Below are 68740 nucleotides of genomic sequence, written 5' to 3' on the forward strand. Positions count from 1 at the left end.
AAAAGAATATAATTTATAGGAATTTCATTATTATTAGTGGGAAATAGAGAAAGGGATTTTAGAAAATGAGAATCTAAGTTGGCATTAATAGCTTTTCTTTTTAAAACATTGTCTAAACCAAGCATCTTCCAATTACACCATTGGGCCATGTCCCTATTGGGTTACTATGTGTTACAGCTACTAGGGATTACACACCGTGGGTTTAATTTCAGATTAATATGTATCATGGCCAGTGCTGATTGCTTTTTCCTGCTCTGAGAGGATCTCCTACAATTTGGGGGAATACTTGCTTAAATTTCACTTTCATGAATGTTTTTGTTGCTACTGTTACTGTTTATACAAATAGAAAAAGGGCATTCTTCACTTTTTGTTGATATAAATTACATTAACATTGTATTGCTTTTAAAAATCAAAATTATATGCATTCTCATCATATTTCCTCTTCTGTTTGACCACTACATGTATAAAATCCATCTATAAATTTTTCTTCTGAGTAATGTGTACTTGTAGACTTATTTCTTAAGTTGTTCAACCTCACTATACTTATTTTTTATTATTGTAATTTTATTCTTGTAATCTTGATGCTATGAATGTCACAATTTGAAAGTAGAAGTCCTTGTAGGTTCACTCCTATAAAATAAAAGAGAAGCACAGGGAGTTATACAGTGATTCACAAATATCGTGTCCATGGCAACTTGACCAATTTTTCCTTATTGAGGAACATATTTAAGAGACATGTAGATTGGAGATATCAAGCTTGCTGATTATAGTTTTATGGATATTTGATGGATGCCTCTGGGCTTTTGTGCTAAAGCCTCTGGGGAAAAAACTTGCATGTAAAAATGCTTTAGAAGTTCTGTTGTGGGAATGGAAAGTGATGATTTTAAGTAGTTAATAATCATATAAAAATATTAAAACTTAATTCAGCATTCTCTTATTTCTATTGGATACTATTCTATATGTACCAGTCAGTCAGAAATGCTGACTATTGGATACTATTCTATACATACCAGTCAGTCAGAAATGCTGACTATTGGATACTATTCTATGTGTACCAGTCAGTCAGAAATGCTCTCATGCTAAAGAGAAAGCTATTCTGTCACTTTATGAAGGTAGAGAGGAGGGTTTGATTTTAAGTTTTTTTGGTTGTTTTTATTTAGAGTATTATGAAATTCAAAACAAATTCTTATATTTTATACCTAAATTTTATCTCTTAAATTGCCCTGATTTTCTCATTTTAATTCTTTTGAATTGTCATGCACTAAGGATGCAAATTCTTTAACTGGCATTATAAGAATTCTTGATCCTAATGGAACAAAATAGCAGCTCTTCTTAAAATATAATAACCTGATCAAATATTGTCTCTGGATCTCCTAAAAGGAAAGAATCTTGATTTATTTGAGGAGTTTATTCAGAGCCTCTTTCACATCCTTATTCCTCAGGCTATAGATCATGGGATTCAACATGGGAAACATCACAGTGTAAAATGTAGAAAATATTTTGTCCCTGTCCAAAGAATAGCTCGATTGTGGAAGAGCATAGATGTAGAAAATGGAGCCATAGTACAAGGTGACAGAGGTCAGATGGGAGGAGCAGGTGGAGAAGGCTTTGAGGTGACCCTGGGTGGAGTGGATCTTCAAGATGGTGGTGATGATGAAGAAGTAGGAAGCCAGTATGAGCACAGATGGTGTGATGACATTGGAGGTCAGGAGGAAGTACATCAGAGCCTGATAGCCATCCTTTCTGCCACAAGCCAGCTTCACCAGGGGAAGCAGATGACAAAAAATATCATCAATGACGTTGTCATTACAGAAGTTCATGATAAAAGTTCTTTTGGTAATGACGAAAGAGTTAGTAAAGCCACCAAGGTATGAGGCTGCTACCAAGAATGCACACAGCCTAATGGGCATGGCCTGAGAGTAAAGCAGTGGCTTTGAGATGGCCACATAATGGTCATAAGCCATGGCAGCCAACAGGTAACACTCACTGTACACCAGCCCAGCAGAGAAGAAGAACTGAGCTGCACAGCCAGCAAAGGAGATGCTCTTGTCTTCAGAGATGCAGGTCACTAGGATCTTTGGAGTGTAGGCAGATGAATATCAGAGATCCAGGAAAGATAGATTCCCAATGAAAAAGTACATGGGTGTGTGCAGCCTCAAGTCATTACAGATCAACACCATGAGGATCATGTTTCCCACCAGGGTCACAAAGTAGACACCAATGAACACCACAAAGAGAACCAGCTGCATCACAGGGTCTGTTGTGAAGCCCAGCAGGATGAACTCAGTCAGTGTATCATTGCTTCTCTCCATGGTTATTGGAATCTCACCTAAGAAGAAAAAAAATGAGAATTCAGTTTAAATCACTGTCTTGTATACATAGAAAATATGTGAAATAATCTATGATCCAACAGTGTAATTTTTCATTTTAGAAAGCATTTTCATTTTGTAATAAACCACTTAGACTTTACAATTATATATATTGTTAAATGATAAATTTAGGTACATTAATCTTTCAATAGTTTATTTGAACAAACACCTATTTGAATCAGGCAGCTATCAGATTAATTCTGAGTACCCCAGGAGAAAACATAGGAGAGATATTTTTATAGAAAAGACACAGATCAAAGCAAAACAATCATTTGATTGGCTATAGATTAAGTGGTTGACAAATTTGGGAGACCTTAGCTGGCTCTTTGAGATTGGTGCTTCTTAAATTTCATTTTCTGGTATTCAAGGTCCTTAACTCTGGCTTAATGTTTTATTTTGCTTGCAGTCGTTATCAAGATATAAATAAGAGCCACCTCAGTCTGATGGCTCACTTGTTTAATGACTTTAGATATGCAATTCCAAAAGTCTGGAGTTGGTTAATGTCCCCCCCTCCACCTTAGGAATGATTGTTCAAATGAAGGATGTCCTTATAATTTCTATTTTCTTGTATTTTAGCCTTCTTCATCATGCCAGACTACTTTACTGCTAAATGTGTGATCTCTAAGCTTAACGTGTTACTTGTTTGTATCTGGAACTCTGAACATCACCTATTTTTAATGTATTTTGTTTTGTAAAAAATCAAGCAGTTTTCTTTTAACATTTCCGCATATTGTGACACCCTGAATCCCTATAAATTCTTGTCATATTAATACTTATAGGCATAAGAAAATACTCAGATTATAAGAATAAAAATTTGAATATATACAATTTGGGGGAGGAAATGTATGCAGGAAAATAATATATAAAGATGGGATTATAAAAGGCAAAGGATTAACTATTTTTTCCTTATTCTATCAATAAAAATATATTTGACAATAATCTAAATAGCCAGTTTTATTTTATTTTATTAAAAAAATGTATTGAAGCAGTCAATTACAATGTGTCAATTTCCGATGTACAGCATAATGCCCCAGTCATGCATAGACATACATATATTCATTTTCATAGTTTTTATTAAAGGTGATTACAAGATACTGAATATAGTTACCTGTGCTATACAGAATAAACTTTTTTAAAATCTATTTTTATTTGTATGTAAATAGTCAATTTTAGATGTAAGCAATTCATATGTAGTATGTAAGAATTATAGGAGAATAAACTTACAAGTTATTTAAAACTTTTAATGCACTATAATGTTTTTATCAATAATTTTTATCTTAATAACAATTAGTCAAAAAATTACATATCTTAGGATACGACCACGAGACTCAGCCTTCCATCCAATGACACAGAAATGTGCTCACTTTCTTCAGGATTCCCTGCACATAGACTCCAGCTGTGTTCTTGAACTGGATAGACAGGAATATATCTAGTGTCTGTGCATCCATGCATTGAAGGAACAGTTCCAGTCACACTAAGTTCCCACCAACCAAAGTTATTTTGTAGCTAAATAAACAAAATTTTCAGTGAATATGACAGTGATGTGTATGCTTGCCATCTTGAAGTTATAAAAATACTGTTTGTCCAAGACTCAGTATTAGTGTTACTAAAACCTACTTCTGAGTAAAATGTAGGACTCTATCAGACTGTCCTTCTGAGGCCTTTGCTACCACTTCTCTTCTAAAGGTCCCTATGTGGGTTCAAAACCACACACAGCTGAATTCAATGCTGGTGCTTTGGTTCTCATCTGACTTGATCTACCAGCAGTTTTTGACGTACTTTATTCATTCTTCCTGCTAGAAACACTCTCTTCACTTGGTTTCCAGGTCATCAGACCTGCCCAGGTTTTATTCTACTTCTAAAGCTACTTGTTTTCCAGTAGCTTTGGTGTTATGGCCTCTAGCTTTGAATTTTGGAATGCCCCGGAATCAACCCTTGAATCTCTCCTCTTTTCCATCCACAGTCACTCTGGTGGACCATCTAGTCTAATGACTATAAGTGCTGTTCACATGTGAGGTCCTCCCCCTGCTTTGTGTGTGTCTGTGTGTGTGTGTGTGTGTGTGTGTGTGTGTGTGTGTGTGTGTGTGTGTGTCTTTCTGTTTCTTCCTGACCATGCCTCTTCTCTGAAATCCAGATTCATGGATCCAAATTCTTGCTTAACATCTCTTACACGATGTCCACTGGGAAGGTCAGGAAAAAATGAGTTTCCAGTAGTCCATCCTAGACTGCTTTGCTCTCAGACTTCTCCACTGTAGTAAGTGGCATCATGTCAGTTTAAGGATAATCAGTGGATATTTTTCACCCTTGTTTGTCTTTTGTTCTGTAGTTGACTAATCAGTGACTTCTTGATTCTACCTTCAAAATATACCCAGAAACTGGCCCAGTTTCCCAGCTCCGGTGGTTCAGCCCTGCACTGAACTACTGTTATCTCACATCTGCATCACTGCAGAGCTTCCTGATGGTCTTCCCATTTCCTCCCCACTTCCGTCCTTACCCTGCTTAGTCTCTCAACAAGACCGCCAGAGTGATCCTGTGAGAACACCTGTTTAGATCACGTTACTCTTCTTCTTCAAACACTCCAATGGCTTCACAGTTTATTCAGAGTAAAAGTCTAAATCCTTACAGAGATGTACAAGCTCCTTAGATTTCTGCTCCCAGCCCCTCCTGTTCTCTTCTTCACGGTTCACTCTGCTCCAGCCTAGTAGCAATGCTGCCCTCCTTTCGATTCCTAGAATAAACTGGTTTCACGCAGAGCCCTTGACAGTTACTCTTCCCTGTGGATAGAATGCCCTTCCTTTGTATCTTTATAGAGAATCCCCTCCCTTTTCTCAGGGGTCAGTTGCCACTCACATTACCCCTTTCCAGGTGTTCCCTGATCACCATGGTGCACTCCACTTCCCTGATGTTCTTATACCCCCTTCTACTTTATTACTCTCCCTAGTGCTGCTCACTCTCTAGTATTACATATTTCTCATTAATTCAATGTATTCTCTTTCCCCTTCAGTAGAATATCATCTTTCCCACCTGCTTTTGATGCAAAATGTGTATCAGTTCAGTATTTATCTCATTTAAATTTGTACGTTTATTTTGACGTTTTGTGGGCTGTTTATTCTAAGTTGAGTAACGTCAGTACAAACTGAGAATAGTTTGGTGATGGAGCAAAGTCTTTGAAAACACGGATCCAGGAGAACTAAAAGGGGTTTCCTGTGAGAAAAAGTTGAAAACTCTTGTACCGAACCTTAAACTTAATGACTTCTGTTTCCATTTGTTTTATGATTCTCGTATTTGTACTAGAACGTTATCACACATAAAAATAATATCTGAGCATTTTGAACACTGTACTCTGAGTCAAGTACTGAGCTCAATGTTTCATAGGCATTAGTTTATTTATTCCCATTATTTTATTTATCCATCATGGGTATGTTTAAGGATTAACAAAAATAATTTTACAGAGGACCAAACTGAGTTTTCATGAGTAGTTAGTCATTACACAATTAGTAAGTGGTGTTGTCTTACTCCAGGGACCTGGCACTTAACCACTAAGTCACCTCCCTTAATATCTGACATTAGAGTAACAGTTGTTTGTGGGCTCCGTGGGTCCTTCTCTTTTTGGTTACAACACCCTAACTCAAAACTGATACGATAATTCTGAGAGACACGTGCTGTCACAGGTAAGCACCTCACACATGTCGCATCAGATAAACACTTACTCACGGCTTCCAAATGGTCTTCCATCAGAGTCCTGTGTCTCTTCCATTTACAGCCAGTCCTGTCTATAAGTACAGAAGCATTCTGTTCGCCTCTCCCAGGACAGGGACATTTACCGGCAGTTGTCGTAGTCACAGCCAACAAAGGAGGACATCATGGGTCCAGATGACTTATCTTTATTCAAGTTCCCCAGTGTATTTGATCTTTAAGCACCTCAGGAGTTCATAGCTTGGAAAGTCTCTGAAAGGCAAACTAACCAAAAAGTGTGTTAACATCAGTGCCGAAGAAGAGATTGAGTTAAAAAATTGATGACGCTAATTACTACATTTGAGAAACTACTTTTTGTAAAACATCTTCCTGGGGTCTTTATTTAGTTGTCAAACACCTATGGAGAATGAATTGCCATTTCTCCTACAGACGAGGAAATAGATCAGGTCAGTTAATTAATTTGCCCAGGGAAGGGCAGTCAGGGTTTGAACCCAAGGCAATCTGATCAGAAAATTCATAGTCTTCCCCTTACATCAAATGTGCTTCAAAGACTTAATACTTGAGTCTCTATTCAGCTGAGATAATAGTGCTTCAAAAGCGGACTGCACTTACCCCGAGTGTTTATAAACACAGGCTCTGCACCAAGCATATTCAGCCTCACTTTTCATCAACTCATTACCCAACTTTTAAATGGCAAAAAGCCTTTCATATTGGCTAATGTCCTTAAAAGCAACTTGTCAGGTTTCTCCATTATTTATCTTAGTAATACTTACTGAGTACTCAGTATGCATCAGAAACCACACTGAGTGCTTTAAAGTCATTGCATTTTAACTTTCACAGTAATCTTGTGAAATAAATATCATCATTATGCCCATTTAGATGTGGGCTATATGGGACATAGAAATGATTCTACATCCATTGTTCAAAGTCACAAAATGTAAGACTCGTACAGGGAAGATTAAATCTATTTCTCTCTGTGCTAATCACCTGTCCCCAGATCTCCCTAATTATCCAGCATTACCTCTGTTCCAGATACTCTGCCAGGTACTGTGGAAAGTGATAGAACTGAAGTATGGGGCGTGGCATGAAGAAGGTGGAATTTATTGGGAGGCACCGAATCTTTGTAAACAAACACAACAAGTTATGGTGGAATTACCTGTTGTATCTGATAATGAGAGGCAGGCCAGGATGAAGAGCTTGCTAGGAAGCATTGTGTGTGTGATGAGACATTTTTCACAGGAGGGAGAAACATGCTTGTGAGTTTGAAGATGCGTGGACGGCTACCACATTGGAGGAAGACATTTCTGGCAAAAGGCACAGCCGCCAAGACACTGAAACTGGAAATGGAATGGAGGCTGGAGGAACTGTCAAAGTCCATCAGATCCATTGGGAGCATGCAGCGTATTTGTTGGCATGACGTTAGATGAGACTTCAGAGGTATTTTCATGCCACATTCACAAAATCCTCAAAGGCAATGTCTTCACTTGGACCAATGTTAAGATGCTTGAAGTGTCAGGGGCTGTGGCTAAAAGCTGGGTGGTGTTAGGGAGGCAGCTACCACTGTGGGCATCAGCATGTGCAGAGCAAGGCTGATTAATGAGTGCTTAAACTCCCTACTCCATCCCTACCAATGTCAGGATTAGGGGGATGAGGAAAGACACTCTTCTAGAGACTCAAAGTGACCACCAGCAATTATAAACCAAATCAGTGGCATGGCTGAGTCTGAGATTGGTGCCTCTGACTCCACGTTCTATGCTCTTTCTCCCACAGTAAATTCCTCCTAAGCCTTCTCCTGCCATGACTTAAATTCTCCTTTCTTTTAGATATTTTTGCTGTTAGTCACATCTTGAAGAGAAAGGGAAAAATAACTCTTGATTTCTTAAGCATCAGGCCCTAAGCCTGAATTCTGTGGATCTCCTCAGCTGAAAATGTTCAAATCCACAACACAAACACACACAAATGAAACAGTGCACATATTTTCTCCATGTTTTCCTTTAGGCTTAAACATGGATGCAAAGTCACAGGTTAAAAATTTTACCTTAAGAAAGGAATTCTCTTCCAGTCAATCTCAACTGGAAGGCTATGACCACTTGGCAGTAATGCTAAGCTATTGTCCAACATTCATTTTAAATGCATCATTTGTCTTCCTATCCCCCTGGGATAAATTTTTTTTTTAATTGGACATTTCATTATTTTGAGCCTGAGTATAGATGGCTTTTTTTTAGTTTGCTGTCCCCTAGGGCTCTTGTGTTAGTCACAAAAGCTTATTCCTGTGGTAAATAGTTCTCAATGGCAATTTTTTTGCACTTTTTGTGTCAATTATAGTTTTATTTTTCATTTCTCCCCTTAATGTAAGTTGTCATTTCTCACCACAAATAGTTGGGAAAGCCCAGTCTCCCTTTTTACTCAGTTTCAGAAACTGCCATAGAATGATTGTGCAGTATGAAAATGAAGCTTTGAGGCTCCTGTCATAACAGAATGGAAATGACTGTTGAGTTTTTGTGGGAGTAAAACAAAGATTTCTGTGCCAATAGTAAATCTGAATCACACAGTTTACCAGGCTTTGTAACAAGATCTCATCCCGACATTCTAATATTTAAATCGGTGAGTTCCAGAATATTTGATAACAGTCGATCCCAAGGGTTTTACATTCTTGGAATTCCTCATGGTTTTGTAGCTTGAGGGAATGGCAAAAAGTCAATTAAAGCAAAACTATGCATTGACAAAGTCAGGTCAATCTTACTTAATAAGACTTAGATAGGCTTTGTTTGGATATTGAGATTTCCCCAGTGATAGATATATTCAACCATAATTTTCCTTCACATTTTGTACTGAGTTTTGCTGAATCCAAATATGTATATAGAAGGCATGTATTCAGTATGTACAATTGAATATTAATAAACACATAGGTATCAATATATCTGTGAGGTGCTTAGATATATTCCATTTGTCCTTCTAAATAAGCTGCCACCCTTTGCCATACTGTTCTCTGGTCTCCAGGAAACCAACCCAAATGAACTGTATTACTTAAGATGAACAATGGAGAGAGAACTAAAATGAGAGTAAACGCTGGGTTCGGAACACTTATTTCCAGACTATGTCGCTGCACAGGTGGTGACGGCCCCATTAATCCCTAGACCACCGTCCTGGCTTTTATCTGATTTCTCTTACTGCAGACTCTCCTTCTCTTTCTAGGCCCTGGTAACTGATCTTTCCCCTTCTCCCTTCAGGCCTAGATGTAGTATGATGTTGTGTCAAAGAATGAGTCTATTCTTTGTTATTTTCCCATATTCTGTTCACATATTTATAGATATTCTCTTTATTAAATTCTCAGATTGCCTGATTTGAGTGGGCCATTTGGTCTCTGACTGGTGACAAAATTAGCATTAGCTGTAGCCCTGGAATCAAACCTTTAAGCTGGGTCTCTGGGATTAGTTTGCTCGCACATTTAAAGAATGAGCAAATATATCACTTGCCAGAGAAATGGGACACTGGGGAGCCCTGGCAAGTGGTAGTGTCGTGATAATTTAAATGATCATTAGTAATGTCATAGCATGAAGTGCAACCGGAGAGCAAAGCACTGAAAGATGATTTCGTTGTAGCACTGATGGTGACCATAATACTGGTTGTAGAAATCACAGGGTCTTCTAAATTGAAAACTGTGACTATCCTTCTGCAAACATGAAAGAGTACTTGGAAAGCCTCAGCAGTAGGTTTGAAGGAGCTTCTCATCTCCTTTAGTCCCTTAGGAAAGATATGGTTGAGGTCCAAGCCAGGGCTTAATTATAAGGATTGCAGACACGCAATACCAATCAAATTCCAAACATCACCAGATGGTTTATGGTAAGGGAAAGGAACTGATTGAGGAAAGAATTGAGGTCATAAAATAATGGGATAGGGACATTGGGCAGACAAGAATGGAGCTAAAAACAAAAATCTTTGCCTGAAGAGGCAGTTCCTAGCTTCTCCCACCTTAGAGAGTCAGTTATTCCCTGTACAAAACTCTTCCAATGACTGTACTCAGGGAGTTGCCTTCTGAGCTCATGTGATTCTCCTCAACACCCACCCTCAACCCTCCACATTGCCTTTGTAGTGAAAGTTGAGTATTGCTTAGCCCAGATGGTGAATCAAATACTTGCTCTTAGAGGAAATGCACACTAAAAAATGTTATGAGATTTCATTAATCTCTATTAGTAAGAATCTAGAAAGCATGCAATTGGCTTCTAAAAGCGGTAAACCAAGCAGTATGAAATATAAGGGTTATTGAAACCAAGGTTATCAACACAAGTGCACCCATGGAAGATTCAGGAATTCACTGTGTGTCCTCAGGAACTACAATTAAGCATTCAGTCTGACTGATTCTTTTGAACTGTTTAATACTGACTGAAGAGAAAAATATCCCGAATGCAATGATGGCAAAACATGTGGATAACGCCAGTACTGTAGGCTTAATTAATTTCTTCATTATGCCTCTATTTAGTGTTGTGGCTTACTAAGATTATTTATAAGCATATTTGTAATCTTTTTTGTGTTTTAGTAATATTATTTGGACCTTCCCTGTAGTTGAGGTGAACTTACAAGATAAAAATGAGTAAAAATCTTCACAGGCTAGCAGTGATTTCTTATTTGGAAAATCAACCAGTTTTCCTAAAGTAAATAAAACAGGAGCAATGTATCAAATGGTTAATTTTTTTAAAATAAAATTTTAAAGTCAATCTAACTTTTATATCCACCATTTTAAACAAAATTTTGCTTTTTTGTACAATGATTTCTCCCACTGAAATTGTTTTTTAATTCTCAGCCAACATTAAGAAACCTGTTTTATGTTACTATTTTGTATTAATTTAATACATGAAAATTACTCATGAATAATTTAATCTTGTAATAACTTTATTATAATTGTAGAACTTTATTCTAATAATTTATTAATTATTCTAATTAATTAATAAGTGTATTCCATCTTCATCTATTATATCAGAAATTGAGTCCACATAATTAGCTTTTATTTAGGAACTATTATCTAATAACTTTGTCTCAACTTGGCTCTTCTGTGTGACAACTGTTACTGATTACTATTAGTAGTATTAGTAGTAGCATTCATCAGTGCTGACTGTTCTTGTTTTTTGTAGAGCTTCCAGTTTTACTGGAACTGCTTGGAAAATGGGTCTTTATATTTATGATTTGCTGCTTATGCCAAAAAATTAACGTATCTGTATTTATTTGAATTTCTGTTTCTATGTACTATATATTTAGTCCAAACACACTTTTAAAATGCAGTCAACAGGGAAATACATACAAGATCTTGTGGTAGCTCACAGCGAAAAGAAAATGTGACAATGTTTATGTATAACTGAAAAATTGTGCTCTACACAGGAATTTGACACAACATTGTAAAATGATTATAACTCAATAAAAAATGTTTAAAAATGCAATCAAAATGAAATAATCTACCATATTTACCTTTCTTATATTGTCTGTGTACATTTTTCATTTTTTGAGAATCCTAGACATCCTTGGCTTTTTTTTTGGTTAATATATTACAACTGAAAATATTATTTTGGTTATTATCATGATTTTATGTATATATATATGTATATATATATACATATATATATCTCCAGGACGTCACAACGTCACCAGCACGAGACTCTTGAAGTTAGTTTCTTTTGTTCCTGACTCTATCATTTGTAGAAGCATCCATGTTTTGTAGACACAACAGAATATTTAGGCACATACTACTTGTCCTCTCACACTAAAACACGGACTGAGCTGTCTTACAAGAATCTTTTATTCTTTTAGGTGAGTGGTATTAGGGATACAGATTAAGGACCCAAGTTTGCACTTGCATCACTTCATGGAGTGCAATGGGTCGTCTCTGTTTAACACAGAAGAAGGGTAGTCTGAGATGTGCAGATGTTTTCTTAGTTTAAGGCAATCTCACCCATGTTTATGTGTTTTTCACATCATTTATGAATGACACAGAACAGGCCAATTGATCTGCCCCTTTGAGGATTCATCCTAGTGGAGCCCTCTCTGTTTCCCGGAGTCATGAGACTCACATGAGAAAGCATCTGCTAAAGGACGCCACATCTGCCACGTGCTGTTTCCCCTTTGCCCACTGAGCAGCTCCTACCACAGTACAGCCTCAGGGGGATGACACCCAGTGGGGATCCAGTCCTGGAGTCTCAAGCCTCGTGAAGAAGGCAAAGTGGAACTGAACTTTCCAAAAAGGCTTCAGCAGATGTTGTAAATTTTAGATTGTTTTCACACAACAGTTCTTAAAAGTTGGAATAATGTAGGGAAAAAATGGAAGTAACAACACGGAACTCCTTAAAAGAACACAGATTTGGGTCTTAGGTTTGTCTAAATCCACAATTGTGTCCTTTTCCAGTAGAAATATTGGGAAAATAAGGTTTCAAGGGCTCCCCTGGGGAGCTTTGGGAAAATACATATATCAGAGTTCTGTCTGCAGAGGTTCTAATTCAGGATAAGTCCTGGGTATTGATATTAAATAAATAAGGGACAGCAACCAACTCCACTGCATCCAGGATTTTAGAATATTGAGATAAAGTTACACTGTCGTTTGGAGGCATTATTTGACTCAGCTGCCTCTTTGTACATTGAAAAGGCTTAATTAATATTAACCTTTTGCTTTTTATTCCCTTCCTTTCTTCCTCCTTTTCTTCCCTTGAGCTCCATGACAGGGGCACAATGCAGTGGTCTAGATACTTTAACACCCATTTGAAAAATGAATAAACCGAGGCTTATGAAAGTGACATGATATGTTTGAGCTCACCAAACTGGTAGTGCCCCTTCTGGCCTTACTGTTTCCTTATGAAAAGTTTGTGTTTGCTAGCTATGCAGTTGAAGATGGTTCCAGAGTTTGCTGTGATCTGGGAGAAGAGACCCTAGGGTTTGAATTTGCTATGTGGACAATTGAATGTATACAAGGATCATAACCATCTCTACATTCCAGGATGAGAACACTGAGGTCACCTGGAAGGCATGGTTTAATCATGGCGAAGGTTCACACTCAGGGGAGGGAGAAAAGAGGGAGCAAGTAACACCCACATCAGCCAGGAATCCCTCAGAACAACTCATTACATTTTAATTACTGGTCTGGGACATTGTCTCTCAACAATCTAAAATTCAGCCTAGCGTCCTAAAATGAAACTCAAGTGACTTAGGGATTTTACTGGGTATGCATTCATTAACTCTCTTTTTAATCTAGAAAAGGGCTGAGTTGTATTATAGCAGTATCTCATTTGTGGTTATTTTAGGAGATTTATTTGTATCTCTATGAAATTATATGTTTTTTGCATGTGGATATCATGTTTATTCTGTCTTTCATGGGCTTTTTTTTTGCATGATTATGTGGTAAATACAGGTATGAAACAGATTATTTCTACACATCATTTATGACGTTAGGGTATTTTTTATCTCTTGTGCCTATGATTACAATTGCTTACTAAAATATTACAAAAATAACAGTAATAGTAAAATAAAACTACCAGTTATTTGACTAAAGGACATTTTGAAAATATTTCAACTCAAGTAGAAATTATGGCTTTGCCATGTGTCCTGACTTTGGGACAGGTGTATAATCTCTAGGATCTTCAATTTTCTCATATTTAAAATGGATATACATACATTGGAGTCATTGTAAAGATGTGATTTACTACCAGCAAAGTATTTACACACCTTTGTCATGTAATAGAGAAATATAATAGGTAGCATTTAATTTCTTTTGGTGACTTTTTTTTTTCCTTTCCACAGAGAAAGGTTTTTTCTTGGGACAAGAGGGTGGAAAGGTGATTTTATTGTCTCTACTAAGCATCAGAATTGATTAACTTTTATCATGTTTTGCCACATGGCATTGTTGGCCTCTCTTAGAGCAGGGCCTTCCAGGAGCCCCTGCTGTCATAGTTTCCTTTTTCTGTCCCATGTGCTGTTAAAACCAGATCCCAATCTTTTATTCAAGAGGATTTGTGAAACTAATTCACAGTAAGTGGTACATTATCATCTACGGTGCAATTTAATTTTTTTTTATTTAAGTACAGTCAGTTTATAATATTGTGTCAATTTCTGGTGTACAGAACAATGCTTCAGTCATACATGAACGTACATATATTCATTTTCATATTCTTTTTCACCATAAGTTTTTACAAGATATTGACTATAGTTCCTTGTTTTATACAATATAAAATTGTTATTTATCTTTTATATATATATTAGTTAACATCTGCAAATCTTGAACTCCTAATTTATCCTTTCCCACCCTCTTCCGGTCTGGTAAACATAAACATAAGTTTGTTTTCTATGTCTGTGAATCTGTTTCTGTTTTGTAAATAAGTTTGGCTTTTTTTTTTTTTTTTTTAGATTCCACATATAAGTGATATTATATGATATTTTTTCTTTCTCTTTCTGGCTTAATTCACTTAGAATGACAATTTCTAGATCCATCTATGTTGCTGCAAATGACATTATTTTATTTTATTTTTTTTATGGCTGAGTTTATTCCATTATATAACTATACTACAGCTTCTTTATCCAATCATCTGTTGATGGATATTCAGGTTGTTTCCATGTCTTGGCTATTATAAACAGTGCTTCTATGAACATTGCCAATTTATAAACACTGTAAGTGGTATTTTTATTCAAATGATCATCCCTTTTCTAGAATATTTTCATAACTCAGAGGTGGATTCATTAGAAAAATATTTAGGGTCTTCCTGATAGTCCTACCAATTATTATTCCTTAGTAAGGGAGGGAGCAGAATCGTCCCTATGCTCTCTTTACTCTTAGTCCTTAAACTTCTTAGTCCTTATGTTGATTTTTTTTAACAATAAGTTTCATTGATTGATGAGCTGATAACCAATGAAATCACAAACTTTGGCAATACTAAACACATGTATGGAGTGTGTGAGTTTGTGCAGGCTCTGAACACCTCTGCAGTGATAAATCAAGTACTGCTGATGTATTGTGTCTAATATTCCTCTGCTCTTAGAGCACAAGTATATTTCTAGCAAACCGTGTAATGTGACATTTATGTAATATTGTTACTATAATATTTTCACTGTGTCAGATACTGTGGTGAATTACTAAATGTACTTTCTAGTGTAATCTTCAAGACAATTCTGTGGATTAAGTATTAGTATAGTTCCCATTTCACATGGGAGAAAATGAGGTTTAGAGAAGTTTGGAAACTTACAAACTGACCCAGCAAAGAAATGGTGAAGCCAGAATCATATTCTGATTGTCCTTGTCCAGAGTGTTTACTATGTACTAGGGAATGGAAAAAATATAAATAAGACTTACAGGATCCCTAGAAACCCAAAGTCAATTGGCAAGATCGACTAATACATTTTTACTCACACACACCCCCACCTGTACAACAATGGAGTATGTTAAAGGGTGGAAGTGGTTCAGCAGAGGGGACTCTGATTAACTCTGGGTGAGTTAAATGAGGCAGAGTTTCAAAGAGGATGTCATGCATGCCTAGTATGTAAAATATTCAATAGGAGTTTTCCAGACAGACAAGAAGGCATGTGGCAACAGTGGCTTTCATCTTGTGAAGTGAAATGGAGGGTGTACAGTTTACTCAGTGATTCCTGTTTGATTGAGATGATTATATAGAATCTACTGGTAATTATAAATCATCCAGGGCTTCTGCAAGCCCATATTTAATTTGGTGGGCTTGCTTTGTACTATGGGCATTATATTTACTTACAAAAGTGTCTTTATTCCTCTTGTCTTTATGAGGGAGATGCAGTTCTGTGTGTTCTTATAGAAACAAAAACAGATTTATATCCTGAAAAACTGACAATTGAATAGAGTCAAGCTGACTTTGAGGAGTTTTAGCTGTAAAGTGACTAAAAATGTTCTTTGAGGAAACTGTGCATTTAGAGGAACCATGAGACTATCTTTTTGATTGAGTCATCAAACTACAGAGTGTTTAAATGTTGAATCAATATATTTATGTTCCTTCATGGGAACGTATTCTACATAAGCATGCATGCCTCTGGAACCAAGACTTTATTTTTGGCCTGGTTTTACTACTATTGAAATAAATATAGATATATTATATACATGTTTATTGTGGGTGCTTGCATATATATTCAGAAATTTTTTAAGTGATTTTGGACAAGTTGTTTACTGTCTTAAAGACTTAGTGTCTCCATCATTGGCCTGGGGAGGGGATGAGGAGTGCCAATAATTCCTGTTCTGCACACATAACAAAGATCCGCTAATGAAGGGGATCTTTATTTTTAGGTTATTGGACTTTATGTGTGTTACCTCATTTACCACATCCATCAGCTCTGTGTATGAGGATGTCACTCTTGCTCCCTTCCTGCAGGTAAATAAAGTTAAGCACAGACTGGCCATGTGACTTGTGCAAGAAAAGTCTCCCAGCTGGCACGTGATGGAACTAGGCATGTGATTTCGGCTCTTCAGATTCTGCGTGCTTCCCCACTAGTCCCATGATCTGATGGGACCTGATGGCGTGCCGCCTTGTTGTCAACTCAGAAATTCACTGTGGATATCCTTTGCTGTCATCATAATCACCCCTAAACATTACTGAAACAGCTTTTATTTTCAGCAGGACTTTCTAACCATTGTTTGGAGGTCCTGGAAGGGAGTTCCCTAACCACCCTTCCTTCCTACTCTTGATGTAAACAAGACTGTGACTTAACTCCTCTCTCCTCTCTCCAGGCCCATCCCTCCTTTACTCCTGGACTTCGTATTTTAGATTACTTAGTTCACCAGTTCATGATTTATTTGATTCAAAAATCCCTGTTTAAGTCAAAAGATAAGGAAGCTCTCTAAAATATATTGTATGCATATTAATAGTATTTGAAAAATGATGCTTTGCATGAAGTAGTCTTTTTCATGACCTGCACCTACTTGGTTCTTCAAATGTCTTCTTCCTAAGAGTCCCTGTTCCTTCAGGAATCAGAATGCTTCCTTCATCACAACTTTCCATGGACTGTGAGGTTTATGAGAGTATCAAAATGTCTGTTGTGTTTATCAGAAGAGCCCAGCATCTGGTACATACTAGATTACCAAAAATATAGTTTTTGAAAGGAAGAAAGAAAGAAAAAAGAAAGAAAGAAAGAAAAAGAATGGACAAATGAATGGATGAAAGATTGGCAGCTTCTTTTTGCTCTTACAGCTCTGACTGCCTCCAGGGCTCTTCCTCACCCCATGTCTTTCTAATTTCCTGCTTTCATCTGCTGAAAGCCAGTTAACCAAACACGTTAACTCTGCCCCTAAACTAAATAAGCAGGCACAGGGTGGGGTCTAAGACGTGCTCAATGACTAGACCTGGTAACTTGTCTGGATCTTTTTTAATGATCTTTTTTCTCTGAAATGGTTTTTATCAGAGAAGTGAATTCTGGCTAAGTGTAGCAATACTGTGTGTTACTAGGGCTATAATAATAGTTGTTATTTGTGGGTTGTTCCCTACGTGTAAGCATTGCCTTAAATTCTTTATACACACTATTCAATTTCACCCTCAAAAAAATTGGTTCTATCATTATCCTTATTGTAAATATAATAAAATCATCAACGACCCCTATTGCATGGAAGTTGTGAAGCTGGGAGAATCGGCACTTAGTGTGACCCATCACGGGTTTTGCTGTTGGTGTGCACAGTCTTTGTTCTTAGGGTTTCAGCATGTCTAAATACTAGAAAGCAGAAAATTGCATCAGGGTGATACAGGAGCGCAAGCCTCTTCTGGCCTTTATTTTTAAGTTCATGAACAGCACATCAAACAGTGTCTTTTTTGGCTTTTACTTGAGTTGTTCTGTGTTGGGTGTCGAACAAAAACATAATCAGATCTTTCTGAATAGGTGAGCGTGAGCAAGGCTTTGAAGACTGCATATGATTTGAAAAGATTATGAGCAGCCAAGAGGGCCTCCCCTCAGAGTAAAGGCTAGAATATCTGTTTAACTTAATCAGTGTTTGAGTTTGAATATTCTTTTAGAATATCCCCTTCAATAGCAGATGGAAAGCTTTCTGCTTGTAGTACAACTCAGATACTCAAGATATAATCTCCTTGCTATGTTATTTTTATCTTGAATTTTCAACACTGTGATGTATAGGGCATTTGATTTTTTTTTCTTTAGGTGAGTGAATGGTTCTATGAGAGGGAGGTGACCAAGAAATGAATCTGATAAAAACAAACTTCACTGTGACTGAATTTGTGTTACTGGGGCTCTCATTTCAGCCAACGATAAAGCTCATTCTTTTTATTATGTTATTGTTCTACTATTTGTTAACAGTGGTGGGGAATGTTATTATTATCATTATTATCCAGATAGAACCATTTCTCCAAACCCCCATGTACTTCTTCCTCACTAATTTATCCTTTCTGGACATCTGCTATACATCCACCAATGTCTTACAAATTCTGTCCAACATGGTGGGGAAAAGGACAATCCTCTTCTCCAGCTGTGATACTCAGATGTTCTTCTCCCTCTCCTTTGGAATGATTGAATGTGTTCTTCTTGGTGTCATGGCTTATGACAGATATGTAGCTATTTGTCATCCCCTTCATTATACTCTCATTATGGACCAGAGCACCTGCATCCAGTTGGCAGCCATTTCTTGGTCCAGTAGTTTCCTGAGTTCCATGGTCATCAACATCCTCACCTTGAGTTTGCCCTACTGTGGGCCCAATGTTCTGAATCAATTTTTTTATGAAGTTCTTTCCATCCTGAGGTTGGCTTGCACTGACACCTCAGTTACTGAGATGGTTGTCTTTATCTTCAGTGTCATCATTGTCTTCATTCCTTTTCTCTTCATTGCTGTTTCCTATACCAGAATCCTTCAATCAGTCCTCAGGATTTGATCAGCCTCTGGGAGGCACAAGGCACTATCCACCTGTGCTTCTCATCTGACAGTGGTGGCCTTATTCTATGGAACTGCCATCTTCATGTACATGAGACCCCAGTCGAAGTCCTCCAGGACTGGGGGCAAGATCACCAAGGTGTTCTATACTGTGGTCACACCCATGCTCAACCCCTTGATCTACAGTCTAAAGAACCAAGATGTAAAAGGAGCTTTAAGGAGAGCTGTTGTAAAACAGAGGACATGAGACCTCTTAGTGTGATGCTGAGGTTAACTGTTAACCTAAGATAATGGACTTTCCAATATGAAATGATAGAATAAAAAGTGGCTGGGACAGTCAACATCTGCCCTATCATTCATAAAAGACACTTGGTTCCAGCTGCAGACTCAACAAGAAACATGTCTCCCCCAAGGGCAAACCATAAATTTCAGAAAAAGCATCCTTTATTGAGTGACTACTAATTTCTCACTCCTTGAGAAATCTTGGTTCTCTAAAATCACAGACTCTTTGAAATTAATTGCTCCAAATTATATCAGTAAGAAGAAACATCTTACTCCTGCTTGAAGGATGTAAAACACTTTGGTGGGGAGAAGCATTCTCAACTTTCAACTCAGGTGCAGAACTTCAGATAGGGGTCTTTGGTTGCAACATACTGCATCAATCTTAGTTTTGTAGTTTCCGAGGAGACAGGACCCTGCATCTACTTTGTGGTTTAAACCTAATTTTGACCCCTTTATACATAGCCCTGCTTTGCAATGAATCTCTCAAAATGTTGCTTCATTTAAATTTTATCTTAACTCCACCCTCCCCCCAAATCCTAGTGTGTGGTATTTTTCTTTGCAATGGATTAATAAATCTGATTTTATGTGACTTATAGGCTTATTCCTGGTGGTCTTAGGCTGATTGTATGGACGGGGGATAGCAATGATTAGAAATGGAAGATTTGGTCAAGGATTAATAGATTAACTAATTCATTCACTACATATTGTTGAAGGGCTATAGAATAGAACTTTAAATAAAATAGAAATAATTTCTTTATATATAGATATTTGTAATATACATATACTATACACACTTCCATTGACAAATTGTGATAATGGATTAAGGGACATGATTATCAAGGGGTGGTGACAGACAATAATAGGAAAGATGACCTTCTCTGAGGAGGCTGCACACAAAGGAAGGAGAGGTAGGAGTCAGATCGAGAAGAGCTTCTGTTTGGAGCATGGTTGTGGACAAAGACTGGAAATGTGAGATGGTTTGTTCATTTGAGGGAATAAAGGAAACTATTGAGAAACAGGAGATGTGGCTGGAGAGGCAGACATGAGACGGACTATGCAGGGCAAAGCTGCTTATGGTCAGGAGCAGGGATGTACTCTCCGCAAAGTGTAAGCGTTATAAAGAAGGGTGGTATGACACCACTTATGTTTTTGAGAGGTTTTCCTGGATGCTGTGTGGGAGACAGATATACATATATGTGTCACAAATGTGTGGAAAGAAATATGTCCTCTGTTTTGAAGCTTTTCAACCAGTGGTACCTTTAGTAAAGAGTTATTCTTCAAATTAAGAGAATAGCAAAATATAACTTCAGATTAGTCTACCTAATAAACTTAAATATGGCCTTTGACTAAATTATTACATAAGACATAAGCAATTCCTAAAATTTTCTCACTTGTTTATTTCATGATTTAGATAAAATAAAAATCATATTTCCCCTTTTGCAGATATCCAACAGTTAAATGCCACCATTTCTTCTAACTGCATACAAAGGTTGTATACAATCAGCAAATACATATGTGAAGTCTCCTTAATGAGATAAGTAATGTAGACATCACTGGTTTAGAATTGACTTAAAATGTAAAAAGCAAGCAATCAATCATCTATCTTTATCTAGACATCTCTATCCTCTCTAGAATAGAGTTATTATGAATTGATGATAAAGTTTATATATTATAAACCTGTCAGAATTTCTTCAGAAGTTGCTTTCACTTTTTGGACATGGCTGATTAATTTTAAGGTCAATAATGCAATATTGAAACGTTGTAATGTCATCATTGTAGGTATAGAGGATATAAAAAACACTACAACCATACATTATGTTACCAGCTTTCCTAATGGGTGTCTTTCCCTTTAAAGTGAAAAACATTAATTCAGCATTCCAGTTAATAAGTATGAGGATTGTAAAATATTGAAAAGGAAGAAAGTCCTGGTGAAGCTAATTATTCCTCATTAGTACCATTCTTGCAGCATAATTGGAAAGCTGAACTGCTTCTTTGCTATCATCTGTTTTACCTCTTGCCTTCATTTATTCCTATAATAGTGCCTTTTTTAGGCTATTTGAACTTGCTGTGAATCAGCTCACCACAGTCACAGGCAATGTGAGTCTTCCATCAAGTGCTTCACAGCACAACACCGTCTAAATTCTGACTAATCAAAACATCATGCTGAACACAGCCATGGGCCAGACACTTACAGAGCTTCCCTAATCACTTCCCCAGTTCTAGTTGTGCCTGCCACTTTCTACCATGTTGCACACTTCCCTGTTTTACAGAACACTGGACTAGGACTCAGCAGAAGTGAGCTATCATACTCATAAGGGGTGTATGTTTTAATGTTATAGTGGATTTACATGTGAATCTAGCCCAAAGGACAGCTGCCATTAATTAAGCCCCAAAGTGCTTAAATACACTCCTTAGGATTTTCTCATATTTTAATATCTGGATTAGAGCACTTTTGAGAGTGAAATGTAGCACTGCTGATACTTATCCCAGGACAATGGGCAAAAACTCCTGAGCAAGGGGGGCCATTGGCCATGGTAACACTCTTGCTTAGTTCTCACAGAAATCCCACACTGTAGGCATTACTGGTACCATTCTGCAGATGGGAAAACCCAGAAAGTGAGTTCAGGAATGATTTCTAGAAGTGATGGTTGATTTGTGACATAAAGCAGAAGCAAGTGTTTTCTAGGTGGGTTAGTGGTGTTTGAAGCATAGACTCATGTAAGCAAAAGTATGCAAAGGGAGGAAGTTTAAGGTGTACTTGAGCTCGACGTAACTTGAACTTCTGGGAGGTGGGATGTGGGAGGAAATGACTAAGATGAAACTGAAAATGTAGAATTTCACATGTCATCTATGGGTGGCATTCATGGTGTTGATTTCATCATGGGCTCCCATTCCAGTCTCCAGAATAAGGCTCATTATTCTCACTAACTAACTTTGCTCTAACAGAGCTAAACACACAGATACCAACACACCTGCTTCCAAAGCCCCTCACTGGCTGCACATTTTTGGTGTCTGACTGTTTGAAGCAATCTGGACACCAAACATTTCATCTCACTCCTTTCTTTTCACAAACTTCTTTAAGTGTTCATTATGAGTTTGCTGTTGTGAGAGGGACACCAGGTACATCTCACACAGTGTCTGCATTTTAGGCATTTACACGTGTATGTGCATAACTATAACATCCACACACAATCAAAAGAAAGTTACAAATGAAATGATTTTGCTGTTCAGAAGAGTAAGTTTTTTTACCAGCCCAGTAGGTCAGAGAAAGAGGGTGTCTGGAGGAGTAGTATTTAGCTGGTCCTTGAAGGAAGAGCCAAGTTTGGATGTTCTGAGACATGGAGTTGGGATAATCAGGGAAGCAGGGAGTAGAAAGAGGAGAGAACTGGTAAAAATACAGAGGTAGAAAAATGTCAGGGCCATTCAAGAAATAGCTTTATAGGAGAATTTGTTGCACAAAGAGATCAGGGAGAAATAATACCACGTGGTGTTTAAGGAAGAGGACTTGGAATGCCAAGCAAAGGACTTTGGCAATTTTATAGCTTCTGTGTTAGGGAATAGGGGTAACTGTGGAATAGGACAAGGAATCTTAGACCCTAATTATTCCAGGTAGCCTCTCTATGGCAGATACTGAAGGGAGAGACTTCAGCTTACATTCCTCCCCTGGGAGAAGACCACACATAATTATGGCTAAAGGTAAGAGTTTTATTCAAGTTTTATTAAGAAAAGCATACCATCTTATGCCACTAAACCTATCTGAAGTAGCCAATGTCTACTTGGATTTACCCACCTAAAGGCTGTGTTGCTACACTGGTTTCTCCAAAGGTCTTTCTGTGGATGGATATGTGACAGGACTTCAGGGAGCAAAGAGGTATCTTCTCCAGAATTCATGAGTGATAAACTCCCTACACTCCAAGTTACAAATTCCCTTGTCCTTAAATTGGTGCCAGATCTTGAGCTACATTCCAGCTTTGCCATCAAACCTTCCCACTGGACAGCTGGCCAAAATGGCCCATGGAACAGTCCCATGGTTTCCAGCCTCTGTACCTTTCTTCACTATGTTTCTTCCTTCTGTCATTCCCTATTGGTTTGCTTTCCTGTTTAATTTCTGGATCTTTCTTCAAAAACAACTCACATGCCCCCTCCTCCATAAAATTCCCTGATCTCCCAAAAGGAGGTGCTGCCTTTAAGGTGTGACTTCCCACAGCACTTTGTCTGCAGTCCTCTTCTCGTATTTATTGTTTTGTTTTCCTGTAATACATGATATATGCATTTAATTTATCTCCCTATGCATGTCAACTCAGTAAAGACAGAACATCTATATCTGCATTGATATGTACATCTACATCTACAAATCTACCCACCAAGTCTTAAGTCTTAAACACAGATTGTTTAAAAAAAGTCACCTGAGATTTTTCTTGTGTGTGGAAGAAGCAGAATTTAATTTCAGCTTTTTCTCATTCTGATCCCTTCCATCTTAACCACATCTGCACTGATTTTTGCCTATTATAACTCCTAGTGCAGTAGTTACCAACTCGTTTCTGATTAGAGAAAACAGCAGTTCATAAGATTTTTGCAGTCTATTATAGAGTATGATTGAAATGTCTGCTTTTGCTATGTTTTTAGTACTTGCTAAAGTTTTTAATGTATAAAGGAGAATTCAGGCCTTTTCAAACATCAGACATTTATTTACCACTTATTTGAGCAAATCCAAAGGATAGATGAGGTGTAAATAATAGCCCTTATTTCATTGATGAATAGATTAAAGTACAGAGACATTATGGGACTTATCCGACATGATTACTGGCAGGACTGGGACAAAGACTAACATGATCCAACTTCCATCCATTTTTTCTCTTGTCATTTCAAGTTGATATTTGTGCTTCTAAAACCAATTACATGGGGAAAAAATGGCTTCCTCATTTTATGACAACACATTGACCCAAGATGACAGATAGTTAAGATGTAAATGAAAGAAAAATAGAAGGAGCTACTGTTTATTAAATATCTCTTATGTGACAGATTCTTTACAAGGATTACAGCATATCATTTGAAAAATGTTAAAAAGTAAGTTATTCCCATTTGTAAGATGAAATTAAGGCTTATAGAGATTAAGTAACTTGCCCAAGGTCCTACAGAAAGAGAGACCAGAATCTGAGTGAGGGCTTCTTTCTAAATAGTCCAAAGCCTGAATTTTGTCATAAGTCAGAGTGGAGAGTGCAGCCCCTGGGTCAGTTTTTGGTTTACTACTTAACTTTGACAAGTTTGTTGTTGACTTTTCTATATGTCAGTTTTATTATCTTTAAAATGAGAATAATACATACATCTAATGATTGTGGTAAGAACCTAAACAGATTTAAAGTGTTTTGTTTATTGACTGGATACAACAATAAATTAGGGAAAAAAAAGTAGTCCTTTAGCAATAAGGTCAGTGAGTAGAGATACAGAAGTGGGATTCAAAGATCTTCCTTATTCTGAGGCAACTGCTCTTTCAATTAAGACATAGACTACTTGGTTCATAGTTAATGAAAATGGAAAGTCCTACCCTAATTTCTTGTTTTTCACACAGCATATAGATTTACACATTAGATTATATTTTTAAAAAACCTGAAGGCTAAATCTCTGGACTGTTTCAGGACTGACCACTCCACACCTGTCTATTAAGCCCTTTACTTTCTCCATAATGTGACATCAGGGATGTTTTTAGGAATTCATAATATGACTGAGTGATTTTGAACCTGGTCAATTTCTACTCATATATGACACCCATTAGAAAGTGTGGTGAATCCTGAGTCTTTTATCTCTAAAACTCTTTAGTACCTTTCATGATGAATGAGGTCATGCTGTCTCTTCTCTAATTGGTTTACTGCTTGAGAAAGACAAGAAAGCAGAGTAGTATAATGCATCTTTCATGGGGGTGTGGCTATCTTAAATCCTGGGATGATTGATAGTAGTGCCCCCATCCTTAAGTTTCTGCACAGAACACAAGCAGCTGCAACAGAGAAGCTGCTCTAAAAATGAGTAATCAAAACCATACATTTGTCTGAAAGTTTATAATTTGTAAAGTACTTATATTTATCCCTATTCAATTCTTTTTTAATATGTTGTGAATGTGTGCATCATTCCATCATACCTTAGGTCAATTAGGAAACAGAGAATGAAAAAACAAACCATGGAAAAATTATTTGAAAAAATACAGTTCTCATAAAGAACTTGTACCCACAATATAGAAAAAATTTAAAATTTAATAATAAGAAAATAACCCCAAAAGAATGGGCCAAATGTTTAAACAGACACTTCACCAAAGAAGATGTTTGAATGACTAATAAATGTATGAAAATGCTCTAGTCATTTGTATTAGGAGCACACAAATTAAATTTATTGTTACAATTTTATTAGAATGGTTATTGCTAACTGAGCTTTTCCTACACATTTATTAGAATGGTTAAAATTAAAAACATGTGGGTCATACTGATCGTTGACAAGAAAATGGAAGGACTGAAAATTTCATCCCTGTTAGTGGGAATGTAAAATAGTGCAAACACTTTGGAAACCTCTTGACAGTTGATACTTGCAACACAATGGATGAAACTCAAAACAGGAGTACCTTATGTGATTTCATTTCTAAAAATCTAGAAACTGCATGCTATTCATTAGTGATAAATAGTAGATCAATGATTGCCTGGGTACAGGTGTGTGGAAAGAGAAGGAGGAAGGGATTACCAAGGGGCATAAGGAAACTTTGAGGGAAGGTGGATTAGTTTACTATGTTGATTGTGATGATGGTTTCATGGGCATATATATGTATTAAAATATATTAAATTTTATTCTTTAAATATAAACGATGTATTGTACATCAGTTATACCTCAATAAAGCTGTTAGAAAAGAACAAACTACTTATCTCCACTTCATTTCAGCTCATTCTTACCACATGTGATTGCATACATTATTTCATAGGTCATATTAATGAGGAAACAAAAACAGGCTGAGATAACTCACAAAGTCACACAATGAGTTAGTTGCAGAACAAGCAATGGAATCAGAAGCTGCCAGTTTCATCTATAGCAAAGTGTTCTTCCCCACCATCCAACTGCTTCACATAGGAATATAAAAATAACTCACTATGAAAAAATATAAAAAGTATCTACCATAGTCCTTCCCCTATCAACTTGTACTTCCACTTTAGCAAGAAGGAAAATAATCCTGTTGTTGACACTGGAAATACTCCTTTAGTCCAGATTCATAGTTTTATAAATGAGGAAACAGATCTAGACATCAAGATTCAAAACACAAGGGTGATACCCGGCTATAGCAGTTACAGGAGGGTGAGATGCCTGGTAAGAACACAGCCCAGGGAGTTAGGACTGATCCAGGGCTGAGAATGTGCTGATCTATTCATTCCATTCAATTGGAAAATGTGATTAGAAAACCATTCTTTCCTCCCTTGTAGATTCAATGTTCCAGTTAAGTGAGGAAGTATGTGAGAAGGTGTTTCACCAATTGTAAAGCACCCAGCTCGTTTTCTCTTATAGTGAACAAACAAATCCAGGTCTTGCTACTTTCTGCTATTAATTTCTAGCACACTACTTACCTTCTTGGGGTCTTGGTTTTTTTCATTTGTTAATTAAGGTTAATAACTTTATGAAAAATGGTTAGATTATACATACATATTTATTCTGTCTCTTTCTCTCTCTCTCTCTCTCTCTCCACACACACACACACACACACATATACACACATATATGGTGTGAAGTTAATGAGTTGTGTTAAGTGCTAATGCATTTGGCAGTTGTGTGTAAGTGAAAGTGATTTAATTCAGTAGATGAGTGTGTACTCATGACTCCCTGAAATAAAAAGATTCAATGCTTATTTCATAAAGGTGATGTTTCATGGACTGACTTAACCTTTAGGAAAGGTATGACCTTAATTCTGTAGCATTTCCATTGAATAATAAAACAAGTAGAGATGAGGCTAGAAAAATTCAAAATCAAAGCAGTTAAGACAAAAGAAGAGAAAATAAAACTTCTGTATTTTTCTTTATAGTTTCATGTAACTAAAGTTCAACTGATACAACTCTTGAGGAAATGGTCAAACAGTGATTAAATAAGCATTCATGGTTAATAATAAACTCTAATATTTAAAAAAGACCAGCAAAAGCATTGTCTTACAGAAGCAAATATAGGCAAATATATTTTAGATTTCTATGTATTATTTGCTTTTGCATGTTTATATGAAAAGAATACTGGGATTATAAGAGTGTGGAATCCTGATTATAGTACCATTTTTCCTACAAATTAATTGTTCCAACTTGATGAACTGCTATGTGAGATGAAGCTTCCTTGTCTATGAAATGAATGGGAAAATGAACACTCTATAATAATTTCCAATTCTAGCATTTTTTTGAATTTTGACTTATAATGAGACACCCAAAAGCCAAGCCCATGGTCAATGACTCTTTTTGAAATTTTAAGATGGTATGAGCCTGGTGCCAAGGAAATCCATGCCCAAAGGAGCACTGGGTAGTATAATGCTCCACTGCCAGTAGGTCATGTCTCTTTCTCTTTCTGGCCCAAATACTGACCTGTTTTTCACCTTTAGGGAGAGGTCAAATGTCTCCTCTTCTCTTAATGTGCTGTGCTGAACAAATATTCTGAGAAGAATCCAAAGACAGTCAATCACTCTAGTAGTTGTCTCTGAGCCACTTGCTCATCCCACCTTTGCTTCTGTTTGTGGGAGGCATTTAAGCTTCAGAGTCACAAATCATCCCCTGAGAAAATGTAATGAAATGACTTCTACACTCACAGGAGACTCAAGGATTTAATGAACTGTCATCCCCTAAGGAATTTCACTCTCACTTTCTTCAACATTAATGATAAAAGAAGCAAACACAAGGGAATTCTTTTCTCCCTCTCTAGTTGTGATGGTGGAGTCAGTAATGAGTGTTGCATGCATTATTTTCACAAGCCCAAATCTGCCTTCATGGTGTGATTTTAATGGCAGTTTAGAAAGGTCTGGTTGCTGATGCCTGAAGTCTTTTCAAAGAGGATGATGATACTTCCCATGTTATATGGAATGGCCACTCTATTTTTTTATTTGAAATACAGTCAATTATGATGTGTCAATTTCTGGTGTACAGCACATTGTCCCAGTCATGCATATACATACATATATCCATTTTCATATTTTTATTAAAGTTTATTACAAGATATTGAACATAGTTCCCTGTGTTATACAGAAGAAACTTTTTAAAAATCTATTTTTATATATAATGGCTAACATATGTAAATCTCAAACTCCCAAATTTATCCCTTCCCACCCCTTTTCTCCAGTAACCATAAGATAGTTTATTATGTCTGCAAGTCTGTTTCTGTTTTGTAGATGAGTTCATAGTATATATACATATATATATATTTTTTTATATTCCACATATGAGTGATATCATATGGTATTTTTCTTTCTCTTTCTGGCTTACTTCATTTAGAATGACAATCTCCAGGTCCATCCATGTTGCTGCAAATGGCATTGTTTTATCATTTTTTATGCTGAGCAGTATTCCATTTTATAAATATACCACAACTTCTTCATCCAGTCATCTGTTGATGGACATTTAAGTTAAATTCTGTTTTAACCAGAGAGAATCTGGCATAAGGGACTGAAACTTAACATAAAAAACTAGTGAGACTGATCTTTTTTGAGAGGCTGATTTGGTGGGCAGGAAAAGGAACAACTGGGGCTCCATGAAAATAACTTATTATTTTTTTAAAGGACATTTATTCACCAAAGGCTTTGTGGGGTACTTTCCACATGTGATCAACTGAATCTTCTGATGATAACATTATTGCCTCTGGTTTCAGATGAAGTGAATGACTCATTGATTTATAGGTTAAGTGAATATGTAATAATTGTTTAACTTTTCCAGGGCACACAACTTACATTAATAGTTTCAGAATGTAAACACTCATCTGTCTGAGTACAGTGCTCATGCTGCATTTCCTTTGATAAGAAGGGCGAGAAGACTGCCACTCATAAGGCAAAGATTCCTACCCAGGAATAGATCTAGGGCAGCTCTCCAGACACTTCCATTTTTTTACCCCTGGTATATAGTCACAAACAAAACAAAGAAAGCAGGATGAAAGAAAGATAAAATTCAAATGCCAAAAACATGATTACATTCTTTAATTCTTTTTTAATTTCAAGAGATGGCATATAAATTTATTTCAGCTCTCCATTGTATAAAGAAAAAGGAAAATTAGTGGTTTTAAGAGTCTTATTGCCTACACAATTTTTTTAAAAGCCACTTAATTTGGAAATTCTATTTGACCTGAGATAAATTTTTATCCAAGGAGAAAACATTAAAAATAAAATCAAAATGCTAATAAAAAATCTTTGTAATACTTTTCCATTTCTTCACATTTAGCCTGTGTGTGTCCTTAAGGAACTCTTGTAGACAGTATATAGTTGAATCTTGTTTTCTAATATAGCTTCTTTAATTTTATTCTCAAATCTCATTTTATGATGAGAAATTAATTTCTAGTAATATTTACATATTTTCTTACTAATAAAATTTGTTTTAAGTCAAACTTTGATTTAAAATAAATATTATTGTCTCATATCTTCAGCTTTGTAGTAATCAATTGTGTGGCTGTACCATTGCCTATTTATCAAGCATCCTGTTGACAGACATTTGAGTTGGTTCTGATCTTTTGCTATTGGAAGAAAATAATGCAACAATAAATAGCCTAATGCATATGTTTTTTCCTACTTTTACCAGCACATTAAGTGAGTGGGCTCTTAGAAGTGGGGTTGTTAGATGAAAGGGAAATTTAATGTGCAATTTTAGTAATATTATAGTTTTCCCCTGGCAATGTATGAGAGTGCCCATTTCCCCACACTCTTCCATAAAGTTTGTTGCCAAATGTTTGTAATTCTTTCTCATCTAAATTTATCTATCTATTCTCTCTCTAGTTCACTATCTATCTATATTTGCCAATCTAAGAGTTGGCAAAATAAATAAACTCAACATGACTTAAAGACATCAACATAAGACAAGACATCATAAACCTCCTAGAAGAGAATATAGGCAAAACATTCTCTTATATAAATCATAGCAGTGTTCTCCTCAGCCTACCAAGGCAATAGAGATAAAAGCAAAACTAAAGAAATGGTACTTAATCAAGCTTATAAATGTTTGCACAGCAAAGGAGACTATAAACAAAAGGAAAAGACAGTCTATGGAATGGGAGAAAATATTTGCAAGTGATGCAACTGACATGGGCTTAATTTCCAGAATATACAAACAGCTCACACAACTTAATATCAACAAGAGCAAGAAAAAAAAAACATTCCAAAAATGGCCAGAAGACCTAAATAAACATTTCACCAGTTAAGACATACAAATGGCCAATAGGCACATGAAAAAATGCTCCATATTGCTAATTATCATGGAAATGCAAATCAAAACTACAATGAAGTATCACCTCACATCAGTCAGAATGGCCATCATTAAAAAGTCCACAAATGATAAATGCTTGGGGGGCTGTGGAAGCAAGGGAACCCTCCTACATTGTTGGTGGGAATGTCATTTGGTGTGGCCATTATGGAAAATAGTACAGAGATTCCTTAAAAACTAAAAAATAGACTTACCATATGATCTAGCAATCCTGGGCATATATCTGGAGAAAACTCAAATTTTTATAAAGGTACATGCACCCTAATTTTCATAGCAACACTATTTACAATAGCCAAGACATGGAAACAACCTAAATGTCCATTAACAAATGACTGGATAAAGAAGATATGAAATATTGGAATATTACTTGGCCATAAAATGGAATGTTTTTCCACAGTGGAAAATTATTCAGCCATAAAAAATGAAATAATGCCATTTTGCAGCAACATGGATGAGCCTAGAGATTATCATACTAAGTGAAGTAAGTCAGACAAAGACAAATACCAAATGATATCATTTATATGTGGAATTTAAAAAGTGAGACAAATGAACTTATTTACAAAACAGAAGCAGACTCACAGACATAGAAAACAAGCTTATGGTTATTGGGAGGAAGTGGGTGGGGAAGGATAAATTGGGAGTTTGGGATTTGCAGATATTAACTGCTATACGTAAAATAGAAAAACAACAACAACAAGGCCCTACTCTATAGTACAGGAAAGTATACTCAATACATTGTAATAGCATATAATGAAAAAGAATATGAAAAGGATTACATATGTATAATTGAATCACTATGCTATACACCAGAAATTAACACAACATTGAAATCAACTATACTTCAATTTAAAAAATCTTAGAAAGTATCCTCTCAGGGTAGTCATATTAATATTTTTTTCTTATTAGGAATAATATCATGCCAGCATAAATTTTTGGTCTCTCAGCTCCAAAACCATCCATCTCTGCTTTGCTTTGTTGATATTGGACCTCATACTATGAACATTTCCCCTTCTTCAGCTGGACAGTACTATGCTAGTCAGCAGAGAATGCTGGAGGAACTCTGCTGGATAAAAAGCCTCTCTTTTTGATACTGTTATGTTCTTTCCTGTGGCTGGATGATGTGTGGTAGCCAGCAGCATATGTGATACTCAGTGGTGTGCACCATTCATCAAGGTTGACCAGCACTCCCGCAAGTAGTTTCCCATCAAGTTTCATTAGCACCACAGGGGTGGATTTCCAGTAAGAGTTGGCGGGAAACCATTCACTGATAGTTTCAGTGTAAGCCTACTGAGATATTTCTTGATCAGTAGACCCAGCCAGAGAGTGTCTTGGCCACATAGTGAGCCATAGGCATACCCAGCACAACCATGTCCAAAGAAGCCTTGGAGATGGGGGCCTCTTCCAAGTCTGTTCCTATCTTCATGTGCTGCCTCAGCTCCAGAGGTAGTGGCTGACCTTTGTATCCATTCTTCCTGTATACTTTAGACTTTTCTTGATCACTCAATAGTAGTTAATCCCATTACCAGGTAATAAATGTTTATGTTAAATTTTACCTGATATAATTACTGTGTGGTTTTTCTGTTTCCTGATTGGATCCTGGCTGATAGAAAGGGTGAACATATTTTCATATATTTAAGAGCCATTTGCATTTCTACTTTTGTGAAATGTTTATTCATGTCTTGTATCCATTTTTTCCCAGGGCATATCCCTTCTGTATTTTGATTTATTCACAGATTCTTTTATTTATTAGTTTTTAGATATTCTTTATATATTGGAGACATGTTCTGTTTGTCTAGTATATAAGGCGTGAGTTTTCCACAGTTTATCATTTGTCTTTTGATTTTGCTAAGAAATTTCTTACCATGAAATAATTTTCTTTTTTTCTTTCTTCCTTCCTCCCTCCCTTCCTTTCTCATTCTTCCTCTCCTTTCCTCCTTCCTTCCCTCTCTTCTTCCCTCACTCCTTTCTTTACCTTCCTTCCCTTTATTTTTGTCAAATTTATCATTTTCAATTTTACTATTTCTAGATTTTGAGTCCTATTTATACTGTATTCAGATGCAATTAAATTTAAAAATCGGTGTATTTGACAAGATAAAATGAAAAATAACTGTTATGTATTGTTAAATTATGCTTCTGTTTACAAAGGACTACACCATGTTTTCTCCTAGTTCTTGTGCTATTAAATGTTTTTAAATTTTTAAAATCATAACTCATTGAAATTTTACAGGGTCTAATAAGTAGAAAATATCAAGTTTTCTCTTTTTCTATAAGGCTATCAGCAATTGTTGTTAAAAAGTTTCCTTTCCCCACAGTTTTGAGATGCTATTATCATATATTGGGTTTTCATTTCATTTTATTGGGTCTATATCTGTATTTTTCTATTCTGTTCCTTGTCCTTTCACCAATTCTGTAAAATTGATTTATCAGTAATACACTGCTTTAATTATAAGCATCCTTACATACTTTGCACCAGTAAATCAGGGCCCACCCCAATTTGTTTCCTTTTTTACAGGGGTCTCATGGCTATAATAAGAATAATATCAGTTTGTTCCTATGTAACAACTAATTCACTCTTAATTGAGGAAGGATATTTATTTGCTTATTAAATAAAATTCACTATTTGCCAATCATGTTTCATACTCTGTGTTCAGAAGAGCCTAATGTATTTTCCCTCCAAAATACAAAAAAAAATTTTAAAAATTTTAAAAAGCAAGTGGTTAAGCATTAAAATAATGTGAATTTTGTCTGAATTGCTAGAGACAAATCAAGCTTTTGTGTCCCCCAGAATTTAGTGCAAACTTATTACACTGTACTGAGAGACAAATCAGAGTGTCTTCTCAAAGTGGCACAGATAATACAAATGCTCATTAGATGATGATCAATTTGTCTCAGACCCTGTACCTCTTGAATGGAAGATGTATTTAGGCAACAGGAAAGCTTGTAAGTCTCCATCTAGACTTCATTGGCTGATGACTCTTCCTTACTCTGGACAGTATGGAGGAGACTCAGGGTGGAGGGAAGTCTTATTTATTAATCATCTATCTATACTCATTTGATGCAATGATGCATGTTCTTTGATTTACCTACGGAGTCACCCTGTGAAGCAGGTGTCAGTACTCTCACACAGAAATGAAGAACCTAAGGCACAAAGAGATTTAGTGCGCTATCTAAAGACACACAACCAGAGAGGCATGGAGCCAGGACTGAAGACCAAGTCTGTCCTTGTCCTTGCTACATCCCTGCATCCCCTCCAGTTTGCCCCTCACTGTGATTCAGGCAGCATAACTTCTCATCTGTACTCGAAGTCCTTAGAGAAGGCAAGACCAAAGGCTGAGCAAACCTGCTCTGCTTTTGATTCTTTCAATGCATCTAAGGGGACCAGGCCACCAACTATTAGAAGAGACAGAAAATGAACATTAAATAATTGTTTGGAATATGGGACTGAAAATTCATTTTTCCACTGGGCCCAGGTGTCCTGAGGGTAAAGGAGAGAAATATGGAAAGACATGTGTTTTCCTTAGATTCAGAGGGAAACAAAAACAAGTAGATCAAAATGAGGTGACGTGAGGGATGAAGTCCACAGAGACCAAAGAACAAGAAGTGCCTCCTACTTAAAATAAGTCAGGATGCCCACTCCAGACACTGGTCCAGAGCCTCTGCAACCGGAAATAACCACAAACAATATCACAGCTGTACCGCAGCAATGTTTTCTGTGTTTTGAATTGTGTTTACCATGACATAACAGATTGGGAAAGTTTAAGGAAAAATGAAGGAGAAAAAACTCAATCTCTGCTGAATGCAGGTGCAACTCTCTTATGACAGGGAAGGTATAAAGCATTTCAGTTTTCTTACCTCTGTAACAAATGATGTCTAAAGTCCATTCCAACTCTGCCTGTTGCTTAACCTGGGAGAATTAGAGTGACTGCCTCCTCTAAGAAAAACATTTGTTTTTCTTTTTCTGCTTTTTTTTTATGAATTTAAGCCTTAGACAAGAACAAGCAAAAGGATCAAAGGTAAGAAGATGATATAAAAACTTCTGTCCATGTAATTTACTGACCTGAGGAAAAATTTAATATCCTGTTAATTTCTGCAATCTACCCATAGACCCAAAGTTCCAAGAATACCGAATGGCTAAGAAAGTATGTTAAATATTCTGTCCATTTTTATTAATTAAATTTTATTTGTCATTAGGAAGATTATAAGGATCAATAAATAATATGATTTCAAGACCTTTTCAACACCAGCAATTCTCAGGAAATCTCACTAATATTTTCAAAAACTCCTAGAAATTGACAACCCAGTTGAAGGATCTCTGGACTAGAGGCTTGACTGCAAAGTCTCAGGCTGGGGAAGGGGAATGTTTCAGAGAAAACAGGAAATGCATTTGCTAGCATAGAGGAAAGATGAAAGCATGTAATCCACAGCACTAGATGTAAAACAAGTGGTGTTTTGCTAAAAATACTATCTAATGAATGTGAGTTCTGAGAAAGACAGTTTTCAACCACTGTAACTGTATTTTCTCTTCAGGAGGTGTATGGATTTCTCCCAGTGTAACTAAGTGTGTTCTAGTGCATCAATAAGGTTCTGAGAATTACAATATCCATTGCTCTGTGCATTAGTGCTCACATCCATCACTGATGGGGTCCTTATAAATCACCTCAAGTGTTGCATTGGCTGGCTATACATCTGTAGGTGATCTCTGGGACTTTGGGCAAAAGTCACCAATCTTTTGTGCCTCCCATCTCCCATGTGCACAAAGAGGACTACAACACTTCTTATCTCATAGGATTTAAATAAAACAGTGCAGGAAGAATACTTAACATGGTGATTATGGAACATGGGAAATGCTCAGCACAGTTCAGTACTTGTTATTGTTACCCATCTTCGCCTTTCTTTGTGTGTCTAGCACACACGCAATGTCTGGGGCATTTTATTCTTTTTACTATTTCTGAGAGAAAGGTACTCAGAGGGAAATTTTCTGGTTGAAGATGAGAGGAAAAGATCTATTTCTTTTTTCTAATTCTTTCTGCTCTTCTTTGAAATTCAAACAGCAAGCGTTTTCCAAGGAAGAGGACTAGGCTGCACCTCTGTCCAGGGAAATCTGAAGGGAGACAAGGTAGTGTTGGGGAACAAATAATGTGGCATCAAGACACCCAGGGTTCAAAATGTTATGGTAGCTCACAGAGAAAAAAATGTGACAATGAGTGTGTATATGTCCATGTATGACTGAGAAATTGTGCTGAACACTGGAATTTGACACAACATTGTAAAATGATTATAAATCAATAAAAAATGTTAAAAATAATAGACACCCAGGGTTCACCGCTGATTCGCTCCTCTACTTCATTGACCTCCCCTAACAGAAGGTCATCTTATTAACACTCCTGGACCCATGTGTATCCCCCTCACTGGTCTGTGGTGAGGCCTAGATTAGATAATGAGTGCAATGACACTTTGAAAAGTACTGTAACACTGTACAAACATGCCAGGTTCTGTTGCTGGTGAGGGCACTTAGCCCCTACCCAAGGGGGAAGCAGGTGGAGCAGAGTGCGGATAGGCACTTCTGTGTGTGGCAGTGTCTGTGAGCCTTCGCCCCAACTGTGCTCAGTAGATCCTTTAGCTCCGATGTTAGCCCACATAGTGGGTTACTTTGATCCCACATTTAAATTTGAGACAGTATCAAATTAATTCCTGCTGTAAATGATAAATGATTTAATACTTTAAGCTATAATTTTGCAGCTAGATTAGCACCATTTTATCTACTGTTTAATAATTTGAGGTCATTGAGGTAGGGAGTTAGGCTGGAAATGGAGAAGAACTCCCCTGGAGCTGTTGCCTAAATTTTACTTGAGAGATCTAAGCTGGACATCTATTTTGATTTTCCTTCCTTCCTTCCTTCCTTCCTTCCTTCCTTCCTTCCTTCCTTCCTTCCTTCCTTCCTTCCTTCCTTCCTTCTTTTCTCCCTCCTCCCTCCTTTCCTCCCTCCATCCTTTCTTTCTTTCATTCTTTCATCTTTTTCCTTGTATCTTTCTTTTTTCTTTAGTCCATGATTTCACTTCATTACACTCTGCAAGGGGTGAATTCTAGTTCCAGTTAGACAACCTAGTGTAAAATTATTCCCCAGAATGAATACAGTGGAATATTCCACATGCTGGTGGTGATGTGTTCTGGTTCTGTGGTGATTCTGTGAATCTGGGTGTTACGTAGGAGTTTTCATTGCTGTATCTGATCTATTACTTTCATGTGGGATGTCTACTCATTCTTACAACTTGATTCTCTAGATATTGAAGGCAACTATCCAAAATGCTCAATATTTATTTAACTTTTTTTTTTCTGTAAATGCTGATACTGGGAAATTAGGGTAGGGTCAGAGCCATGCTAGCTGTATGGGAACTGTCTTCTGGCTTGGACTTCAGTTTTTAAAATTTCTCCCAGGCCCAGGAAGTTCAAACTTCTTTATTATTATTATTATTATTATTATTATTATTATTATTATTATTATTATTATTATTTAGTTTAGTGACTTATTATTGTTTAGTGATGTTTATTAATTTTACTAACTTTCAATATTTTGTATACATTCCATTAGTAGTGTGGAGGAATAATCAGTGGCCTGAATACATTTTGATCTTTTTTTTTCTAGAAGTTGTGTCTAAATGGTATATTAATATATCACTTAATTTATTTATCATAAATAATGATGCATCTAAAGGATAAGTTCCTGCAATTACCCAATAAATAGTTAATGCCAGAAGTGACCTTGGTTAATGGATATTAAGTCACTCATGTCAAGGTCATTTCTTAGTGTGCAACAAACCTAGAACTCAACTGTCTTTTCATGTCTTTTGACTTGGCATCAAGTCCAACACACTTCATAGTAAGTTTTTCACTTTGCTCTCTTCTGTTAGAATTTGCATGTGTACATACCAGTAAAATGATGTTTATAGCTCTGTCATGTATCCATCTGACCAAATGCCATGTTCCATCTTCTCTCTTACTGCAGCTCAGATGATCAGGCATATGAAAGAGATCCAAGGTGAGAATCAAACAGAAGTGACAGAATTTATCCTCTTAGGACTCTCAGACAATCCAGATCTACAAGTTGTCCTCTTTGGATTGTTTCTGTTCATCTATACGGCAACCATGGTGGGTAATTTGGGGATGATTGTGCTAATTAAGATTGATCCCTGTCTCCACACCCCCATGTACTTCTTTCTCAGCAGCCTCTCCTTTGTTGATGTCTCTTACTCTTCTTCTGTTACTCCTAAGATGCTTGTGAACCTCATGTCTGAAAATAAGATCATTTCTTTTAATGGATGTGCTGCCCAGTTTTACTTCTTTGGCTCCTTCTTGGGGACTGAATGCTTCCTGTTAGCCATGATGGCATATGACCGCTATGCAGCCATTTGGAACCCTCTGCTGTATCCAGTTCTCATGTCTGGGAGAATCTGCTCCTTGCTAGTGACTACCTCATTCCTAGCAGGCTTTGGGAATGCAGCCATACACACGGGAATAACTTTTAGATTATCCTTTTGTGGCTCCAGTAAGATCAACCACTTCTACTGTGACTCTCCACCCCTGCTCAAACTCTCTTGCTCTGACACCCACATCAATGGCATCGTGACCATGGCTTTCTCCAGTTTTAATGTCATCAGTTGTGTTGTGATTGTCCTTGTTTCCTACCTGTGTATCCTCATTGCCATCTTGAGGATGCCCTCATTAGAGGGTAGGCAGAAAGCGGCCTTCTCCACCTGTGCCTCTCACCTCATGGCTGTCACCATATTCTTTGGGACAATTCTCTTCATGTACTTGCGCCCTACATCTAGCTACTCAATGGAGCAGGACAAGATTGTCTCTGTCTTTTATACAGTAGTGATCCCTATGCTAAATCCTCTAATCTACAGTTTGAAAAATAAGGATGTGAAAGGGGCCCTTCAGAAGATCTTACAGAAACAGATACTGTAAAGCCATATTACACATCACCTTGTTACGTAGAAGAAAATATGTTTTCATATTAATTGTATCGTCAGATTGCTTAAGCTGTTTTTCTGTGTTAAGGTAGATTGTTTAAAGTGAGGTATGCTTCTTAATCTCTTGGTGTCTTAAATGTGTATTCATGGACTTATAGGATGAATCAACATAGTGGGGGGCATGGTGTCTGGTAAAGTATCAATACTTGGAATTGGCTGACCTGGGCCTAAGTCTCAATGCCAATATTTGGCTTTTTTCACTCTCAGTTTTGTTATTTACAAATATTGGTGTCTTTGATTGGGACCTGGGCAAACAGACTGTGAGACAGATACTTGCATGCAGGGAGTTGATTGGAAAGTGTTCCCAGGAATAGTATGTGTAAGGGAGTAGGAAAATCAGGGTTGGGTAGAAGTTGAATTGTGATGAAGTCACAACAGAGTACCTAGCCAATTCCACATAGAACTCTGGGGTTGAGATGATCCTTTAGATATATTCCAAATTGTCAAAAAGGGGCCAGGTATTTGTAATGCCACAATGACCAGTTTTGGATACGGGTCCCCCACTGGAAGGGGGTACAGTCTTGGGCATGACAATTCCATGCAGCAAAGATTACTCCGAGTGGAACTCAGCTGTGAGATATCAGTTGCCAATACACTTAGAAGCTGGGGGAATAAATACTTCAACCCTGAAAGGCAAATCTGGACACTGTATCTCAGCATCCATTATAAATAGTGACACTATTCCCCTCACATGAATGTCAGGAGTACCAAACAATACACAAGAAAGAGTGTTACTGGGTCTTATAGTAACATGGATACCACACCAATAGCAGGGGAATATTTTACTGACTTTGTGAATTGGAATATTTTGAGGGTAGTGATCTCAAAGTTAAAGCACTTTAAAATTTTATGTCTAGCCTTGTCAAAGTTTAGATAGTTTTCAATAAACATTTATCAAATTAACTTATCTATCTATAGCTTATTATTATAAAGCTGGGGGCTGTCAATCTTACAGCAATGGGAAAAAAAAGACTTCTTTGATAGTATGGCATACTGAAGAAGGACTAAATAATGATTTGGAATCAGGTAAATGTCTATTTCCTATTTCTGTTCACCCCACTATCTACAGAAGACAAGAGCAGAGAACACTAGTGCGCCACATGCTCCAGGTAAGACCACCTCATCCCTGAAAAACTTCTGAGAGAATACAAAGGAAGAGATAACTCATCCTATCCACCCAGAACAGTTTTCTGGTCTCCCTACAGCTTCCTCTGTCAACTACTAACCATGGTTTCTCTCAAAGATATTCAAAACTATCATGGCTGGCACCTTCCTCCCTGCTCCCTTTTATTCTAACTCTTCCAGTATAATATCTATCCTTTAAATGTTTCTTATTCACCAATCTAAAAAAGGAAAAGGTGATATTTTGTCATTATTCCTATATCCACATTTCATTGATTGCCCAACTGAGATTCCATGGTCCATTATATAATGACTCATTCTCAATCTCTTTCCATTCCATGGTTCTACATTTTCTTCATGTATGTATCTGATTGAATCCCAACCAGTTAAACTTAATCGTTAACTTCTCCATGTCCTCCGCTTAAGCTACTTAGTGCAGTTAGAGAAAACCCTTAGTATTCCAATTTCTATTGCTGATCTTTGGGTGGGAGCCAGTGCTGGGTGGGGTTACCTGTGGGTGAGACAGGATGGGAGCCAAGAAGGGTGCTAGTACTGGATGGGGCTGCCTGCAAGCTGGGGTGGAACAGAAGCTGGATTAGAGAACCTGTCCATGGTAGGGGGCTTGAGTGAGCTGGTCCTCAGGAGAATGCTGGGGAAGGGTGTGTGTTGTTGGTTAGGTTGATGGAGAGTGACAGAAACAGTCCTGCCAGCACTGAGCCAGGTAGGTGGAGGGAGAGAAAAAAAATAGGTGCCAACTAGCACTTTCATTACTAGGGAAAGTTTCACTAGATCCCTGCCCCTCTGGCACATATTGTAAAATTAATCAATGGATCTTCTTCTCATGTGTCTCTGACACTTTTCAAGCTGCTGCCTCTGTACTGGGACTTAGTAGTGAGTTTGTTGCAAGCCCTTCAAGAATGAAATTTCAGTTTCCCACAGCTCTCTGGCTCTCCCAGACCTCAGCCCTGCTGGTTTTCAAAGACAGATGTTATGGTGGCTCATCTTCCTAGTGTAGGGCCCCCATGCTGGGGAGCCAGATGTAAGTCCCAGACCCCTCACCCCTCAGACTGGACCTTTGAGGTTGTGATGTCACTCCTGCTTCTGGGTCTCCACACCAGAGTGTGGGTTCTGACCAGACCATGACTCTGCCATTTCCACCCATCTCCATGTAGCCTTTTCTCCATATCCTTAGTTGTAGGCAGTCTGCTCTGTTGGTCTTCGGGTCGTTCTCAGAGACAGGTGTTTTGCTGTGGTTGTAGTTTTGGTGTGTCTGTGGAAGGATGTGAGCTCAGCATCTTCCTACTCTGCCACCTTGATCCAGACACCTCCCCACTCCACTCAACAACAACAACAACAACAAACTATTAGTGGAAAAATCAGCATGTAATACAAACTGAAGATATACAGGTGAGAAAACAAAGTTTCTCATTTCATGAAACCTGTATTCAAATGAGGAAGACATCATTGTACTTAATTTGTGTTTATGTGTGCATAGGCATTTATGTGTGTGTGTGTGTGTGACATGGATGTGAGTGGTGCTTTAAAGAAGTTAAAGCAGGCAAGAGAATAGGGACTGGTTGTGTCAGAGATGAGCTCACTGTGGAAATGATACTTGAGCAAGGCCTGAGTAGGGTGAGCATCACATGAATGTCTGTGGAAGAGCCTTACATGTATAATTACAGTGAATACAAAGGCCCTGAGGCAAGACCCTGTTTGGTTTACAAAAGGAATAATAAAGAAAGCTGATAAATAGGCCTTGGACTTTATTTTTTTCATATCACTTTGTAATAGCTGCTTTCCCCCACCCCAGACTGAAAACTGCATGAAGAAATAAACAAGATTGACTTTGTTGACTACTCTATCAATACCAAGGATGCTTCTGCTACATAAAACACATTCACTAAATATTTGTTGAATGAATTAATGAGTGTGATGTGAATTATATTCTAATAGAAAGGAGTAGACATTTTATTTTAAGTGCAATTCTGAAATTTAGAGGCAGGATCTAATCAATCCTGTACCATTTAATTCAATGTTGTGCACAATGGAGGTTCAAGACTGTAAAAGTGATTTTGTATTTCTCTCAATGCCTAAGTTACTCCCCAGAGTATAGATGGTTCATTGAGGAGAATGTAGTTCAATTATCTGAGTGAAAAATAAATGAATGTCTTAATTTTGGATTAGCACATTTCAAGCTTCAGACTTTTTCCTGTTTTGCAGAGATGATTAAATCTCAAGAGCATTGTCACAAACTTAATAGGCTGACCTTCTGCCTCAGATTCAGAAGCAGCATTGTTTCTACTCCTTTTACTCATGCTTAATTTCATAACTATGCCTTAATTCTACCACAGCTGAATATGTGATGCCACTTCCATTTTCATCAAAGCTATGAATTTCACATTGTAAGGAAGAAAACTTGTATTCCTCCAATACCCAAAAAATAAAACTAAACTAAATAGACACCACTACTTTGGGAATATTGTTTTAAGGACAAAAGGTAAGATGATTTAATTTATTTCAAAGTGTTGAGGTATAGAATTTTCCAGGAGGACTCAAAAAACATTCAAGTAATTAAGATTAAATATCTTAATTGCAATATGTTTGAAACACTGAATTTAATAGTATCAACTGAACTAACCTGGATTTTTTAGAAGAGAGAAATTTAGGATGACTAATAACAGATGATTTTTTTTCAAATATTCAACATGTGCATACACATACATATATGAATACATGCATATGTGTGCGAATATATGTATATGTGGTATGAATTTGTGTGTGTGTATAAAGCAGGAAAATTTAATTAATTTTGTGCAGAAGGAGCGCCAAAATACCTGGCATGTGTGCGTGTAAGAGCAAATTATTTTATGCTTTTTATGCACCCGTTGAGAAAATGACTGCAATTTTCAGCCTTTATCTACATATACACAAACACATATGTATACACATACACATACATATAGGATCATATATATCGTATAGGCTAATATTCAATTTATGTCAATTTATATGTTTGTTACATATAAAAATTGTATTTGTATATTATGCATAAAGTAGAGCTTTATAAAATGGCTGTAAATTTTTAAAAGTGGTATTTTACAGGATAATATTTTAGCCAAGTTTAGGGATAGAAAGATCAGTCAAAAGACTATTGTAGTTATGTAGGTGGAAGATGATGTTGGCTTGAGCCTTCACGATAGGAATGGAGGTGGTAGGAGGTTGTTGGATTCTTGATATAGATATCTTGAAGGTAGGGACAATATAATTATCTTAGAGACTGGTTATAGAGTGTGTGGGAAAGAAGAAAGAATGATTTCTCTAGTATTTATTTATTTATGTTTAATTTTATTTGGACAAATATGAGTGGAGAGCTGTCACTGGCTTGAGACAGGGAATGCTATACTTGGAATACATTTAAGGAGGTCATGAGCAAATCAGATTTGGGTCATGTTGAGCCACTATTCAATATTAATGTGGAGACATGAGTAAGCAACTAAATTGTAAGTTGAGTTTGGAAAAGAGGTCAGGGTTAAATACGTACATTCAGGAGTTGTAAGTACGTAGGCAGAATTTAAAGTCATGAGACTGAGTAAGATCAAAAAGGTAGAGTGTAAGCAGGACAGAGAAGAGGGTCAAGATGTGAGTTCTGAGTGACTCCAACCTTAAGAGTCAGAGAAAAGAAGAGGAATAAATGAAGACTGAGAAGGAACAACCACATGGTAAGAGGGACACTCAGAGTCTGGTGTCCTGGAAAAGAAGGAACTTTTTCAAGGTGTAGTTAGCCATCACCTCTGCCCAATGTTATGGATAGATCAAAATGATGGCTGAGAATTGACCACTGGGTTTGGCAACATAAAGACTCCTGATGACTTTGAAGAGATCAGTTTCTGTGGAGTGATGGGATGAAAGCCTGATTAGAGTGGGTTTAGGAGAAAACAGGAAAAATAGAACTGGATACAGCAGGTCTATTCAACTGTATCATACATTTAATTGCAAGAGGAATGCAGAGGAATTGGATGACAGGTAGTGAAGGTAGTATGATCAAGAGGGGAGGAGATAAAATTTGAGCAGTAGGTTAGGATATAGAAAGATAGACTATCAAAGCCTTCACACAAACATGAGCATAAATATTCATTTTTAAATAAAGTAAGTTACTTTAGTGTTTAGTTACCTTGTTTTGTTGTTGTTTTTTGATAGTAAAAAAGAAAAGAGGTTTTTTCATGTTCTTAGGACATCTTGGAAATAACCTTACCTACAGCAAAAAACAAGCTGTTTGATTCCCCTGATATTTTTGTGTAATTTATTTCCTTGGTTTCTTATCTCAGCAAATGAATCATCTATTCAGAGACAAAAGTATGAGCAACCATTCAACAGTGACTAAATTTATTCTCTGGGGATTCAGTAATCATTCAGACCTACAGTTTCTTCTTTTTATGGTATTTCTAGTCATCTATATGATCACTGTGCTTGGAAATCTTGGCATGATCCTGTTAATCAAGATTGACTCAAATCTCCACACGTCCATGTACTTTTTCCTCAGCAATCTGCCCCTTGTTGACTCCTGTTATTCTTCTGTCATTGCCCCTAATAGGCTAGTAAATTTCTGGGTGGACATCCCAGTCATTTCATTCAATGAATGTGCCACTCAGTTCTTCTTTTTTGGTTCTTTTGCTGGCATTGAGGGCTTCCTGTTGACCGTGATGGCCTATGACTGTTATGTGGCCATCTGCTATCCTCTTTTTTACACAGTCACTATGTCCCCCCATCTTAATATCATGCTGGTATTGGCCACATATTTTGCAGGCTTTATAAATGCTGCCATTCACACTGGCCTTACCTTCCAACTGTCTTTCTGCCACTCAAATGTCATCAACCACTTTTTCTGTGACATTCCACCTGTCCTGAAACTCTCTTGTTCTGACACACATGTCCATGAAGTTCTCATTTTTGCTTTTTCCAGTTTTAATGAACTGAGAGCTGCCTCCTGACTATTCTCACTTCTTATCTCTACATCCTCATGGCCATCTTGAGGATCCATCCAGTGAACAGGAGGTACGAAGCCTTCTCCACCTGTGCTTCCCACTTGATGGTGGTCACCATCTTTTTTGGCACAATCCTGTTCATGTATCTGCAACCCAGCTCCAGCTATGTGATGGACAATGACAAAGTGGTGTCTGTGTTTTATGCAGGGGTCATCCCCATGTTAAAACCTCTCATCTATAGTCTGAGAAACAAGGAAGTCAAAATTTCCTTAGGTAAAAATTTTAAAACAACCTCTTTTTGCCTCTGTACTTAGAATCATCAAAGCATGGGATTTTAGGACTTGGAGGTAACTTAGAAATGACCAGTCCACTTCCATTCACCCTGGGTCCATTTCATTCTGTAGTGAGGCTTTTTAAATTTTTCTTTTCCTTTTTATGTTTTGGGGGAGGTAATTAGGTTTATTTATTAATTTTTTAACCTCTGGAGGTAGTGGGGATTGAACCCAAGACCTCGTGCATGCTGGGTAGGTGCTTTATCCCTGAGCTGTGACATCCCCCAGTGAGGCTTTTTATCTGATAGCAGAGTTGGACCAAATGTCTCAGGCATCCTGGGGAATACGGTCACTCTGCATAAATCCCACTTATTCCACAGAGCTTACATGCTTGAAAATAACCAAATATCCCATTTCAACTCCCTGTTCAGAGGTATAAAACCCAGTACTGGCATACCTCAGAGATATTGTGGGTTTGGTTCAAGACTACTCTAATAAAGTGAATATCACAATAAAACAAATCACATTTTTTGTGGTTTCCCAATGCATGTAAGAGTTACATTTATACTATAGTCTATTAGGTGTGCAATAGCATTATGTCTTTAAGAAACAATGTACATACCTTAGTTAAAAATATTTTATTTGGAAAAACTGTGAAGCATCATCTGAGCCTTCAGTGAGTCATATTTTATTGCTGGAGGAAAGTATTGCCTCCATGTTGATGATTGCTGACTGATAAGGATGGCAGCTGCTGAATATTAGGTGGCAATTTCTTAAAATGAGACAACAATGGAGTTTGTCACATCATTTGATCCTTCCTTACACAAACAATTTCTCTGTAGCATGCAATCCTGTTCCATAGCATTTTATCCACAGTAGAGCTTCCTTCAAAATTGTAGTCAGTCCTCAAAAACTCTGCCACTGCTGTTTCAACTAAGTTCACGTAAGAATTCTAAATTCTTAGCTCTCATTTCAACAGTCTTCACAGCATCTTTACCAAGAGTAGATTTTATCTCAAGAAACCACTTGCTTTGCTCATCCATGAGAAGCAGCTCCTCATCCATTAAATTCTGATCATAAAGTTGTAACAACTCAGTCCCACCTTCAGGCCCTACTTCTAATTCCAGTTCTCTTGCTGTTTCCACCACATCTGCAGTTATTCCTCCACTGTAATCTTGAACCCCTCAGACTTGTGGATCCCTTGAAGGTTGGGATCCATGTTTTCCAAACTCCTGCTAGTGTTGATATTTTGACATCTTCCCAAGAATCACAAATGTTATTAATGGCCTCCAGAATGGAGAATCCTTTCCAGAAGATTTTCAGTTTCCTTTGCCCAGATCCATCAGAGGAATCACTATCGATGGCAGCCATAACCTTACAAAATGTGTCTCTTAAACAATAAGACATGAAAGTCAAAATGACTCCTTGATCCTTGGACTGCAGAAAGGATGTTGTGTTAGCAGGCATTAAAAACAAATTAATCTTGTTTTACATCTCCATCAGAGTTCTTGAGTGACCAGGTGCAACATTGCTGAGTAATCATATTTTGAAAAAAAAGTTTTTTCTCTGAACAGTAGATCACAGCAATGGGCTTAAAATAGTCAGAAACCACACTGTAAAGCGATGTGCTGCCCTCCAGGCTTTATTGTTTCATTTATAGAGCACAGGTAGAGTAGATTTTGTGTACTTCTTAAGGGCCCTATGACTTTTGGAATGGTGAATAAGCATTGGCTTCAATTTTAAGTCACAAGCTATATTAATCTCTAACAAGGAAGTCAGCCTGTCACTTGACACTTTCTGTTTTTTTAAAATTTTTTATTGATTTATAATCATTTTACAATGTTGTGTCAAATTCCAGTGTAGAGCACAATTTTTCAGTTATACATGAACACATATATATTCATTGTCACATTTTTTTCTCTGTGAGCTACCATAAGATCTTGTGTATACTGTCATTTGACACTTTTAAGCCAGAGACTTCTCTCTAACCAGGAAAGTTCTAGCTGATATCTTCCAATATAAGGATGTTTCATCTACACTGAAAATCTGTTGTTTAGTATAGTCGTCCTCATTAATTACTTTAGCTAGATCTTCTGGGTCTGGTGTTATTGTAGGGTTATTAGCTAACTTAATTCCAATATTGTTTCTCAAGGAATGGGAAGCCCTAGTAGAGGGAAGGAGATGGGGAATACTGGTTAGTGGAGAAGTCGGAGCACACACAATATTGATTAATTTTACTTATATGGGAACAGTTTGTGGTGCCCTGAAGCAATTATAGTAGTAATTTTTTGTGTCACAATATTTTTTGTGTCAAAATTAATGCTTTTTCTGTCCTTCCTAAGAAATTTTTGAAAACCTCATGATTATAAAGACTTTCTTCTATTTTTCCTTTCCCAAGAGAACTTGTAGACATAGCATTTACATTTAGTCTTATGATTCACATCAAATTAATATAGAAATATTTGATTATGGTGATATAGGGATTGAAGTTAATTTTTTTCTATATAGATATCAATTATTCCAATAACATTCTCCATTGAAATACATTTATACTTTTGTTCTAAAATCCATTCACTATATATGAGTGGACATATTACTGGATTTTCTATTCTGTATCATTAATCTGTTTGCTATCTTTGGATCTGCACATTGTTTTGAGTACTGTAGTTTCTTCTTAACTCTTAAAATTAGATAGTGTGAATTATTTAATAATTTTTCTTCTCTTTCAAAATTGTTTTGATGAATATAAATCTTTTTTATACCTCTATATATTTTACAATCAGTTTATCCATTAAAAATAAGCCAATTGAAATGTAGACTGGACTGGCATTAAAACTATCAATCGATTTTGGAAAAAATGGCAACTTAAAAATATTAAATATTCTGAACAATTAAATATATTTTTCCATCCTTTAGGTCTTCTTTAATTTCTCTCTGCAGTGTTTTATAGTTAAGTTTCTAACTCTTCCAGTTTTTTAATATTCATTTTAAGTGGTTTATGCTTTTGTTGTTATTATAAGAAATATTACTTTTTTTTCCAGTTGTGGTTGGTTTCTACATAATAATGTAAATAATCTATGTATATTGATCTTGTAGTCATGTGACCTTCCAAAACATACCCTTAATTTTACTTTTGCATATTAAAAAATATTCAGATGTATAACATGATTTAATGTTAGTATATATTGCAAAATGTTTAGCACAATAATTCTAGTTAATATTTCTTTTGCTTATTTTAAAAGGAGACTCTATGTAAACTCTCATGTGACCTGTGAATAACGTAATTTTGTTTTCTCCTTTCCAATCAGCATAACTTTATTATATAGATTAGAGCTTCCAGTACAATGTTTAATCTGCTACAACTCAAAAAATAAGCCAATTAAATAATCACAAAAACACAAGTAACAAATTTACAATGGCAGTGGGATGTTTCCAACTATAAGGCTACTGCTGTGACATTCATGTAGCTAAAGTCATTAAGTGTTCTTTTAACAGACACACATCAGTTAGTCATTGGAATTGAAGCAGAGTGATATTAAGGAAGGAATTCATGTCTTCAAGTATAATTTAAACACAATCATCTGGAGACTTTCTAGAAAATAAAATGAGAATGAATAAAACCCTTTTTTTGAGTTAGCATCATACATTTGGGTAAAGTCTGTGCCCTCTAATCTTATTCATCATGATATATTAAAAAATAAGCATCAAATTCTTGTTGTGGATTTCTGATAAGGGATCCCATACTGAAAAATATTGATACTTTGCCCTTCCAGATCTGAAAGAGCAAATACACTACCTTTCAGCTACCCATTCAATTACTATCGAGTAGTCCTATCTCTTGTAAAAAGCTTTTGTAAATGTTATGATTATTGTAATGCTATTGTATTTTAAAGCATATCAGAAAACACATACATAAGTACTTTAGGAAAAATTTTCCTTCAAACTAAAAGCTGACATTCTGCTTAAAGATGGACCAAATCTTCAACTTTTTTTTTTGTAAAACAAGGACTCTCCATGTTAAGGGAACAGGAAATGTGCACTTTACAATCCTATAATGAGCTCTAAAATCAAATAAAAAACTGTTATTTCATGGGAATCTTTAAGCAATAGATTTTATTCTTTAAATTGTATTATTTTATATTTACAAAGAATCAGGAAAAAGCACATCAAATTTGAGATACAGAAGTCTTTCCACCTCAATTTGAAAAATACATGGTACTGCTCAAATTTTCTCTGATGTGGTACATTGGTAAAAATCTACATTTTTGTATTGCTATACAGCTTTATCTCACTGGCTGCTTTCTTACAGTGTAACCCATCATTTGGAGATCTAACATAATTAAAGATTTCTCTCTTGTCTTGGTGAGAGCACACTTTTAATTCCTATGACTGTGTTGACTGGAATTAACAGTGCCTTGGAAGATACAGACTAGCCTGGTCATCTCTCGATTCCTTATTCTCTAACAAACACGGTGCCAAGGAATTGATACTGTCCAAATAATCTTCATTCCACTTTGAAACCTCCTCCTAAATCACCAGCTTTATGAATCATCAATTTTATGAATGATCTTGATACTCAAACCCATCTTTGTTTCCTAGAGTACTGATGAAATCAGCTCATTAGGGCAGATTGGTTTCAGGATAAGCCCATGATGCCACTCTCCAAATGAGCCTTCCCCCTGACTTCCTTCCTCCCATGGCTCACTTTTCTGTTCCTCACACTCTGCTCCTCAAATCTTGCATCTCTTTTATATTCTTACTTTTCAGTCTTATTAGATGACTTTACCTCAGTGTTTATGGAGAAACACTGAAGCCTTCTGATGAGGATACTCTCATTTTTATATACTAAAAATATATAACTTATCTACCCACATTCTCCTCCTCCCATATTCCATAAAACTGATGGCTGATTTCTCAATCTGTGTTAAAGATCTCAGGTGCTAATAGTGAACAGAATACACAGATGTTTGGCAGGGATTTTGGCTTCAAAGAAGAATCTGAGGCCTCAACACATCAAAGGTTATATCCTTGAGAAATATAAACTACTTTAATTGGCTTTTTAAATTTATTGTAAAATACTCTAGCGAATGTTCCTAAGAAATGTATTATAAATCTTCCCACCTTGTTTTTAGAAAATATAGTAAGTCAGCTTTGGCAGGCTTTTCTGATGTATATGTGAAAACTAAATAAAATAGCATTAGGGTGAAATTATTAATGCACATTTTTTTCCAGTTATATCTTATTTTCTTCAAAAAAAAAAAACTAACAAACCGGAGACAGTGGATACAGCTGGGAACTAAGTCCACGTTTAAACATTATCCTAATGTGCATCCCTAAACAAATTTCTTTTATGTTAGTTGCAAAAAAAGGGGACAAAGAAAACTTCCACATTTTTCTCCAGATACTTGAATTCTTTATTTACTGTTCCATTTCTGCCTTCTCAGAGAGACCTTTGCTGAATGGCCATCTGAAAGCACCCCACATTTATTTTTCTTCATAATATTTTCTTCTAACTGAAATTCTGTGGTGAATCCTTGGCTGTGTGTTTAGTATCTATTCCTTCCCCTACAATATATGCTTATGAGGCTGGGGAATTTCTTCACTGCTGTAACCTCGGAACTTAGAACAGAAAAAAAATCAATATTTGCAGTGTACATAAATAATGAGTGGGTGAATTTACCAAGCAGAGAGAACAATTCTTCATTCTGTACCTTCTTGGCCATATAGCAAAAGATAAATTTACTAATTCAACATCCTCTGAATGCAATTAAGCCAGACAAATATGAGTTTCAAGTGAAAATGCTGTACTTAGTGTGTCTTCTATTTTGTATCTGAAACACTAGTCTATCAAAGCTGGAGGGAACCTAGAAATTCAGCTCCCTTCATTTGTCCACTTGAATGATGCAAATGATCTGCTGCTTTTCATATCTCATTTTTATTCCTTTGGCTTTCTTTTTCACAAAATTTGAAAAAATACCAAATATGAAGCTCTCCAAGAATACAGGTAAAAATTGTACACACACACACACAATTAAGACAGAAAGAGTTTGGAAGTGTGTGTTTGAGATATATAGAGAGAGTTAACACAGAGACATAAAGTGAAAATAATTATGGAAACATTCTGATGCATTAATTGAGAAGAGTAATTTCCCCAGAGATAAATAGATCAAAAGTAAATGATACAAGAATGGAATAAATGCAGAGTCTGGGTTAGACAGAATTCTTCATCTTTTTTGTCTATTCAGTTTTTCAAGGGACAAGAAAATGTCTTCCCCAAACCACACTCTGGTGACAGAATTCATTCTCCTGGGACTCACAGACAACTCAGTGTTACAGAAGACCCTGTTGGGGTGTTTCTGGTGATCTGCCTAGTCACACTGGCAGGGAACCTGGGCATTATCGTGCTGATCAGGACCAATGCTCACCTCCAAACCCCCATGTACTTCTTCCTCAGCCACCTGTCCTTTGTAGACATTTGCTATTCATCCAACATCACTCCAATATGCTATACAATTTCCTCTCAGATCAGAAGACCATCTCCTATGCTGGATGTTTCACACAATGTCTGCTCTTCATTGCCCTGGTGATCACAGAGTTTTATATCCTTGCATCAATGGCGTTGGATCTCTATGTTGCCATTTGCAGCCCTTTACATTACAGCAGCAAGATGTCCAAGAGCATCTGCCTCTCTCTAGTCACTGTCACTTACTCTTGTAGCTTCCTTCATGGGCTCTCTCAGGCACTGCTGACTTTCCACCTGTCCTTCTGTGGCTCCCATGAAATCAACCATTTCTACTGTGCTGACCCTCCTCTCATGATGCTGGCTTGCTCTACACCTGAGTCAAGATGGTAGTGTTTGCAGTTGTTGGTTTTACCCTCTGCAGCTCTCTCCTCATCATTCTCCTGTCCTACATTTTCATCATGGCTGGCATCTTGAGGATCAGCTCTACAGAAGGCAGGCACAAAGCCTTTTCTACTTGTGGTTCCCACCTGACAACAGTCACTATATTTTATGGAACCCTCTTTTGCATATACTTAAGGTCCCCATCTGAGAATTCTGTCAAGCAGTCCAAAATAATCGCAGTCTTTTATAGTTTTTTGAGCCCAATACTGAACCCGTTGGTCTACAGTATGAGGAACAGGGATGTCATCCAAGCCTTACAGCAGATGATTAAGAGAAATCTTTCATAAAATAGCAGTTTAAGGATCTGCTCATTTAAAATGACTAAGTGTCTGTGACAACTTAGTGTTTAGAACCTAGAAATGAGTAACATTGGATTCTGTCTGTGATAGAGTTCCCAGTTTCAATTTTTGAGGATCAACATCATTTAGTGTGGGACATTCCTTTAACTTATAACAAACTTCCTTTTGGCTAAGCAAAGAGTTGTGTCTTATTCTTAGCAAACAGAATGTTCTCATATCAAGATTTATAATCCTCTTTCAAAATGTGTTTTAAAATCACTGTAAAGTACTTACACATTTTGCTAATTACTTACATTTTGTGTAAATAATTATGTGCTTTCTTTTATTTTATAGTTCTGAGAACCACTGTGACTTTCAGGACTCAGATTTAAACTCAGTTTTGGCCACTGTCTTAATCAAAATGCTTGATCTGTTTGTGGTCTCTCCTTTTTATATATAGATATCTTTGCATTTTTTTAAATTGAAGTATAGTCAGTTCACAATGTTGTGTCTGTTTCTGGTGTAAGGCATAATATTTTAGTCACATATGAACATGCATATATTCATTTTAATATTCTTTTTCACCATAAGTTACTATAAGATATTGAATAGAGTTCCCTGTGCTATACAGTATGGACTTGTTGTTTATCAGATTTTGTGAGAATCTTCCTGTATTTTAAAGTGAGAGACACTGCCAGAGTTCAGCAGGTGTTCTGTGTGATTCAGTGGATTTGTAGATGTAATTCTTGGAGTATTTGTGGGAGAGGCTGAGCTGTGAGTCTCTCTACTCTGCCATCATGACAGCTCCCCTCTGTCTTTTTTAAAATATTCTATTTATTTATATCTATTTGTGATTTAATTTTTTTTTATTTTTAGGTCTTTGGGTGGAACCAGCCTCATAAATTCTTCAGAGATAGGATAGAATATAAATCAATAGATTTAAAAATAATCATAAGTAACACTCAATTATAGTTTAGTGCTCACTTTTACATCACTGCATGTTTAATCCTCAAAGAAATTAGTGAGAAGATTATTGTCTCCATTTATAGCATTTGGAATCCTAGGCACAGAGAGATTAAATGACTTACCCAAAGTCACTCAGCCACTTAGTAGTACAGAGTCAAATCCCTTGATTCCAAATTTTCTCTCTTTCTAATTCACACTGCAGTGATTAAACCCCTTAACACTCTGCAAATGCTGGGATGATAAACTGATGAGGTTGTTGCTATACATGTTCATGGTGATCATGATGAGAGGATATGACTAGTAACCCCTAATGTGGGTTTCCTCTGACATTTCAGGTAAACATGATCATTTGTCATCATTATAGTAGAGTTGTCTCACTGTTTCATGTAAAGCAGGCAATTTTGATATTTGGAAAATCTATCTAGACTGCATTTTATGAATATGTTTTCCAGATTATAAAAGCACACGTTTATTATAAATAACTAGACAATACAAAGAGATGTGAAAAAATAACTTGTATGAGTGTTATGTGTTAAACCAAAAGATTATTTATGTTTGTGTTTTTTTATATTTCTTCTCAATATTTTATACACATATATTATTATAATTGATAAAATAAAATTGTAATCATGTGCTGTATACAAATTTGAACATTGATTTTTACTTGATAGTACAAGGTTTATGTTTCAAACAGACTATTTTTGTGAACACCATTTTAATGCCATTAATATTAATAGTTAAATCATACTTAATTACAAAAATAATACATATTGATTATAAAAAACAAATACTGAAAATATATAAAAATATGTAACTTTTCCCCTGACATTTTAACCTATTTCTTCCTGCTCTCTTTTAAGCAACCCTTTATTTTCTCACCAATTTGTGATGTTACCTTTCATTGTACCCTAAATGAATCCATTTCTGTTAATTTTTTTCTTACTTTTTTACCAGTTTGTTTATGTATTTTAAGCCAAATTCTTATCACTAATGTAGATTTAAAATAAGTTTTAATTTCTGATAGAGAAATTCCATCTTTATTATTTTTGCTTCCAAATTCATCTTAGGAGAACACAAATCAGATATTTATAGCTATTCAGTACATTTACCTAAGATATTATGCATATGAGAGTTCAATCTAGAAAGTATATGCACATACAAGCATGAAACTCCAATCTAGCATTCCATACATTACATATCTATTATAGATTATTTGAAAAACATGGAAAAATATCTTAGTAATATTGTTCTAGTTTGGTCCCCAAGTCTGATGGGAGATGTATGCAGTGGAGCCCACAGAGATGGGATGGAAGGTGTAGGAGAGTTAAGTATTTTTGGCTGGTAAAGTGACCCACAGTCAAGGAGAAAAGCATTTAACCTGTGTACATTAATACTGTGTATTTATTAACTTTTTACACAATCAGTTATTTTTGCACTTTACCTTTTATTACACTTCCATTATGCAACATTATTTTCCCACAAAAGTGTATAAATGTAGACTCTTACCCCTATGTTGTCCTTTGCCAGGACTTGTCCTCCAAATATACATATTCCTCCACTGTGAGTAATTTCAAAAAACTGAGAAAAAATTCTATATTGATCCAAGTTAAAATATGTCTTAAGTTTTTAAATAATCAGAAGGAAATATTTCTGAGCGTCACTGCAGTGGAGAAATTCACAGTGGAAAAATCAGTCAAATTTGATGGTAAAAGAGACAGCTAATACCTTGGTGAAGTATTTGCCCCAGATAAAGTAAAGTAGTAAACTTAATGTATGATAAGCTCATAGAAATCATATGAAGTACAAAAAATGTTATCATATAAATTAATGTTGAAGGCTAAATATAAAAAATTAATAAAACCCCAAATGCTGAAATCAATGAGTAAAATTATTAATAATCACAAATATGAAATTACATACTGTTTTGTGTATCTATATTTAAGGGAGTTCAAAATGACTGGCACTATATACTTTGTGTCAGGAAAAATAATAATATACAGTTTTTCTGGAGATCAATTTAATGTTGTTTTCAGAAGTCTTAAAATCATTCTATACTTTTACTTTGTAAGTCCTATTTTAAAAATTTTACTTTGTAAGCTCTATTTTTTAAAAAATGTGTTGCAGGCATACAAAGAAATGTAGATAAAATTTTCATAGTAATATTTGTTTTATAGCTGAGAAGAAGGAAAGAAGTGATGTATTCATTCAGGCAGACCTCACTTGGCACGATCTCCTGCAACTGAAGTTGGTGGAACTTGGAAATGTCTTTGCTTTGTGTGGATCTGCATGGCCACAATACTGTGCAAAGTGGGGTCTTCCTGCATTCAGTACAGTTAGGCATAGACATATGCAAATAGAACTGAGGTTGGCTGTATGTAACTAGAAACCCTGGAAAGCTGTGTTGCTTGTGATCATAGAGGAAAGTTTGAATATTATGTGACAGATTTTGCATTAGAATATATATAGACAGTAAAATTAAGAAGATCCCAGTTAAGGGAAGGGAAAATCACTTTGCATAGCTCTTTTTGGAAAAAGAAGTGTTCGACAGCTTTGTAATATATGAGAATTAAGGAAACATAAAACTTGTTTTTTATATCCATGTACCGATTTTCCATGATAAACAATTCTTTCTTATATAGGCAAGAAAACAAGCAAACAAAAACTTACGTATTTTCAATTCATCCAGATCCCAAGATGCAAAGTTAAAGGGTCTTTATTTATTATTAGAATTTAATTGTGAAAGTAGGAAAAAGCAGAGTTTCAAAACCTGTTCTATGAAAGTGTTGAACCAAATGGTCATCCAGGTGTCTTCTAATTCAAGCTTCTATTATTTTCCCCCTTAAAACTGTTGTGCTCCTGAATAGGTTGAATTTCTTCGGTTGTAAACAAAGCTATAAATTTATATTTGTTATGTAGGTGATGGGGCAAGTAAATCATTCTCTATCCATAGTGTTTTAATCTGGAAAACAAAATTTTTCTTTCATTCAGAAGTTTACTTCTCAAGAGAAAATTCATCCATAAAGGTTTTTTTTCCCATCTCCTCAAGCTTAAACATCATTGTCAGTTTCCTAGCATACGATGACATCGAGATGAAGTGGCACACATTAAAGCTGATTTCCAATAAATAATGTCGATGGATCAATTTTTTCTGTGTTGAATTTATATCTGCTTATATATTCACACATGTACACAATGAAATGAAGACTCTCAACAGAATGAGTTTCACTGAGGATGTAGGAAAATTTGAGTACTCTTAACTGTTGGTAATTTCACACATCACTACATCCAAAAACAAATAAATATAAGGAGAAGTAAAAATAAAACTTTAGAAATCTACCTTAACAAAGTTTATGATCAGAAATAATAACTTATATGCTAAAGATTTTCTTAAGGAAGGAAAAAATTAAAAACTCCCTAAATTTTAAAAGGAGGTAATGTCATAAAATGTCACATATCAATGTGAAGCCACATTATGCTCTTCAATAAAGACCAGTTTCAAAGAATATCTGGCAATCTGGAACATGCGTATGCTGCTATTTATTTGTAAAACACTAAAACCTAATCTTCACGTGTACTTGAGCAGCAGCTAAGTCAAAACTCTTTGTGGGAAGATAAGAAATGAAAGGTAATATGTAAAATATAAGAACAGTTACTAATGCTGTAGGGACAGATGATATAAAACTCTTCTCTAAAAAAGGAAAATTCTAAATCAGAATTGGGTATCCTTTATTGAGAAAGGAATCTGTTTTGGTTGAAAGAAACCAATGAAATAAATTGTGGAATCATTAAAAAGTATACACTATCAAGTTCTTTGTTGAAATAATGAAACATATATAGTTTTATATTCCAAAGAAACAGACTAAGAAATGTACCAAAAGTGCAGTAAAAAAATGATCAAAATTTGAGATTTGAGTTTCTTTTGAGAAAATCAGTTTCTAGGAAAGGGACTATGTATATATCCAGTGAAAGTAAATCATTTTCATATTCATAAAATACATTGCAGTACACTTGACTTTGCTGGTAAGGGTGGCTCAGCCAGGCTTAATTATTGCTGACCTAGGAAGTGAAAGGAAGAAACTTTATGCTAATTAATCTACCAGAATAAGTTCTTGAGTGAGACTAAAACAATGACTTTGCTTAAGCATAAACAGCTCATTTCTGATGCTGTGCTTCCATCAACTGTCATTTCCAAACAATTTTCTCTTTCATTGTTTCAATTAGACTCACCTGATCCCAAACTCTGCAAATATATACATTGTATGACTGTTATCCCAGAGAATTACATTCAGGCAGATCTAAAAGGTGCTGCAGAAAAATGTGTTACAGCTCGGTGTTACAGCTCAGTTGTGACAGCATCCTGGATCCGGGTGAGACCAAGCAGCACTCGGAGAGTCGGAGAATTCAGATTTACTATGCCATCGGGCCCAAAGGAGTTAACACTTCAAGCTCTAGACCCCATCTGTAGGTTTACACAGGCTTTTTATAGGCTGCCAGTTTTACACTTTGCAACATCATATGCAAATAAAGTACAACAGAAATTGACCAACCAGGAACAAGCTTTGTAGAAATAGACCAATCAGGAGTGAGCTCCATGCAAATGAAGTACTACAAATGGACCAATCAGAAGTTAGGGAAGTGGACCAATCAGAAGTGAGAGTAATAACCAATCAGAAGTGAGAGTAATGACCAATCAGAAGTGAGAATAATAACCAATCAGGAGTGAAGGAAAGTGAGCTCAGGGAACCAATAGAATTCTAGGTGTAAGTTAGTCACTTTAGAGTCAAAAAGTGATACAGAACCTCTGGGCCAGGGAACCGGATGGTGCTAAGAGGAGAGCAGCGGCCCTGCCCAGGGGTCCTGCTAGTCTTTTTATGGGGCTTCCCACCTCAAAGGGATAGTTTTTTTTATTGTTTTAGACTTTTTTTTTCAATTGGGAGCCTGTTGAAATAGAGTTTTTCTCCATTATAACAAGGTTTCTCATAAACATTCTTCTTAAAGCCTGTTTCACATCCTTGTTCCTAAGGCTATGGAGAAATGGATTCAGCCTGGGACCCACAAAAATACAAATGCTACCACAGTTTTCACTTGTTCAACAAATCGCTCATTTAGTGGTCTTGGATACATGTTTCTATAAAACACACTGACAGCTGTCAGGTGGGAGCCACAGGTGGAGAAGACTTTGCTCTGCCTTTCATTGGAATAAACCTTCATAATGGTGATAAAAATGAAATGTAATAGATGAGTATGATGAGGAGGGAACCTGTGAGGTTAATCCCTGTTGGCAGAAACAGGGCAGTTTGCTTCATTCAGTGTCAGAACACGTTAACATTAAGAGGGCTGGTCAGCACAGTAGAAATGGTTGATGGCGTTGGGCCCACAAAAAGACAAGCAAGAGGTCAGTATCACCTTCACTGTGGCCACCATGGACCCCTAGATGTAGGGGAGAGTGACCAGGCAAATGCAAAATGGCCTGGACATTCTGCTGTTGTAATGCAGATGATCATGGGCTGACCATATCCATGGCACTGAGCAGTAAAGACTTGGTGAGGAGCAGAGTCATGAATGTTCAGAAAGAAGTCTCCTAAGTATTCCTTTTGCCCACTCCAATTTGCTACTTACAACTTCTCATCTAAGCCCTTTTCTCCCCCTCCCTCTCACTTCCCCTTCCCCTTCTTCTTCTCCTTCTTCGTCTCCTCCTCCTCCTCTGTCTTCCCCTCATCCTCCACTCCCCTCCTCCTCCCCCTCCCCTTTTTATCCCTCCTCCTCCTCAATCTTCTTCCAGGCTTTCCTGATACTGGAAACAAGTAAATGAGTGGAGATCAGAGATAAGCCAGTTAGCTTTTTGAATTCCATTCTTGATGTAATTTAAAAAAAAAACAAACAAAAAACTGTTCAGGTGAAGAATTTGCTTGAAGAAAACCTGAGATTTCAATGCTTAGCTTCTGACTTGTTTTAATATAGCTAGGAAGATTCCTGATAACATTGTGCCTCTATTGTATATTAAGAGTACTTCAGTATTAAAAATCTAGTGAATAATTTGATCTGCTTGACTTCGATGAAAGTAAAACTTACCTTTAAATCAATTTTGGTGAGGTAAATTTACTTAGAATAAAATGTAGAAATGTTTAATGCAGTTGGACAAATGTGCACAGACATGCAATCATAAATCAAGTTTTCAAGGCTGCTACACGGGTAGGGAGAGGGCGTGGGAATAGGGTGCAAAAAAAAAAAAACCCACAAAACTCACTCAGTGAGATTCTGATATTTTTAGTTGAATAAATACTCCTAGGATTTTTTCAAGCCTTCAGTTACTATTCAGAATTCTGAAAAGTTAATTTTGACAAGTTTTGCCAGTGTGTTCATGGAAGAGCAAATTTTGGGAGGCCATCACACTTCATTCAGAAGTTAACTCCTTCTAATACAATGGTTTTGAGATTCATTTAAGTTATATTATTGCTTTGTTCATTTTTTATTTCTGTGTAGCGTTCCATTATATGGATGTATCAGAATTTGTTTATCTATATATCTTCCAACATGTGAGTTTCTTTGTGGATATATATATTCTTTGTTCTTGGATAAAAACCTAATACTTTCTGGGTCATAGTTGTATAAGGGACTAAAACACTTTAAGTAATTTTAGAAGAAAGAACTTGTTTTCCAAAGAAGTTGAATTATTTTACACTTCATCAAGTGATGTATTATGACAGTTATTTAAATTGTCATTGTCAATAGTTTGGCAATTTTTTAATTCTTTAATTGATGAGGTTGTGAAGTGGTATGTCTAGGTAGTTATAATTTATATTTTCTTGACAATTATAAATATTGATATTCTTTTCATATGGTTATTGGATATTCATGTTTTCTTTTATGAAGTATCTCTTCACATCTTAGACTTGTTAAAAATTAGTCTGTTTGTATTTTGATCAGTGAACAGTGGAGGGACTTTATGTATTCTGAATAGAAATCCTTGTTAAAATTACTGAATATGAGTATTTTTCCCTAATCTGTGGCTTTCCTAGACTTTCTGCTCCTCAAATCTCTTTCATACTTCACATTTCTACTTCTCAGTTTCATCAGGTGACCTCATCTTAGTGTTAATAAACAAAGCTTATGGTTGGAATTCCCTCTTCCTTACTATAATCTAAAAACTAAACTTCTCTACTCATATTTTCTTCATCCCATGGTACTAAAATTAATGGCTACTCTGTCTGTGCTAAATATTTCACGCATAGTATGAAGCACTGTAAATATATGTTACGCAGTGATTTTGGCCTCAAAGGAGAGTCTAGCTCCCAAAGAATCAAATTATCATTATGCTTTTGAGAATCAAAGACAATTTTAATTGTTTTCTAGGATGATTTTTAGAATAGCCTAGGGAATATACTTAGGAAATACATTATAAATCTTCCCACATTGTTTTTTTCAAAATATAGTAGGTCCACTTTTACAGGTAAGTCATTTGTTCATTAAATATATGTTTTGTTCTTATGTGTGGAGTTTAATATTTCACCATGTGGAAAACTTGCATCTAAAAGCATCTCACTTGTATTTTTCTTCATTGTACTTACTTCTAACTGATGTCGTGTGATATATCTGTATCTGTGAGTTTAACATCTATTCCTTCTCCTACAATATATGCTCCATGAGGTTGAGGGATTCGTTCATTGCTGTAACACCAGACACTAAAACAGGAAAAAACAATTCAATCTCTGCAGTGTAAAAGAATAAATGAGTATGTGAATTCACAAAAAGCAGAGAGAAAAATTCTTCATTCTGAAACTTTTTAGCCATATGTTGAGATAAATTTCACCAATTCAACATCCTTTGATTGAGATCAAGGCAGACAGCAATGCGGTTCAGGTGAAAATGCTGTACTGAACATGAATCTTCTGTATGTATCTGAACAATAGGCTATCAGAGCTGCTGGGATCCTAGAAACCCAAACTCCTTCATTTGTCCATTTGAGTGATGCTAATGACCTGATGCTTTTCATAACTGATTTTCATTCCTTTGGCTTTTTTTCCCACAAAGTTTGAAAAAATATCGAATGTGAAGTTCTCCAAGAAGACAGGTATAAATGTATGAATGTATGTATTAAAATATGCAATATTCTTAGAGTATATTCATATATAGTATAATTGCATATTAATAATGAATTAATCCTATATATATATACACATAAGGGAGAGAAAGAGAGCCTGAGCTATAGAGAAGACAGCGATAAGCCAGATATACAGGAAAAATGTTTGTGTAGAAATTTTGATGTATTTGTTGAAAGAAAAGCATGATTTATCATAGATTAATAGGCCAATGAGTAAATATAAAAGGGATGGAATAAATGCAGAAGCTGGATCAGACAACACTCCTCACTTTCTTTGTCACTTCCAGTTTTTAAGGCATAAAAAATGTCTTCCCCAAACCACACTCTGGTGACAGAATTCATTCTCCTGGGACTCACAGACAACTCAGTGTTACAGAAGACCCTGTTGGGGTGTTTCTGATGATCTACCTAGTCACGCTGGCAGGGAACCTGGGCATGATGTTGCTGATCAGGACCAATGCCCACCTCCAAACCCCCATGTACTTCTTCCTCAGCCACCTGTCCTTTGTAGACATATACTATTCATCCAACATCACTCCAAATATGCTGTACAATTTCCTCTCAGACCAGAAGACCATCTCCTATGCTGGATGCTTCATACAGTGTCTGCTCTTCATTGCCATGGTGATCACAGAGCTTTATATCCTTGCTTCAATGGCGTTGGATCACTATGTTGCCATTTGCAGCCCTTTACATTACAGCAGCAAGATGTCCAAGAGCATCTGCCTCTCTCTAGTCACTGTCACTTACTCTTGTAGCTTCCTTCATGGGCTCTCTCAGGCACTGCTGACTTTCCACCTGTCCTTCTGTGGCTCCCATGAAATCAACCATTTCTACTGTGCTGACCCTTCTCTCATGATGCTGGCTTGCTCTGACACCCGAGTCAAGAAGATGGCAATGTTTGCAGTTGCTGGTTTTACCCTCTGCAGCTCTCTCCTCATCATTCTCCTGTCCTACGTTTTCATCATGGCCGGCATCTTGAGGATCAGCTCTACAGAAGGCAGGCACAAAGCCTTTTCTACTTGTGGTTCCCACCTGACAACAGTCACTATATTTTATGGAACCCTCTTTTGCATGTACTTAAGGCTCCCATCTGAGAATTCTGTCAAGCAGTCCAAAATAATTGCAGTCTTTTATAGTTTTTTGAGTCCAATGCTAAACCCATTGATCTACAGTTTACAGAATAAGCATGTGATCTCTGCCATGAAGCAAATGATTAAAGGAAATCCCTTTCATAGAATTGCAATTTAGCCATCTGTTTGTAATTACTAAGTATTTGTAATAACATAGTGATTCCCTCCAAAAGAAAACCTAGACTTTTATAGTCATAATTTGTCTTCATAAAATCTCCTCAAAATTAATATCTTCAAGACAAATTATTTTAATACAAACTTTAATGCTGAAATGAAATTATAGTTTCTTTAATGGAGAACCTCTGAAAATAAATTGAGTAATAGTCAGTAATTCCATATAACAATTTAACATCTTTACATATTTGAGTGTAAATATTATAATTAACTCATTCTGTTGGTAACATTAGAAATTCATTTCATTTGAATTTAATGGTCTGCAGAACTACCATGATGTTCTAAACTGAGTGATTAAGTTTTACACTTCATTTTTTAGAAATGTTATGATCTAATTTCTTATTCAATCTCTGATATAGAACAATGACTCCAGTGCCCATTTAATCTCTGGATTCATCTTGGGGAAATTTTAAATATATGGATCACCCAATGCTTTAAACTTTAATTTAATTTTTTCCCCAACTCACATCATAGGTATCCTGAGAAACTGTTTGTCTGTTTGTAAATACTGGATTATGCTCCTCAACATTGAAAATAAATTGTCAATGTCTCCATGAGTTTCCAGGGATATGGATCCAATTCAGTCATCGAAAAGTACAATGGTATTCTAGTTGTACTTTTCATGTAGTAGCTCTGACTCAGGTCTACTTTATCAAGAGTTAATAGAGTCTATCAATTGACCTGTAGATAGAAAAATTTCCTTGAAACAATATACAGATGAATAAATGTCTACCCATCTCTCTGGAAGAGAAAACCCAATGTTTATTTTGGTTTATAAATCTATCTGTGAAACATTATTTTCTAGATAACACTATTCTAGTCGTTCTCAAATTTTCAATTGAGAAAATCGATAGTATAGAAGTGTATATAAATAGATATGTGAATCATTCACATTGTATGTGCATTAGTGGTCAACCAGATGATTGCACATTGAAAAACTGATTTAATTTTCTTTAAACTGCTTTAAATGTTTGTATTCTAATATTGTGCACTCTGTTTTTAACTAAGACCATAGTACTAAGTGCTTATATGAACCAATGTCTAAATTTACTGTAATGTGTTCAAATTAATTTCCAAAAAATCATCCTGATGACCTGAGTTTTAGAAAATTGAACTTCATTCTTAAGTCTCAGTTAATTGAATAAGGCTGATTCTATTGAATATTTTCACTATAGATAAATAAATTTGGGGACAGATGTGAGAAAGTAGCATTTACCAATGATATGTCCTAAACCAAAGGAAAATTCCTGCATGTATTTGTTATATTTTTTCAATAAATTGATACGCTTATATACTCTTATAGTTAATAAGACACAGTTGGAATATTATGCCATATACAAGTTTGAATATTGATTTTTTAATTTATAGTATAATGTTTGTTTTTTCATACAGACTAAATTTTTAGTGAACATAATTTTAATGTAGTGTAATACACAATATCAAATCATACTTAAACTTAATTATAAAAATATTACATATCAGTTGTAGAAAATAAAATTGAAAATACTGAAAGCTATTTCAATTTTGGAACAAAATGTAATTTCAATTTTGAATAAAAGTACAATTTATTTGTAATTTCTTTCTAAAAGAGAACTTCTCTCTGCATTTGATATATTTTTTATTTGTTTATCTCAGAAACCATTATTCGATCATATTTATCCTGTTTGTTTTTATGATTGTCTAATATATCTATGTATATATCTTTCTGATTTTTCCTTTAGGATAGATTCCTAAATGTGGAAATGCTGACTAAAGTGCTAAATTTTTCTGTGGGTAAATTTTTCTCCAAAAGTCATCAACCATGTACACTTATGACTAGTAATGTTTGAGAGTAAACATTTCACTGTACCTTTCTTTTTCCTTTTTTTTTTAATTGAAGTACAATTGATTTACAGTATAATATTAGTTTCAGGTGTACAACTTAGTGATTCAATGTTTTTATGGATTATACTCCATTTAAAGTTATTGTACATGAGTTCATTAGTGTCTCCTTTTTTCTTTTTTTAATTACAGATACGAGTGATATAATACGATATTTTCTTCCTCTTTCTGGCTTACTTTACTTAGAATGATGATCCCCAGCTCCACACATGTTGCTTCAAATGGCGTTATTTTATTCTTTTTTTATGGCTGAGTAGTATACAAAATGGAAACAGACATAGTAAGCAATCATGTTTCCTGGGGGAAATGAGGATGGGAGAGGATAAATTTGGGAGTTTGAGATTTGTAACTAATAACTACTATATGTAAAAATAGATAAAAACCAAGTTTCTTCTTTACAGCACAGGAAACTATAGTCAATAACTTGTAATAACTTTTAGTGAAAAAGAATATGAAAATGAATATATGTATGTATATGTATGACTGGGACATTATGCTGTACACCAGAGATTGACACATTGTAATCTGAATATACTTTAATTTGAAAAAAAGAAAGTGATAGTAAAATCTCCACTATATTCCTTGTGCTGTACAATATTTTCCTGCAACTTATTTATTTTATGCATAGTAGTTTGTACCTCTGATCTCATAGCCCTGTCTTACTCCTTCCCCTGTCCTTTCCCCATTTGTAGCCACTAATTTCCCTTCAGAATCTCTCTGCTTTGTTACATTCATTCATTGTACCTTTACTAATGTTAGAAAATAGTATTTAAGATTATTAGCTTCTTTGTTGTCTCAACTGAAATTCTTAGGAAAGGAATTTTTAAAATGGAACAGAAAATTCAAATATATGTATATTTATCCAGTGAAGGACATACATTAGTTAAATATTTTCACAGCCATATTTTACAGAAGTATCTTGAATATTTGAGATACAATGTTGTTGTATGTTGTAATATTACATATAACCTTTTTCTCACATTTTAACCCATTTTCCACTGCTGTTTATTAAGCAATGCTTTATTTTCCCACTAACTTGTGATGTTATCTTCTCTGTACAATGAATGAATCTTTTAATTTCTTCTTTGACCAATCTATAAGTATTTTAAGTTAAATTCTTGTAATTTATGTAGATTTAAAACACAATTTAATTCCTAGTAGAGAAATTCTATATTCATTATTTTTCCCTTTCAAATTTATCTCAGGAGAATACAAACCAGATATTTCTAGCTATCCAATATTTTCAACCCAGAAATTATGTATATACTGGTTCAATTTATGAGCTATATGCATACATATGCATAAAAACAAACAATTGAATATGGCCATACACATGATAAATATTTACTGTAAATTACTGGAAAATATTCAAACATATTTTATTATCTGTAATACTGCTATAGACCTACTGCATAGCACAGGGAACTGTATTCAATTTCTTATAATAACATATAATGGAAGAACATCTGAAAAGAAAATGCATATGCATAACTGAATCACTTTGCTGTAGACCTGAAACTAACATTGTAAATTAACTACATGTCAATAAAAATTTTTCAAAAATTAAAATAGTAGTATCACTATAGTTCAGTCCCCAGATACTAAGAGAAGATGTATGGAATGGAGGCTTTAGGGAGGGCAGATTAGGGATGAAATGTACAGGTGACTTAATTTTTTTTGCCAGAAAGGTGGTGGCCTATAAATGAGGAGGAAATCATGTAACCTAGGGGCATTAATGCTGTTTAATTATCAACACTTCTAAAAACATTTATTTTTGCATCATCCCAGTGTCCATAATGTAACATAGTTTTCCAACAAAGATATCTAAATACAGACTCCTATTCCTACTGGAATTTCCTTTTGCCAACCACTGCCCCTCTAAAGAACTGACATGCCCTGCATACTCTCAACTGTGAGTCAGTCACTGAAAAAAATTCCGTGTTGATCAGAACTGAAATAACTGAAATACTTCAGCAATGCGAAAGGATGTCTCTCAGCTTAATAGCAGTGAAAGAAATTCACAATAGAAGTCACTTGAATTTGATCATAAAATAATTTAAAATTAAGCAGCACCCAACAAGTTGACAAAAGGTTTTGCTACAAATAAGACGAAGTGGAGACAGTACCAAAATATAAGTTCATAGAAATCATTCAAATAACAACATGTTAAGGCTATGAATAGAAAATTGATAAAAATTTTAAAATGTTAAAATGAGTGAGTAAAACTCTTGGTAATAAAAATATGAATTAAATACTGTTTTGGGTATTATATTTAAGAGAGTTCAAAGACTGGCACTTTTTTGTACATTGATGATGTCAGGAAAAATAATAATACCTTTTTTGTCTAGAAATTAACTTAGCATTATGTTTTTAGGAGCCTTAGAAATGGACACTTTTACTCAGTCCACTTTTCAGCATATGCTGAAAATAGAAACTTGGGTGAAGATTTTCATCATAATGTCAGCTTTATAGTTGAGAAAAAGGAAACCACTGATACATTCATGCAGGCAGCCCTCACTCCCTGTGATCTCCTATAAATGAAACTGGCGGAACCTGGAAATGTGTCTTTGCTTTGCATGGAACTCTGTGACCACAGCATATTCAAAGTGAGGCCTGCCTACATTTAATACACAATTAAGCACAGACATATGCAAATAGAACTGAGTCCTGCTGTGTGTAACTAGAATCCCTGGAAGGTTGTGCTGGCTGTGATCTTAGAGGAGAGTTTAAATATTATGTGACATATTTTGCCCTAGAATGTATACAGACATTAAAACAAAGAGGTTCCCAATTTAAAAAAGGACAAATCATGTTATATAGTATTTTTATGAAAAAGAAGGGTACTCCAATATATACATTATTATAATTTTATAAAATACTAGGGTTAAGCAAAAATTAAAACTTGTTCTTTATGTCTTATGCACCCATTTTCCATGATAAGCAATTATTGCTTTATAAGTACAAAAACAAAAAGTACATATTTTCAAACTCATCAAGGGGGAGAGGGTACAGCTCAGTGGTAGAGTGCATGCTTAGCATGTACTAGGTCTGGGTTCAATCTCCAATATCTCCATTAAAATAAATGAATAAATAACCTACTTACATCCACCACTAATAAAAGGGGATAAAGAGAAATTAAAAAAAAAACAACCAACAAACTATCCATATCCCAAGATATGAAATTAAAGAATATTTATTTACTAATGTTAGAATTGGAATATGAATATAGGGAAAAAAAGCAGGGACTCAAATACGTTCTGTAAAATTGTTGGAACTGGATGATCACTCAGGGTCCTTCTAAATCAAGGTTCTATTATTTTTACCTTTAAAAATATTGTACTTCTGGGTAGGCTGAGATCTTCAGAGGTAATCAGAGCTATCCTTATGTGTCTGTTAGGAGTGAGTGATGAGGGCCACTGACTGTCAATTTCTCTACCTACAAATGTTTTAATCTGGAACCCCAATTTTTCTTTCATTCAGAAGTTTACTTCTTAAGAGAAAGTTCCTCTGAATAAAGGCTCTTTTCTTCTTGAGATTAAATATCACTATCATGGTAGCTAGCACACTATGAAATTGAGAAAAAGTGAAATAAGTAAAAGTTGAGTTCCAACAAATTGTATTTGATGCATGAACGTTTTCTGCATTGCATTTATATCTACAATATTCACACATGCACACAATCAAATGAGACTCCCAAGGCCATTAAGGATGTGGGGAAACTAGAGTGTTCATTGGCTGGTGTTGCTTTCTTATATCACTGCATTCAAAATGAGAGAAATATAAAGCAACAATGAATAAAATGGTGGAAACCTATCTTAATATAATAACTGATCAGAAGCAATAAATTACAGGTGTAAAGATTTTCCTAAAAAGGGAAAAGTAAAGACTCCCTAATTATTAAAAGGAGGTGGTGAACTATATATGTCATGTCAGTGTTGTTACATTATTCTTTTAAATAAAGGTCAGTTCCAAAGAGTATCAAACAGTCTGAAATATGCTTATGCTACAATTTAGTTGCAAAACACTAAAACCAAATTTCATGCATATTAAACTAGATGTTATTTTAAAATTGTTTGTGGTGAGATGTGACCTGAAAAGAGATGTGTAAAACTGTGGCACAAACAATTGTTAATATTGTAGGGACAAGATGATATAAATATCTTATTTAAGAAATGAAAATTCTAAATCAGGAATGGATATCTCCTATTAATAAGGGTGCCTGTTTTGTTTAAAGGAAATGAAATGAA

The 68740-nt window shown here is 35.8% G+C and overlaps 1 protein-coding gene and 5 pseudogenes across 1 annotated transcript; 5 read left to right on the plus strand and 1 right to left on the minus strand.

The window, feature by feature from the left end:
* Window positions 1–1394: 1394 nt before the first annotated feature.
* LOC102533650 (olfactory receptor 9G1-like) lies at window positions 1395–2312 on the minus strand (annotated as a pseudogene).
* Window positions 2313–18232: 15920 nt separating this feature from the next.
* On the plus strand, window positions 18233–19165 carry LOC140685345 (olfactory receptor 2G3-like; annotated as a pseudogene).
* Window positions 19166–37658: 18493 nt separating this feature from the next.
* Window positions 37659–38615, plus strand: LOC140694511 (olfactory receptor 5AP2-like). Its single transcript, XM_072957724.1, has one exon. It carries the CDS (start codon window positions 37659–37661, stop codon window positions 38613–38615), a length of 957 nt encoding a protein of 318 aa, XP_072813825.1.
* A 5542-nt stretch (window positions 38616–44157) lies between these two features.
* Window positions 44158–45098, plus strand: LOC140694365 (olfactory receptor 5AP2-like; annotated as a pseudogene).
* Window positions 45099–51320: 6222 nt separating this feature from the next.
* LOC140694542 (olfactory receptor 5M10-like) lies at window positions 51321–52247 on the plus strand (annotated as a pseudogene).
* Window positions 52248–61609: 9362 nt separating this feature from the next.
* On the plus strand, window positions 61610–62556 carry LOC140694263 (olfactory receptor 5M1-like; annotated as a pseudogene).
* Window positions 62557–68740: the final 6184 nt, after the last annotated feature.

The sequence above is a fragment of the Vicugna pacos genome, unplaced genomic scaffold, assembly GCF_048564905.1.
Source record: "Vicugna pacos unplaced genomic scaffold, VicPac4 scaffold_21, whole genome shotgun sequence".
NCBI classification, from domain to species: Eukaryota; Metazoa; Chordata; class Mammalia; order Artiodactyla; family Camelidae; genus Vicugna; species Vicugna pacos.

Excerpts from the sequence above, each read along its gene's own strand:
- LOC140694511 (XM_072957724.1), top strand. The coding sequence starts at position 37,659 with ATGATCAGGCATATGAAAGAGATCCAAGGTGAGAATCAAACAGAAGTG.